At 38.4% G+C, this 70933-nt stretch overlaps 6 protein-coding genes and 1 long non-coding RNA gene across 12 annotated transcripts; 4 read left to right on the top strand and 3 right to left on the bottom strand.

Annotated features, from left to right (window-relative positions):
- The first annotated feature begins 17915 nt into the window (after nt 1–17915).
- LOC133841471 (carbonic anhydrase 1) lies at nt 17916–21819 on the top strand. The gene is made up of 2 exons (XM_062273988.1): nt 17916–18117; nt 20890–21819. Exon 2 carries the CDS (start codon nt 20901–20903, stop codon nt 21756–21758), a length of 858 nt encoding a protein of 285 aa, XP_062129972.1. The 5' UTR covers nt 17916–18117; nt 20890–20900; the 3' UTR covers nt 21759–21819.
- Nucleotides 21820–22408: 589 nt separating this feature from the next.
- Nucleotides 22409–22845, bottom strand: LOC133844838 (uncharacterized). Its single transcript, XR_009894638.1, has 2 exons — nt 22555–22845; nt 22409–22497 (listed from the first exon to the last, which is right to left on the bottom strand). It is a non-coding gene; the product is annotated as an uncharacterized LOC133844838 (long non-coding RNA).
- Nucleotides 22846–24983: 2138 nt separating this feature from the next.
- On the bottom strand, nt 24984–25332 carry LOC133841474 (daisho1). The gene is made up of 2 exons (XM_062273992.1): nt 25212–25332; nt 24984–25097 (listed from the first exon to the last, which is right to left on the bottom strand). Exons 1-2 carry the CDS (start codon nt 25285–25287, stop codon nt 25045–25047), a joined length of 129 nt encoding a protein of 42 aa, XP_062129976.1. The 5' UTR covers nt 25288–25332; the 3' UTR covers nt 24984–25044.
- A 625-nt stretch (nt 25333–25957) lies between these two features.
- LOC133841473 (daisho2) lies at nt 25958–26299 on the top strand. Its single transcript, XM_062273991.1, has 2 exons — nt 25958–26117; nt 26191–26299. The coding sequence occupies exons 1-2, from the start codon at nt 26003–26005 to the stop codon at nt 26262–26264; spliced, it is 189 nt and encodes a 62-aa protein (XP_062129975.1). The 5' UTR covers nt 25958–26002; the 3' UTR covers nt 26265–26299.
- Nucleotides 26300–26385: 86 nt separating this feature from the next.
- Nucleotides 26386–36347, top strand: LOC133841470 (inositol-pentakisphosphate 2-kinase). Of its 3 annotated transcripts, XM_062273987.1 has the most exons (11): nt 26394–26507; nt 26565–27133; nt 27594–27746; nt 28480–28580; nt 30198–30227; nt 30778–31152; nt 31271–31329; nt 32128–32274; nt 33618–34266; nt 35814–36043; nt 36113–36347. In XM_062273987.1, exons 2-11 carry the CDS (start codon nt 26848–26850, stop codon nt 36261–36263), a joined length of 2181 nt encoding a protein of 726 aa, XP_062129971.1. In that variant the 5' UTR covers nt 26394–26507; nt 26565–26847; the 3' UTR covers nt 36264–36347. The 3 variants fall into 3 exon arrangements, 1 of the variants encoding a protein (XP_062129971.1); XR_009894315.1 differs by lacking the exon at nt 33618–34266 and having other exon boundaries at nt 26386–26507; nt 36113–36251; XR_009894316.1 differs by lacking the exons at nt 32128–32274; nt 33618–34266 and having other exon boundaries at nt 26386–26507; nt 36113–36251.
- Nucleotides 36348–36465: 118 nt separating this feature from the next.
- On the top strand, nt 36466–40327 carry LOC133841472 (calcium and integrin-binding family member 2). The gene is made up of 5 exons (XM_062273989.1): nt 36466–37151; nt 37267–37301; nt 37581–37723; nt 37801–37923; nt 39643–40327. The coding sequence occupies exons 1-5, from the start codon at nt 37101–37103 to the stop codon at nt 39858–39860; spliced, it is 570 nt and encodes a 189-aa protein (XP_062129973.1). The 5' UTR covers nt 36466–37100; the 3' UTR covers nt 39861–40327.
- A 1274-nt stretch (nt 40328–41601) lies between these two features.
- On the bottom strand, nt 41602–67136 carry LOC133843059 (homeobox protein orthopedia). 4 transcript variants are annotated; one of them, XM_062276419.1, is made up of 8 exons: nt 66400–67136; nt 65454–65773; nt 57613–57944; nt 56852–57007; nt 44372–44576; nt 44109–44234; nt 43300–43469; nt 41602–43240 (listed from the first exon to the last, which is right to left on the bottom strand). In XM_062276419.1, exons 2-8 carry the CDS (start codon nt 65482–65484, stop codon nt 42845–42847), a joined length of 1416 nt encoding a protein of 471 aa, XP_062132403.1. In that variant the 5' UTR covers nt 65485–65773; nt 66400–67136; the 3' UTR covers nt 41602–42844. The 4 variants fall into 4 exon arrangements, with proteins under 4 accessions (XP_062132403.1, XP_062132404.1, XP_062132406.1 ...); XM_062276420.1 differs by having other exon boundaries at nt 56852–56986; XM_062276422.1 differs by lacking the exon at nt 44109–44234 and having other exon boundaries at nt 66400–67132.
- Between the last annotated feature and the right edge of the window lie 3797 nt (nt 67137–70933).

Genomic DNA, 70933 nt, shown 5'->3' with positions numbered 1-70933 from the left:
TCTTAGAATTGATACCACAGTTCAAGGCAATTTACAGGGTATCTCCTGGTCTCAGCTGCGATATTCTGACTTGTGTTTTTTGCAGTTCGCTGCGGATACTCGTAACTAGCTGGAATACTTTTCCGGAACAATAGTTCTTTCCGGGCTTGCGGTTCGTTTGGTCTCTCGCTCTCGGTCTCCCACTTGCCATCTCGCTCTTACTCTGTTCATAGGCCATCTCGCTCGCACAGCTGCGCGTATTTATTGTTTGTCTTTGGCCGCAAGGCAGTGAAATTTGTAGGAAACAGCGCGGACATGCTGCGAGTCGGCTTCTGGCCTGGCTTAAAACGTGCTTAGATACGAATGCGAATGCGAAAGCAAATGTACGTATATATAAAGCATATATATATATATGTCTGTAGTATCTAGTGGTCTACAGACGGCATCTTGTTGTTCGGCTAACAAATTAACGAGCGCCTCAAGTGTTGTTGTGCGGTTTCCTTCATTTTTTTGTTGCGCTCTCTTTCTCTCTCTTTCTCTCTCTTTGGTTTCTATGCAGGCGAGGGAAAAACTTTGAAGTGTTAATGAATTGCAATGGAATGAGTGCGGGTGAAAGGGGCAAGAGAAGGCAGTGTGGAGTGTTAAGGGGAGGAGAGGGCATGGTCATGTCAGCTCCTGGGCATTACGGTGTAATGACCGTTGGTTTCTGTGGTTAATTTTGCAGCTTGTAATTGAAATTATGATTTAATTGAATTTGCTGCGTTTTGCTGTGCGGCTTCGTCGTCGGCGCTGCTTGAAGTGAGCAATGCGAGAGCAAAGTGTAATGCTAAAGGTAAAAGTGGTGAAAGGTAAAGCGATTCAGTTAGACAGCTCAAGAGGCTGGCTCAAGGGCTGCTGCTCTTGCTGCCCTCTCATCAAGTTGATCATCATCTCTGTTTTCCAGCACTCTGAACTCTCAACTTTGCACGTCATTTAAAACATTTTAATCGCCTAAGTGCATCACTTTAATTAATGTCCAAGTTTAGCTGCCCTGCAATTGCATTTTGCAAGAGAGCTTTGAAAATGCCAGAAAACCCTTTGCCTTTTACATTTAGACATAATTAATACTTAGCATATATATTAAATTCGAAATTGCGTGTCTTGTTGAGCTGTAGACAACTGTGGTTAAATTTTAATCGAATATTACACTGATGAGTGCTGCATTTTCAAGCAAAGCATGAAGGACTTAAGACGCTAACAAAGCTGAGATTATGTTGCAATTATTTATGACAAGAACATTAAAAACATTGAAAATATTAATGCCATTACAAGAGCTGTCAATTGCAATTTAGTATTTCTATTTAAAAATAATACGAGTGTTTGTATTTCGTACACATTTGCATTTATTGTTGAGCTTAGACAGCTACATATAACATAAAACAAAGATGAATGCTGCTTTTGTAAAACATGAATAGGTTATTGCAATTATTAATTGTAGGGAGATTATAGTTAAAGAATAAATACCTTTGAAAGTAATGGGAACATTAATTAATATTGAAAAATAAATAAATACATATTTTGTATTTTGCCATATTATTGCGCAATGCATGTTGCATTTGAAAGTGAAGCGTAAAGAGTCTTAGCAGTTAACAAAGCTATGACAAAGATATATAGATTATTTAAGTCAAAGGAATTGAAATAATATAAAATATAAAATCTTCAGCACAAGCTGTCAAATTTCGTTAAATATTCCGATTTTAACATATGTACAACTGTAAACTCTGAAATAGCAGTGCGACAACAAGTTTTCTTAACGATTTTTTTTTGCATATTCCTTTCTGTTAGTTAATCAGTGTCTTAAGCACTGCTATTTCAAAGTTCACAGCTGTAAGTAAAAAGTAACTTCTTATATTCGTTCCAATATTGTATATCTCGAATACTATCCTTACACATCTCCAATTAAATAGTATTTGTGAGTTTACCCACATGCAGCACATATTAATCAAGTACATGCGAGACTAAATCATAATTTAATCCCTAAATAATAAAGTGTCTTATCTGGTCCTGTGTGAATTTACTCTTGAAGTTCAACATTACATAATTTATTGTCTTGCTCTGATTACAGCCGAGTGTACTTTCGCTCTTCACTTCGACTTCTTCCCGGCTGTCTGTCACAATTTGGTTAACACTGACACCTCTTCCGGCGGGAATACCTGGAGCTTGTCTCGCCTTGTCTTTTAAATTAGTTTGGTATTCAAATGAGGCGCCACATAACATACAACACGTATGTATATAGTAAATGAAAAGGAAACACAAAGGAAAGCAATCGATTGTTTTGTGCGAAAGTCTCTATTGTCAATATTATTGCGGCATGTGCAGAACAAGTATTCTCTACTTGAAATGAATTGAGTTGAGTTGAGGCTTGCAACAAAGTTGCCAGAGAACAATTGAGGTGTGATTATGCAGCAGAATTTAATAATTCATTGCAATTATGTGTTTTAGGCGTGATTACAAATCGCTACAAGACTAATAATCCGTTCAAATGAGCAATTAACAATTAATTAGAGCGCCTCAGAGGAGAAGTGTTTGTGCACCACACACACACACTCGCACACACTATCATACTCGCACACACACACACATGTGCATAATTGATGCCTGTGAAGAGACATAAAGTGAACAGGGTCTTGTCGCTTGGAATAGGAAACCGAGAGAGCAGCCACAAACCAATTACATATTTGATTTCAAGTCCTGAAACCCCTTAGAAACTGCGCTACTGCTAATGGAGTGCCGGAGAGAAAGAGATGGAAGACTCTGAGAGCAGGACAGCGTGCAGAAATCCCTGACGGCATATAAAAAGCATTTAATTTAAATGTTCTTGCTTTGCCTTCAACTTGGTTCGTTGGCATTGCCGGAAAAGCCAATGGGCGCAAATTTTAATTACAAAATTCGCACATATGCCAGTTATGTGACCAGTTAACTGGAACAGCGCAAAGCGGGAAACTGGAATAGGTATGGAAATGGGAAGTGGAAGTAGTAAAGGGAAAGGGCAGAGGAGAGGAGAGAGAGGGAAAATGGCAACGATAAGGAGAAACGGTAATTGGAACTTTCATCGCCAAACTGCGCACATTGCAGAAATCACAATCGCAATCACACGCAAAAGTTGCCTGGCCTACACCTACTAAGTCTGTTCATAGGCAGACACACACAGGACATGCAAGGACATGCAGTGGGACTGCACAGTGTAGCAGAATGCTGTCGACACTTTGACATCTAATAAAATCATACATAAGGCTACTTTTCATTCTTATATGAACAGTAGTGAGAATAGATTTAATTTTTTGATAGTCTTTAATAATATTCATTATTATTTCGTAAAGTTTATAATCAGATTATTATTTTTTAAAGAAATTCCCTTTTAGGCTTGCATTGAAATGTGTACCAAATGTATATTTGTTATAATTTTATATATATATTTTTTAATTTCCGTTCTTATTTATTTCCTATAAAATCTTAAAAATAATATATTTTCTTGATGCTATAATTCGATTAGTGGCTCTTTTAACATTTTCTTCTTATTAATAAAACTTGTTCTTATATAAAATGTTCTTAAGATTGGGAAACGTTTTTTTTTCACTTCAAAATTGTCGTGATCTCGGCTAACTTTCAAGATTAAATTGAGTAGTGCCCAAAACCTAATCTTGAATTTCAAATTTATGTTTGTCAATCTTGATTCTAGAATTTTTACAGTAACAGATTCAGTTTGAATATAATTATCTTTTAATGGGATTTTATATAATATTTAATTTTAATTTTGACTTAATAATATTTACAATTGCCACTATTTATTATTCAATGCCTCTCATATTACAATTCTATTTCATTTTTCTAGTAGATTACTAATAATTAATAATTGTTGGATTAAATAATTTATTTTGAAAATTATAAATAATTGCTAACCAAATCCTTAAAATTTAGTTTGTTTAATATCTAATACAAATTGCCACACTGTATCTAAAACAAAAGTCCAATGTGATTACAACGAAAACATTAGTTGCAACTGTGCATGCATTTCACATAAAGAATTCGTGTGTTTTGCTTCAGTGTTTGCATGGGGCAATAGTCGAAAGCGATTCACAGTGCGACACGCTCGTTTCCGTCGTGTTCCCTTAACTGACAATTAAAATGTTCATTTAGCGAATTTTCTTTGTTTTACCGACAGCTTTCACATGAAAGTATGACTACAATATATAGAGAAGAGGGAGAGGGAGAGAGAGAGAGAGAGGTGCAATCGGAGTTTGTCTGCATGTTTTTTGCCTTTTCAATTTTATTAGCTTCTGAAGGTGTGTGTCAGTGTCAATGTGTGTGGCAAGTGGCAGCCATTTACGCTTGTTTGCCTTTGTGTTTTATTGACATAATTGCTCATTATATGTATGATGAAATAACACACACACACACACACCCAAACACACTCTTGTCTGCGTGTGTGGGAAAAATTGAAATTTAATTAATCGCTGCATACTTTGCGGCGCTTTGAGTGTTGGCACTTTTATTCGAGTATACGAGTGTTTGAGTGCTTATTTGATTACATTTCGCAGGGCAGGTTAACAAAAATCGTATTAACTCAAGTACCTCATGCATTTTTACTTGCCTACATTTGGAATTTTTGCAGCAAAAATGTTTGCAACTTCCACAAAATAACATGTTCCCAGACGTTCATATTGTTCTTTAATCTACCGAACGTATTGTGCATTGATAATGCAAATGCTAGACGAGTATTTCCAGTTGAGTATTTAGCAAACAAGAGTATCAACAACACGTTCTTACACATGCAGATGTGTGCAATACACTTTTTCGAGCTTATGCAAAGTGAATTCTGAATAAGGTTTGCAACAACAATGATTAAAATGCCATTAGTAAGAGAATTAAGTATACGACTCGTTGCTGACTCATAAATATGTGCTAGCTATCAGACAGCTGATAGACACAATTACTATTCCCACAGCAATGTCTGAGCAGGTATTTAACGTAGCATAAAGCAAAGATATCGTCTTTGGTTCCTATCGATGTGCTGCTGCAATAATAACAAATGTGAGATGGAGTTATAGAGGCCAAGTAAATGGACAGCTATGGGGAAAAAAATTAATTTTGCTTTTGCTCAGGCCGCATAAAATTTATGCTCTGCCTGCATAAACAAAAGCAAAGTAAGTTGAAAGGAGAAACAATTCAATTCATTGGCTGTGTACGGCCTGGCCTGGTCGAGTCGAGTCTAGTCTTTACTGGTCAACGTCGCTGACCAGAAGACAAACTTTCTGCCAACTTGGCCTAAAGAGCGAGCTGGTCATAAAGAAAAAAAAAGAGAGACAACGATTGGCATAGTGGGAAGAGCCAAGAGCCAAGGCAACTAGAGCGAACATTCTGAAAGCAATTCTTAGATATTGTCTGAGCACTGCAGCAAAAACGCTTTAGAGACAAACATTATGAGTGCAGTTAAGTGCTCAACTAGTAGATACCCTAGGGTATTCAATGAGGTAACTTAATGTGGTATACAAATTCAGATTGATTGTGATTTGATGATAAGAATTTAAGAAACGTTTTATTGTTTTTCTAACACATCTAACTGACAAGAACTTACCTGTATCTTTAATATCTATCTTTTTGAAATTATTTTTAATTAGACCCCATCAATTTATAGAAATACAATTTGGAAAGCTTTACTTTAAAGTACATTTAATATAACTAACTGACAGATATTTACTTGTATTCAATTAAGAAATATTTAACATATTGAGCTATTAGAATACCATTTCAAGAGCTTTACTTTAATGTTTTTTTTATATAACTATCTAGCAGAATATTAATCGTATACAAAATACTTACATCAATATATATACATAATATTTAATAGAGCAAAAATAAAAATAGCATTTGGACAGCTTGACTTTGAAGTACATCTAACGGCTCTATCTGTATTTATCAGGACAATATTTGAGCGATCAAAATGCTATTTGAAGAATTTTACGCTAATGTTAATCCAACATGTTTATCATCTATCTATCTATTCCAATAGATTTAATTAAGACAATACTATAACTTCGAAGTATATCTAAAATATATGGCAGTTATTTACCTGTATTTAATTATGTAACATTTGAGCGATTAAAATAACATTCAATATTCTTTACTTTAAAGTAGGTTTTCATAACTATCTGACAAATATTTACGTACTATATAATCAAATAAGCGATTAAATAACTATTTGGAGAGCTTCACTTCAAAAGTATATAAACATATTAATCTATCAGTTCCTTACTGGTATTTATTTGGGTAAGAATAATAACACCATTTGGAGAGCTTTACTTCAAAGTATATCTCAATATCTATCTGACAGCTATTTACTTGCCTTCAGTTAGGCAGCATTCATTGTGCAACATACCCCACTTGACTTGGGCATTAAAGAGCTGAAGCTGGTCATGGAGCTAACCACAGTTATTCAATTCAACTAGAAAATACAACTCTGTGTTGCAGTTGCAGTTCTGTTGCTGTTTCTCTTACAGTTTCTGTTTCTGTTGCTATTTCTGTTTCTGTTTTTGTTTGTTTGGTTGCTTGTTTGTTTATGTGGCTGCCACTGCGTTGGCTCTCTGTCGCCGCGTTTGTTCCTGCCTCAGCTGACTTAGCTGCTGCGTTTTTATTAGCTTCAACGCAGGCACAATGCAATGAGCAAAACAAAAAAAAAAGAGAAAGAAGAAAAAAGCTGCTCCTTCTCCTGCTGACTGGACTGGCTGGCTGGCTGACTGTGCGTATAAATAATGAAAACACAGCAGCAACATCCAGTGGCAGCAGCCTTGCGTAAATAGCAAAGCAGAGCTGTGGAGAGCGCAGCGGCGTTCGTCGCGCCAAGAAGCATTAACGGCAACACACTCACATTTACCCTTAAAGCAAAAGAATAAAAAAAAATGAGGGGCAGCAAAAAAAAAAATGGTAAAAAAAATAGAGAAGGAAAAGAAAAGAGGAAAACGTAAACTCAACTCTCGTTGAGTAATTTCGTGCAAAAAACCGCATTTAAAGTTTTTAACAGCGACGGCAATTGGAGCGCAGCAGCAGCGGCAAAACTTTTTACTCTACGCTGTCAGTGTGTTAAGTGCACCCACACACACTCACACACACACACACACACTCGCACACTCAGCATTCAGCAAGAATTGAATGCAGTGCAATGATCATTAATCAGCAGCGCTGCAAATAAATAAATAAACACCAAAAAGCGCAGCGCGCTACTCGCGAAATTGGCAACTTGCAACGCGTGGCACACGAAAACTTTTCTTGGCTTCTGTCATTTCAATTCATTAGTAGCTAAAATTTAATAAATTATGCAAATGCAAATACGAATACGAATACTCGTTGCAAACTTTGCAAACGAAACAACCTTCAATCAAATAGCTACCATTTCAGATTCTACCATTCATTAGCCGACCTTTCTCTCTCTCTCTCTGTCTACCTCTCTTTTTATCTCTCTCACACACTTTTTATCTATTTGATGATAGATTAATGGGAACCATCCATTGCGTTCATTCTGCGCTTGTATTTCAATAGACAAAACTGATGAAACTGCACAACGTATTTAGCTTTCAGATATCCTGTAGTTAAAAGTTGTTCTGCAGTGAAAATGTTTTGTTTTTTTAGTTTCTGAAAGTTTCTTTTTTATCAATGCTAGGATTTTTATTTTACAAACAAATTTTAATTAATATCTGAGTATCTCTAAAAAAAGTGTTAAGTTAATTTTTATAATCATTTTTTACTAAAAGATTATCTTATCTATAGATCTAACTACAGCTTAATTTTTCATTATTTCCAAGAATATTGAAAAACATTTTTGATTAGAAAAAAGTTGCAACAACAAATTTAAATAACACATTGATGTTATTATATTTTTATCAAGTGTTAAATCCCTTCTAAAGCAGAAATCTTAATCAATACTTTCTCTCTCTCTCTGCTACTTTTACAAGTTTAAGAAAAACATAAATGTTTTCAGTGCTTAATTCGTTTTTCTTTCGTTCTTTCATCTGCAGATCTTATCGACAGCTTATTGCAATACCAACTAAAGTTTTATTTCTTCTCAAAGCAATTTTTAAATGCTGGTAGTGCAGAAGTTGAGACGTGTACACATTAGCTCAGGGATAATCTTAATGCCCAGCCCATTATTAACATAATAACAATGCCCATTCAAGGCTATGCGGGCAGGCGTTAATTGTGTCAGCAAGCGAGGGTAGCACCAAGGGTTTGAATCGGCTAAAGAAATACAGAAGATGCACGTGTGTTAAGATCATTTAAAAGAGGATGAATAGTTAGAGGTAAGTAGATTGGAAAAACTTTACTAATCAGGAAAATGTCTAAATTGTAATTGGTTTCAAATTTATTACTTCTAAATTTTCTCATAAATTTATATTACAATTTAAAAATGTTTCAATAAAAAGTCTTGGACATTTAATATGCTTATAAAAGCAAATTTAATAAATAGATAAAAAACAAGTTATTTTTAATAAGCAACATTTTTATATAGAACACAGTTTAAATAGCAAACCCAAAATAGTAATTAGGCATATTTAAAATTAGTAAATTTGTTAGTTTTAGTAATTAGGCATATCTTAAATTATTTAAATCTTCGTCGTCATTCAAGTATTTTAACATTTGCATAAAAAAATTTGTTACATTAAGTACAACAACCTTTAAATATCATTCATTCATAGTAATTACGTATTTTTATAAACATTTAAATTTATTTTTGGTGAAATATTTCATATGCTCAAAAGGTGAAATCCTGAAGGAATTCCTTTCAAGCTGAATTCTAAATTTTGTAGCGACTATTTAAGTTTGCCTAATAAATTTTTATACTCGACTAAGCTTAATTGTGTCGTAAATTTAATTTATGGCATATATTTGAGGCAACCCTGGAAGCGAAGTGCACGAATGTCGCCGTCGCCGTCGCCGTCGCCGTCGTTGTGTCGCAGGGTCGCGGGTCAGTGCTGAGCTTTGTGTCCTTGTCCGCGCGCATATGCGCAATGTCCTTGCCCGCAAAACGAATTATAACTTGCACTCAGCTGAGCTGAGTTAACAGTTACATTGTATACGAGAGCACAGGTGTACTATGTACTATATACTATTTAGTATATGTAGTATATACACACACTCTTATGTATATACTATAAATCGTATATGCGTTCTTGTGGCAATTTATTTCTCGCTTTGATGCTCGACTCGTCGACTCGTTGACTCGACTGGCTCGACGACAAGGTTATTCTCGATGTAATTAGCGAAGTTTACTGTTATTTTTATGTGCCACATCACAAGTGCTGCTGCAATATCGAGAGCGAAAGGAGGGAGGGAAAGTGGATCAACTGTAGACTGAAGTTGAAGCTGAAGCTTAGTGAATTTACTTTCATTAGCGTTTGATTAACGCTAGCAATTGCCGTTGCTTTGAGTTATTTTCCCCTTTCGCTCGCCCCATGAATATGCATGTCAAAATGGTAAGAAAATAAATCAGTTAGTGGGGCGAAATGGGGGAAAATCTGAGTGGAAAATTGTATGTCAATTGAATGCCCAGAAATCACTGTTTAAATTTGCATGGCATTTGCAAGGCAATCGGAGCCAAAGGACAAAAGCGGAAGCAGGTCAACGAGAGATAACAATATCAGAAGCCGGCTCAGCAACACAGAGACACCGAGAGACACAGATACAGAGACACAGAGGTAACTCTGGTAACAGGTAACGAACGGTTAACGGTAATGCCAACGTTAACGGTTAACGCGCAGTGGCCAAAAAGCCAGAGAGAGACAGAAGGGAGTGGAACTGCAGAACATGCATAAAACATAAGGATAACGAATGCCAAAGGACATAAAACGTGCGAGGAAGGAAACGATGTTGCATTGTATAATTAAAACTGCATTCAAATGCAAATGCAAATGTGAATCCGAATGCGACTGCGAATATGAAAGCGTTGCCCAAAATCGTTTAGAAAAACACAGTGAGTAAAAAGAGAAAGAGCTGAGAGATTAGACATAAACATCCTGAACCGACGCGCCATTGATAAACTCCTTTTTTTTCGGGCAGACAAATCCTATTAGTAGCAGGTCGAGAAAGAGTTTTGAGCCCGGGCTAATTTGTGCAGTGCAGTCACAACACAATGGCACATCCTGCTTAAGGCTGTGTCCTGGCACATAACTGAGCGGGAATTATCACAGCATTTCGCCTGAGTCCGGTCGCATCCTTTTCGAACTGGGAAATCGAAGTCGACTCCTTTTTGCAATTTATGCGCACCGAATTCCTTGCATTCTGTGCAGAAAGAAAAGTTGAATGGGGGAGACGTTTGAAATATTGTGAAATGCTGCGACAAGCATATTGAAATTTTATTGAGCGCTATGAAAGGATGTGTATGGATGTGTTCGGGGAGGTTAAAAGGATATGCGATTCAGTAATATGCGAAATATGTGTGCGAATGGAATGGCAAAAGCGTTTTGCATATCTGGGTTCATTGCATTTTCACACCTTTTAGCCCCGGCTTAGTGAAACATCAGAAAGCCGCAACGGCTTAAGCCAAAGGCGAGCGTACGACAATGCGACGCTGCCACACAGCGTGTTGCACGTGCCGCAGTCAATGGGCAACAGGTAGAAGGAAAGAGTGAACTGCCCGCAGGTCGCGTGGCAAGCGACGGCCACGTGTTGTTGTCACTATAGTAGAGGGCAGCTGACTCGACTTGCCACACCATATAGGGGCACGAACAGACTTTTTTCACATGTGGCACACGTGCGTGAAGTTGCAACAAGTTCAAGCTGCAAACGCTGCTTGATGTCTGCGGGTCACAATTCTAATTGATATGCATTGTTGCGGCTCTTGCTGCAACATGTGGGTTTGTTGCCACAAGCTGCAAGCAACTATCGAATTGACGAGTCGCAATCATAATGCGATTAGAGTAACAATTCCAATTTTGATGATGACATCAGACACACAACTTAATGAACTGCAAATAAGTATTTGCATTTCTTGGCTGCCACCGAAGAAGCTACTGCTGTGGCAGCTCTCCTTGTAGCACGTGGCTGGCGTTTCAATATTTGCCGCATGTAAATTTGCACAGTGCTCGCAATGGAGCGCAACAAATCGCAGCTCAACTGCAGCTGCATATCATACTTTGCATATTAATGGCCAAACGCAATTGCAAATCGCAATTGCAACAGCAACTCAACTAGCAACAACCACGGCATGTGGCATGCCACCGACACCACCACCGTCACCGCCACCGTCACCGCTGCCAAGGACAAGCATCAAGCGTCAAGCGCAGCAGTTTTCCCAAAGCATTTTCCACATAGCAAATAGCTGAGAAGCGCATCAGCAAAAGATCTCCGCTCTGCAAATGAAAAGGAAAAAAATTATTTGTTTGCTTTCGTCGCCTGCAAAGGAAAGCTCAGCCAAAGCAAAAGTTTTCCTTTTTACATTTTCTTTTCAATTTTACTCTTCGTTCTCGTTGTTTTTCTTTTCTTTTTTTTGGTTTTTTTTCTTTCATTTCTCAATTGCAAAAATGCAATATCAAAGCAAATGCTGTATAAAATGCAAATGAATCACAGTGAATTGAGAAAATGTTACCAAAACGAAGTTTGAGGGACGAAGAACGAGGCACTTTGAAGCGGTGTCAAAACCATTTCAAGTTATGCAATTGTAAAGCGGCAACATTGACTTCCAATTGCTGATCTTATAAATTTCATTATTGTTCAACTTTATTGCATTTCGTGTTCCTGGGAAACTCGTCGTGTAAAGAGATTATTCTCTATTTTATTTATTTTTATGAGTGACATAATGGAAATCAATTCATAAATAAATTCATTGTTTTTGATTGCATAATACATTATATTAAAATATTGTTTTATTTTTTATTTTTATTAAGTACAGAAAAAAGAAATTCACCAATTGCACTTTCGTATTTATTTATTTTCCTTATTTCAATGAAGAAAACAATCGAATTATACGAGTATAAATAACATATTTTGAAATGGCAAACTTTTTATTCTTATTATTATTATTATTTTTTTTAATTTCTGCAGTGTTGACTTTCTAACAGATAACAAAGTTTTGAAAGAGTTCAATATATTAATTAACAACAATAAAACATAAAAATTTAATGTAATATACCAAAAAATAAGTTTCTTAATAAAGTCTCTATTACATTAAAGTTCGCTTGAATCCTTTTTTTAATTTATTTTCTTGATTAAATTAATATTTTATTAAAAACAGTGACAGATTTACTAAATGCATTTGTTTTTAACTCACAAATCTATTATACTAAACTGTTCAGAAATGTTTGTTTATAATTTATAATTATAAATAAATAATTTATATTAAAATGATTTTATTGCGCCCATCTTATGACAGCTTAATATTAAGAGTTTCAGTAAATTTTGATTTATTTCCAACATCTTTAACTGAAAAATAGCAAAGTTTGATTAGCAAGAATAAATTTAATTTAATATAACAAATAAAATAGTTTTCAACTTGGAGCTACATTAAATTAAAATTCTTACTTTCTTTCTTGTGTATTTTATTTTCCAAATTAAAATGGTATTTTATTAAAAACTGTCTGTATACCAAGTCACAGCTTAATATGCAGAGTTGTCTTATTAACTTGAGTAAATTTTCATTCATTGCTCACATCTTCAACTGAACTAATTTTGAAAGATAACAAAGTTTGCAAAGAGTTCAGCATATTGATTAGCACGTCCTTTTAACTGCACAAAGGACGAAGAGCTGCAAAGGACGAAGGCAGCAGGCGAATCTTCTGTGTGTGTCGATTGACATATAATTTTGAGTTGGCCCCTAGAGGAAAATCCACTTAAAAAAAATGACTGAAACTGTAGCGCAGGCTTCAAAGGTGTATTAAGACCCATTACCATTAGACAAGGACACTTTGCTGCTTTGGCCTGGGCTAAGGCCGCTCGATGCTCATGAGCTGCTGCTGCTGCATGCCATGAAACTTTGCGACCAGCACATTTGCATCTTTTTTTCACGAGTAATAAACGTGGAAGTGACTATAACAACAACAACAATAGCAACAACAACAACAACAACCACAAGGGCAATGCCAATACTTAATGTCAGTCACGTAGCATGGACACTTTGCGTGCATTCACATTGCAGGCGTACTTGCCACTTGCCGCTTACTGCTTGCCGCTTGCCGCTTGCCATTTTGCTGCAAATGTCCCTCCATCAGCTGAGCTCAATTCTAGTCACTATGTCCGCGTCTGGGTCCGTGTCCTAGCATAACGGTCAGTTGGTTAGTATGCAAAATGCTTCATCTTCATTCTGTGCAGAGCTTTGGCTCCATTTCTTTTTTCTACGTTTTTTGTTATTTTACTGCAGCTACTCGCCATTGATTTGCCTTTCACTTTGCGCCAACTGATGGCAGAGCAAACTAAAGTTATTAGAAAGGGAGCAGAGCAAACGAATGATGGAAAAAATATCTGAGTAAAGCAGGCAAGCAGACTCGACTAGCTGATACCTTGTAAACAGTATAAGTATGCCATATTATCAATTGAAGTCTCTATGATCATTGAGAGAATTTATAGAAATGCTTCAAGTAAACTATAAATTAAAGAAAACAAATAATAAATACAATTTGTAAACAGAGCTTACATTATTTATTAGACAATTAAAGAGAAAAAGTTAATAAAAAATAAATGAATAAATTATTACAAAATAATAATTAATAAATTACTATACAATATTTTAAGAATTAGTAGAAAATATATAAAGAGCACCCCTGTAGAATATGTTAAGAGCATTGGTAGAAAATATCTAAAGAATAAATTAGTATCAAATATCTAAAAAAGAATTAAAGACGAATAAATTTAAATAATTAGTAGAAAAATTAAAGTACGAATTTATTAGAAACTGAACATCAACATTATTTGCTTGTTGATATAACATTTTGATTATTCTTCTAACATATTTCATAGTATAGAAATAATTCAGACATGCAAAGGACTGAAGGGCTTAGTCAAAAAAGAATTGTATTCTTAACTTCAATAAAATAATAACAATAATAATGTTCTAAAGGAAAGACAATGTCATTTTAAATATTTAACAAATAATACATAAAATAAATTTGTATACTCTTATAACTCATTCCCAATTTTCATGATATTCTAAGTTTAACATAACTATGCCCAAGTTGATCATGCCCAAGTTATCTCCACAATCACTGCACAGTGCACAAATTGAATATTAAAGTCGAATACCATTTGGAATGGTCGTTTGCTTTGCTTTTTTGTGCAACTTTTTTCTTACCATCATCTTTTTGCTGTAATTTGATAAGCTTGCCAAAAAATATCTCTGGCACAAATGAGTCGATACACTTTTAATAGTTTTTGTGCTCGACTTGCGATGCACTGAAAAACTTGGAGCAACTTCTTCACAAAACTTTTGCGCTCAGATAAACAAGAATAACAACAACAACAGTAATAGCCAAGTATAATAACAAGAGCTGAAGCAGAAGTCAAAGCGAAGTGTTGACAGCTTGATATTACGCACACACACACACACACACATTCGCATGTGTAGAGAAAGTTTTAGACAGCTCAAATGTATTGTATACAAATGCACTTTCAACGACGACTCGGACTAGGACTAAAACTAGGAGCACTCTCTCCTGTCTAGCGCGCACTTTCCCTCTCCTGCTCCATGCCTTGATAGTCCTTGGCCAAAATAGCCAAGTTTTCCTTTTCAATTTGAACTTCTGACAAAAGGTACAAGCTCAAGCAAAAAGCTAGAAAAAACGAAAACGAACCGAAGTCAACGTGCAAAAGTTAAGCACAAAGCAAAGCATTGCCAGAGTTATGCTCAAGCATTATTAGAGATTGTATTAGATTGCATTTTGGGGATGCAAATGCAGTTAGCAATCTCGAACTCTGTCTCTGTCTCGCCCTCTCCCTCGCCCTCGCCCACGAGACGTCCATCTCCTGGTGCTGGGAGCAGGCCAATTGTCAGTCATAAGCTGCAGCTGACAGCATTAACTTTGACTTTCGTCCAACATAGGAAGCAACACTTTTCTTATGTGCTTACCCTACACTTATTCATATATGGGGTAAAGGGTATGTTCATTCAACAACAGATTTGCGGCTTGAAAGAATATGGATATCAGATGGTCTATAATTAAATAGAATTCAGTAGTTAGCGATTATGACTGTGAATTATTTGGATAAAACTGGGTTTATAGTTTAAATCCAATTAAAACTGACAACAATTATGTTATAAAGTCAGTTTAAAATATAACGAAGAACATAATCAACAAATTATATATTCGAAAATGCGAGAACAAAGATATAAATTGTCTTATAATGGAAACACTTTTTTGTTTTAGGTAAACAAATCTTATTAAGTATCAAGGTTCATAAATTTACATAGAAAATAAAGATTAACACTATCAACAAATGATAATATCAATAATATATATAGATATATATAGATATTAATTATCTTGTAACTGAAATACTTCTTAAGCTGAAATTTTTAAAAACGTATCTAATTTTTCTAGTCATTACAAATTATTATTCTTAAGAAGTTTCTACTTCACTCAAAAATATCCGACTAAATTAATCAGAAAAATGACAGCTGAGAGATCATATTATATTCAATAAACCTTTTACTTCGCTTAAAAATTTTTCACTAAATTCAGAAAAAAAAACTTTCGACTACTGCTAATACCTTCAGTTATCAGATATATTTTAAGATATTTCTATAATTTTAAGCAGCATACCATCTCCACTCAATTGTTATTCGTCAAATCATTTTTGACTTCATTCACCAAAAAAAAAAAAAAATAGACAAAAAAATAATGTTATAAGAAAAAGAGATAATTTTATATTATACACCCATCTATTGTTTTTAAATATGTTTTAGGTTTATAGTACAATTTTATAGGGTATACCTTAACTCAATTGTAACAGTCTTATCATCAGTCTAAGCCTCCAGCAAGTGTCTTCGTTTGATTTCTGTCAGTAAGACAGCTGAATGTGGTAATATGTTTTGTGGGTGTATGTGATTGTGTGTGTTAGTGTGTGTGTGTGGCTGGCGTTGACAGTTTGCCATTTGGCAACGTGTAATTCATCAAAAGTTTCAATCAAAAACTTTGCGAAGTAAACACAAAATTTACCTGACTATTTTTGTATATAAAGTAGCTGGATTAATCCTTTTAATTTCGAAAGTTTTTGGTGAGCAAAATAAAAAGGCAACATGCGACGACGACAACGCATACTCTGCAAAAGGTTTTTTAATAACAGCAAACTCGGGGCACCCCTTTAGAATAAAATAAAATAAAATAAGAACTGTGGACAACGCGACCTCAAGCTCAAGTTATACATTTTTAGGAATAAATTTCAACATTTCCGCACGTAGCCTGCATACATTTCTGCACTTGGTCATGTCTTGGACGAACTGAGTTTGGGAAGATGGAAAGTAACTGCAACTAGAGTGACTTCTTGGACAAAACTGAAAAAGTTTAGCATCAACTGTGCCTGAGGGCAGTCAGCCAGGCAGCCAGTCAGCCAGTCAGCCGGTCATCCGGCCCTCAGACAGACTCGGTAAATACAAGTTATAATAATTTCTTTTCAATTTCCTCAAAGCAAATAGCAAATGATGATGATGACGTTGACAAAGATGATGAGGATGCGGAGTGAGTAGGAATTTGAAATGCTAGCAACGTGAGCCAGAGGATTAGATGCAGCAACAGAAGTCGAAGCCGGACTCGGACTAGGACAAATGCGAGTCCTTGGACGTCTCTGAATGTCTCAGAATGGACCAAAATTTAACTCATTTTCTATGGCCGCTTTCGTCGCCAGTTTTCGAAAAATCTCTAGTGGAATTTTGCATAATTCCAAGCAAACAAGCAATTTGTAGACGTTTCAGCCATTTCAGTGACGGCTGTCAAGTGCAGGCCACTCGACAGCTACTTGCAACTTGTAACTTTCAACTCCCGACTCGTATTTGTAACTTGCATCCACAAGCACAATATAACTCTTGATATTATCGTCATGGCATTTACAACTTGGCCACCCCCGTATAATTTGATTAAAATTCGAAATGAAAAACAAGCTTGACAGGCCAACCTCATCCGCTTTGGATGAGTCCTGGTTCTGGTTCTGGCCAAAGGATAACGATGCTTATGGCTTGGCATGCTGCTAAATATGAAGAAATAAATATGTTTTCGTTGCTAAAACGCCAAAAGCGCAAAACGTAATTAATAAAATGGTATTCTTAGCAATTATTTCTGAAATTGAAAATAAATGTTGACAGCGCACAGAAAGAAAGACAGTTGTCATTTGGCAGAACGATGTTATCAAATAATAAATACAACAAGAAGAAAAGCAATTGACGTGCTAAGATATCTTGAGAGCTGCCAGGGTTCAAAAATATCAAAGCTGCGTCAACTCAATTTACAATTATAAAACAGAAGCAAGTTTGATCGACTTTGAGATACCTATTTTCTGTAAAACAAAACAGTAATTACCAAATTTATATACCGAATATATACTGAAATATACCGACAGTTGTATTTGGTAAAAGTTAAAACAAAACAATGCGGCGTTACATTAATATACTGAATATAAACTCAAATACAGCAAAAACTATATTTGGTATTTCGCTATACTTTTGTATGCAAAATGTACCAAGAAATACGAAATATACCAGATTGTCAATCAAGGAAATTAAGACCGGACAGACTGATAGAGATGGCTATATCGTCTCGGCTATTAACAAAAATCAAGAATTTATATACTTTGTGAGTGGGAGATGCCTTTTTCAACATTTCACATTACCAACTAGCTTAAACTTATAATTTATGATAAACAAAGTATAGAAGAGTACTTCTGCTGCTTTCATCAACTTTCTATTAAGTTATGAGTACAAATTCATCTGTGATTGGGCAGCTTTGTAAATGTTTTCAAAATTCCATGCGTATCAGAATTAACAAAGTTTCGTCAGAGTGTAGAAATTATTTAGGAATCAACTCAAAGTGGATCGTGTATCGTGTATTGACCAGTCTTGTTATTAATCTTGTTAAAAATCTTTTACAAATTTTGTTTACAAATAATTGTTGCCGCTGCAGAATAAGGTCAAAGGTAAGTGCGCCAAATTATTTCAGTTCATGTACGCAAAAGTTTTGCGTACCGAGAAGTTGTAAAATGCAGCTGTTAAGTTGGCCAAGTTGGTTGTTGGCTTGTTGGTTGTCGGTTACGATAAAAGCCAGACATTTTGCAGAGCATTTTGGCAGAAATAATTTGCTTGTTGCAAATGCAAAATAATATACAAGAGCTTGGCCAACAAATATAATAAATTCAATATTAAGTTGTGCCCGTGTCAACATTTCATGCAACCAAAGAGAGAAAGAAAGGAAGGGAACAAGGGGAAGAGGGAGATACACACTCTGTAATATTTGTGCTTTGCAAGTGAAAAGTTATCGCTAGGCAAACAGGCCAGGCAAAAAGGGGATTTTCGTTGGAAGCAAAAGCAGGAAACTTGATGCTAACCCTAGAGGCACGCAGCCAAAAATAAGCGACTGCAACATCCCATTGCCCTCCCCCCGCTCTCCCCGCTCTCCTCTTTGCTACAGTCCAAAGTCTGCGTGTGCTGCTGTTTATGACTTGCTTTGCCAGCCATAAATAAACTTACACTGGCAGGTAATCATTTTCCGTCCAACGCCCCCGCGTTGCTTCTCCACGCTCCTCCTCCTCCTCATCTGGCTCTTTGTGTGATTTTTTACTTCATTTTATGTGTGCGAGTGTGTGTGTGTATTACACGATGTGGTTTCAATTTAATTACTGTGCTGCACAGTAATATTGATGTTGGGCCCGCCAGCCAAAACCACCTGTTCGAACTTCGTAGCCAGCTCCTGTCAATTGCATGAGACGGTTGCGGCTTCTACAACACTTTCTACTTTCTACTTTCCGCTTTCCACTTTTTGCGTACTTTATGCAGCTCGTGTGGAATTCTCATTAACCGCAACAAACAGTTAGCAAAGGCGCCTTTCGGCTCTAGGCTAAGTCCAGCCAAAGGATTCGATTATTTGATGTGAAACAAAAGTTTCACAAACCATTAAATAAGCATGTGTGAATATTGCAGCTCAAATTAATTTAGTAATTTGCAATGCATTGCAGTTGAGCTTGGAATTCGATAATTTGGAAATTAATGATGCAAGTTATTATATTTCGTAACATGAATTGCAGTTTCTGACAGAGAGTTGTTTAGCCTTCACCTGCTTTAATATTTAATGTATGTTTATTGATTAAGGTGATAATCTTATTAGTGCATTGCACAGCTTTTTTGACCCAATTCAAAGCATAAGTTTAGGCTTAATTTTGTACAAATACGATACATACATTTATTATAATTTCCATCAGCAACAATATTCCTAGTACTTTTCAGATTTGAACTTAATCGGCTTGCGCTTAAGTATTAGTATACCCTGTGTATGCTGTCTTGGTTTCCTTGGTTAACAATCTGGTATATAAAGTACTCTATGGTTTGAATATAAGAGTGTATCAATATGCCAAATATACAATAGCTTTCGGAATATTAATTTTGTAATAATGGCACTTAAATTTAATGACATATCAAATTGGACCTAATTTGAAGGTGAACGTCTTAATAGTTGCTAGTAATCAATATATTCAGCGTCCTTAGATTTAAAATTGTATATTCAAAGAAGTTTGCAGCAAACAAAAACTCCAATTCAAACTGTTTTTGACTTCTTAATTTAATTGTACATTTCTTATCTTTAAAAGATAGTTTATGCAAATTGTATATATCCAAATATGATATCTTTGCAGTTTATAAAATAAAGACAAAAGAATAATGTAAGTATGCTTATTCCCCTTTGAAATCTTTTCAGCTTATCTCACAGCATATGCAGGATAATTCACTGTCGAGCACACTTTCTCTTCTCTCACCTGTTTTTCCACATAATTCAGCTTCTTTCGCTGGACTTTCATATGGAATTTATAAAGCACTTGGCAATCTGATTATTTTATAGACTCGCTTGTAAAGTCCCCAATGCAATTTCAGTTTTTGGTTTCACAACTTTTAATGGGCTTCGTGTAATACATTTTAGACTCAAACACACACACACACACACACACTCACACGAGTCACGTATAATTACATGGGAAAATATTTACATTTTAGCTTTGGCCCCACGGCTTTGGCCAAAAACGAATAGGCCATATAATAAGCAGGTACTACATAGGCGGGATTCGAGAGTTGAGTCGAAGGTTCATGGGGGAGTTTCATGCAATATGACTATTTTATGAAGCACGCGTCGCAAAGTTTGTCAGCAAGGATGCAGCAGGACACTCTGTATTTGCTTTTGCTGTTGCTTGTGGTGTCATTTGCCTGTTGTGTGTTAGGTATTTATTTAAGTTTTCAGCCAGTTTTATGCTTTGTTGTCCTTTCATAAAATGCCCAGAACGCACATCGAATGCGGTGCTAGAGTATTTGGTTTTAGTTACGGCCAGCACAAGTCTCGAAATTCATGGTCCTAACTAAATGGCTCACTTCGGAGCCACAAACATGGCACGTCAATAACGGTGCTCAATCGCCTGCCTGCTTGCCTGGCTGCCTTGTTGTACCATTTTGTTGTTGTTGTGTTTGCCTTCATTGACCAGCACATTGCATTGGCCCGATGTAATCCTTTCACTCGATTGCAGTTGACAGCTTTGACCCACAAAAGCCGAGTTCTCGCAGCCAAACAGCTTACACTGAATGCTTGTTTGAATAGCAGTTAGCTAATTCCGTCAAAGGTTGCGCTTTTGATGGGTTTCAATCAGCGTTCAATCTACTTTGAATTAGCCGAATTGTGAAGAATTAATAAACATATGCTCCTTCTCTTCCCTTAGTTGTGAACATCATGTTTTGCCATTTGTTGTCTCTCATTTGGAATGCGCTCATGTCACCGATGATCCTGCTTATGGATTATGCCTACGAATCGAATTGCATAATGCTTCTGCTTAGCCTTTTCATGTCCCTGGCACTCATGCTGAACCTCAAATCCGCCAGCATATTGTTAATGGACTTCTATCCGCGCAGTGTGAATGAATTTCTCCCATCGCCCATCAACATCGATCGCCGTCTGGTCTTGTCGGTGGGTCGCAGGACACCGCTGATGTGGCACAATTACGATGCAATGCCACCGGCCATTATGCTGCTAAACAATGGCAGCACCGTGCTGATGCGCATCTCGTGCGCTCCACAGTGCAAACCACATCTTCGCGGTTCTCTGTTGCATGACAATTATTATTTTGTGGAGGCCTCATTCAAATGGGGCGGCTCGGAGCATACGATTAACTCGCGTCGCTTTGCACTCGAGTTGCAAGTGCTGCATGCCAAAAATGCTGCCACGCCGCCATTTGAATATGTGACGATCTCGTATTTGTTTGTCATCACCCAGTGCAAGAATGAATCTATGCAGCAGATTACCGAGAATCTGGAAGCGCTTATCAACGCGGGTTCGGTTATCGAGGTGCCGCCATTTGATCTCTGTTCGCTGTTTTGGCCATTCGAGAATGGCTACTACAGCTACAGTGGCACCTATCACAATGGCACCACCACCCTGCCCACCCAGTGGCTAATCTGTGCGTCCAACTTTAATATAAGCGCCCAGCAAGTGGCGCAATTTGGCAAGCTCTGTAATCGCGATGGTTGTCGCATTGCTGGAAACTCACGAGCTCTGGCGCCTCTGGATAATCGACAAGTTCTATTAAATTAATTAATTATTAAATTTATTGTTTTGTTTTTTTTGTATTTAATAAAGCTGTGCATGTCAACTATATTTTTAAACAATTTTGACAATAGGTGAAATATCAAACCTAAAGCGGATAAATTTCTTCTCCGTGTCGCAAAACAAATAATTTAGAAGCTGCTGTTAAATAAATCACAAATTTAGTTTTGTTTTTAATAATGAATTTGATTTGAACTAGTAATTTACATTACTTTTTAGGTATGGAATCCATAAAGCTAAACAAGACACATCTCACAAAATAATGTTGCATACTTTTTTGGCCTACCCAAAAAAATAAAATTTGAAGCAACTTTGCAGCTGAACATTCAGCAAGTTCCATTAAATTAAATGTACGTCTTTTTTTGTTATTTATAATAAAGATTTATATGTAAGCTAGCAGTGTACGACTTCGGCAAAAATGAACAAAAATGAAGAGCAAAACTGAAGCGCATAACATTTCTCAAATAAAAAAAATGGTGCATGCTTTTAGGCTGGAAATTTGGTAGAAACAAAAATATTTTCAGTAAAACCACATTTGATTATATATTTCATCATTATTATTATTGAATTGTGAGTTTAATCCTGCATTGCATATTACTATGTACAAATTTTAGTCAAACATTTCCAATTTTTGTAAAAAACTTTTCAGCTTCAGCTCGCCTCTTGCATTATTAACCCGTATAGATGGTCTGGCTGTTGGGAGTTTGAATCAGCACCGTGCCCTTGGCTGTTGGAAGGTAAAGATTGTTGTAAAGGGATTCGAGAATGTCCTGCAGCTACTTACGTTCTGGAGCCGCACTAGCCATAGCCACAATCAGAGCCACGACAAATCCACAGATGCGTAAGAATTGCATTATTGTTGTCTAGACTGTATCGTTGTCTCTACGAATATATAACTGACTGGCAATAGTCGTTGCTTTTATAGCAGAATCTCAAGTCGCTGCTCAAGCTCTGTCTCTCTTTCTCTGACTGGGCTTTGCCCGGCGTAAAAAACCCAATCAATTGAAATCTTGAAGATCTGCCTTGCAATTGGTCTGCAGTCAATTTCAATTCTATTTGCGTGATTTGCCAACTATCAAACACAGGTCAGGTCAGATGAGATGAGATGAGAGAGTACTCACAAGCATTTGACTGAGCCTGTTTGGCTGTCTGGGAATGCACTGAAGCACATAGTCAAAGTCTGTTAACATTCGATTTGAGGCAGACAAACAAAAGTAAGCATACAAAAAAAAAAGGTAGGGGAAATGGAATACGAGAATACCTTTGCTTGCTTGATGAGTGCATTGGGGAATGCGGTTGAAGCCAGCAGCCAGAACTTTGGCATGTTGTGCTCAACTGGTTGAAATACTTTGACCGAGATAGACACGTAAAAATTAATTTCCAATAAACGCCCTCGAGGTTATCCGGCAAACCGAATGAATCCTGATTACAAGCAAAACCCTGCCATCATAACTCGAATGCGCCAACAACATTTGCTTTGATATCTCAACATGAAAGTAAGTCCCGGAGTCGAAGAGTCGGTGAGTCGGAGAGTCTGTGATTCGGTGACTGCCGACAAGTGGCCGTTGGCTCAAAATACTCCGGCGTAAACGTTGCAAATTCCTCGTACCAATGCTTTTGCGGCAGCCGCAGTCCAAACAATGCCAACAGTCAAGCTTCCCAGTTATTGAACCCGCACAATGCAGAGCGGGGCGGCAGGCGTAGAGAGATTGCACAACAACTGTTACCACATAAACAACGTGGGGAGAGAGACTAGAGGTGGGGTGGTGAAACATTGAAATTGTTGCTAGCCGGAATTTGCTGCAGTCGAAAATCAAAAGGATTAGCTGGGGATTGGGCACGAGTGCTGAGACCGGCGTTGTGGCTGTGGCTGCGAATCCTCCTAAGAAATTGGCAGCCACTGGGCATTGTCCTCGCCATCGCCATCGCCATCGTCGCCGTCGTCGTCGTCGTCGCCGCAAAGTCGCCGCCAGTCATGCGAGCTGTTAACCAGGCAACTTCTATTACAATTTATTTCAGGCGTAAAACCAGCCAAGGAAATATTTGCGGTAAAAGTTTAAAATAATTGTTGATGTAACGAACCATACAACGTGGTTGAGCTTGCTGCCCCAAACTACCCTACGACAAGGGGAAGGGGGTGGTGAGGGCGAGGGCGAGGGAAGTGTGCAACAATAGCTGCGGAACAAAAGCAAAGCTTTCCCCCTATCCAGCGGCAACATCAGCAGGACAACCAAATAGTTTTGCGCTTTGGCAAATTGTTTAAAGTTTTGCCCTGTTTCGACGGGATCGTGCAAATATGAAGGCGCTCCCCGAGGCTTGAGGTCTGGTTATAAAGCCAGGCATAAGCGAAGAGAGTCCATCACGGCAACATTCATTATGGCCCAGTTATGTTACTTGGCCACAAACAACTCTCAACTATTCCCATAATTTTGCCAGACTTTAGTATGCATGTTACTACAAGTTGTGTGCCGCACATCTCGGGGCATTCCCAGATAATTCTATTATCAATACGCAAATGCAATTGCAATAATACTAAAGAGCTAAACGGCAATAATAATTAAATCGAACAACAACGTGAGCATTCAGCTGATAGCGTTGCTTTGTGGAAAACCTGTTCTCAGCATCACTTCTAGTGATATAGTTGCAATTGCGTATTGCCAATACAACGCTGTTGACGGCAGATGTGTAGGGGTTACACTACAAAATATCCTACATATTTAACATAATGTTAATGGAAAGTGAGCAACAACTTCTCTTTAGTTCTATTTATTAAAATAAAGTTTTCTGTAAATGTGTTTCTACCCAAATAATTATTAAAATATATTCAAGTATGTATTTATAATAACCTCATAAATATACCTCGTATCATATTTAAAAATGATTCATTATCAGTTCTTTATGCGTAACTATGTTAGGTTACCTACATATGTTATTAGCCATAACCACCACAATTCATTTTGTATTAAGCTGATGTGAGCATTTCTATTATAATTGTAATTATATATTTATATTATTTACAAATGAGTGCATCAAATCTAGCTGTCTAGCTGATAAGCTGATGACTTTTCAAAGTCTTTTCCTTTTACTGTTTGACACACTAAATTTCTAATATAAAAGAATTAATTAAAGCATTCTTCTCATTTATAAAATCTCAGTGAATTCAATATTCTCTCCTCTCTCAGCCAGTATTAAAAATCTTTAATTCAAGAAGTATTATTTAGTTTGTTTTTATATTCATTTTATTCAAAGAGGTTACATCATTGATCTTAATAAATTAACCGGTGCGAATGTATTGCACGTTGTCAGTCTGAACCAGAACAGTGCCAGCTGTAGAGTATACAAATAAAACATAAATGGGAAATTATTATAAATTTAATTATCAACAAATTGTTACAAAATTATTATAAATTTAATTGTCAACAAGAGATTTCCTCTACTTACGTTGTGGAGCGGGCTCTGCGCTGGCGAAGGCAGCAAACATGGCCAGAAGAACGGCAGCAGCTTTGAAGAATTGCATATTGATTGATGTGGTTTGTATGATTGATACTAATGCTTAACTGAGTTCTGTGCGATCTTTTATAGCAGTTGGATTGCAGCAGCCAAAGGTGGGATTTTCCTATTGAGCTATTCGCAGGTTAAAGATCGATTAACTTGTGGCATGCACTCAGTGTCTCTTTAATCAGCACATTTGTTTGTATTGCATTTAGTCGGAATTACAAACCGGCTGGATTTTCTACGCATGCATGTAAATAGACTTTATCTTATTTGCATATTTGCTTTATATGTTATGTTAATTGATTCCCAGTAAACGCATTAAATACTTTGTAATGAGAAGAGAGTATACTGATGGGCTGTTATTAGAAGTGATTCTAAATTATGTATTTGAAAATTGACTCAATGAATTTCTAAATTTATTCATTATATAATTTTACTTTATTGTTAAAATTTAATAAGAATTTAAATGAAAAATACCAATAGTAAACAATTAATGATATATATAAAAGATGAAAGAGTTCAATATATGTCATTGGCATATACAAAATTTTGCAATTTATATAAGTATTTCAAAACAGCATACATATATTAGACAATTGACGTGTGAAGACAAGTGTAAGCTACAGTTATCAATGCTATCAAGGTCATGTAACTGGGTATTTTCTAAGACTCGATCAAGATTAGCTTGACTTGTGGAAATTCCAATTCAACGACTCGAGCTGCTATAAAAACGCTGCATGTGCAGCTTGCCAATTCATATCAAATACGTTCAGCTCGAATCAAACATGAACTGCCTGAAGATCTGTGGCTTTGTCTTTGCGCTGATTGCAGCTCTGTCTAGTGCTGACGCTGGTAATTACAATTGAAAAGAGTCAGCAAATGGAATAAGTATATAATTGAATTAATCTCTTTATTCTTCAAACAGCTACACAAGTGCTACATGCTGGTGGCCATACGTTGATACAGACCGATAATTCACAATACATTCGCAAGAACTAAACCAACACCCAAATAAAGCAATTATAAACATGTAACTTGACTTTCTTATTATTTGAATATGGCGGGTTATGTTCACAGGCAATTTATCGCTTGATCGGTTATCGACCAACCGCCACAACAGCTGGTAGCTGCAGCAGCTGACCGTTTTAGTCACTCTAGTCACCCTGTGGCCGGCAACAAGCTGTGATCATTTCATAAACAAAATAATTAAATTTGCAGCCTTAACAGTTGTTGTTCCGTTGTGTAAATATTAAGCTGAGCAATATAAATAGTTATTATTTCATCAAAACTATTTTGCAGCCAGCGCAATTTGTTTGGCTTATGCGCAAAAGGGATTATCTTATCGCTTGTCTCAAAACACCCAAAGGACAACAATAACAGCAGCCGCAGGAACAGCAGCAACAGCAGCAACACGAACTCGCCACAAAACCGCAATCGGCAAAATCATCAACAGTGGCGCGCCATTGGGCAAGCAGACAGTGCCAAGCTTTTGCGGATGCAGTCTCGCTCTCGTCCATGTCCAATGTTCGTGTCAGTTGGAATTTGACAACGCCAACGAACCGCAAACACCCGCGCAAAAGTCATGACAGCAATCGAGGCAACAACAACAAGAACAACAACAGCAGCAGCTGCAGCTAAGACTCTCAACTCGCTGCTGCAGCTGCCGGCGCAGATGGAGCTGAGCCAAATAGAGTTGATCTATCGGGCGGAGGGTAATGCAAATTTGGTGCTGGCGTTGCCGCAATTTAAAAAAGTTTTACGTTTGCCAAAAATGATATCCAACCGTCAGCAGAGCCACAACGTCGACTCCCAGGACAGTTGCCAGTCGAGGCCGGAAAAACAGCCCAACGTTTCCGACCCAACTAAAGGTTAGCACCATACACATATACATATACTATATATACAATATAAGAGCTGCTATGTTATTGTTGTTAGTTTCTCTTCTTTTTTTTTTGGACAGGAAATGGTTGCGTGCAACTTCAAACACCACAGCAACTACAGTTCCCAATCCCTATCCCAGCCACATCTTCATTGCCTGGCAAAAAGTAGAAGCGAAAGCAAGAGCTGAGCTCCTCTGGCGTTGGCCAATTTGTGTATTGTGCCATGCTTATTGCCCGCTTGGCTGGCTTTTACTCTTACTTTGTGCTAGCTCCTCTTCCATCTACGTACATATGTATGTGTGAGATGAGTATGTGAATGTGTTTGTGGCTGTGGCTGTGGCAAGAGTCTGTAACTGTTTTTGTGGCTGGGTGTGCATCTTTTTGGCCATTGCATCAAATGTGTTTATTTCATTTATCTTATTTCTTTTGCGTTTTCCCTCTTTTCTAGCTGGCGTCTTGACAATGCCGGATTTTATGGCTTATATCGAGATAATGCGCCGTCTATTAGGAAATGAGTTTGTCTGCGAACCGGATATTGTTGCCATACCCAAGCAAAGCGATAGATTCTGGATAAACGAGCACATACGCGCCCACAGGCCGGGTGAGTTCATCTTCGTCTTCATCTTCATCGGGATTGTCGGGAGTGACTTTATGCCATGACTTTGCCATTGTTGCAAGCATTTTTGTGGTCTACACTTTGTATTTCTTTTTTTTTTGCTGATCAGCTGCTGCAACATTGCCTTGGCCTTTACCACGCCAACGTTTTGGCCATTGGCCACATTCCAAAAGCCTTTTAACCGCCACAGCAATCAATCATAAAAGAGCATTTTAGCCGCTCTTTTATTCTCTATCTCTTTCTATTTATATCGTAGTTTCACTTTGCTCCAGTTTCCAGTTTCTAAATTGTACATCAAAATGTGCTGCATGTGCATATGGGACTGATTAGTGGCAGTGTTGCAAGCGTGGCACCAGAGCCACAACCAGGACCAGAGCCAGAACCAGAGCCGTAGCCAATAGTCGCAGCAATATATCAAAATTCGGTTTATGTTGCCTGCAAAGTTGTGGCAAGTTGTGGCGCGGGCTGCGACATCGGACGTCTGCCTCGATAGAGCGAGCGTTTGACTAGCAACAGGCTGCAGGCTGCTGTTCGACGCTCGCTGTTGGCTGCTGGCTCGTGGCTGCTGGCTGCTGGCTGCACCTTGTCCTGGGCCCTGCCACAATTTATCATTGCCAGCCGCTAACCCAGAGGCATCTATATATCAATAAACGAACGAGGCTGCTCCTCGACTGCTCTGCTGCACTTTACATTCATGTTTGGTTCTTTCCACTTGCAGTTGCGCGCCTGGATAAGGAATTTGTGGGGCCATTCGGTCTGATGTTGCCAGATGTGACCCAATTGCCTGCCACATTCGATGTTTTACTTGCCAATTTGCAGGTGAGTTGCCTGCCTGCCTCCTCCTTTCTTCCTTCCGCCCACCCACCGTATTTGGGACGCGACTCAAATATATTGTATATTTTGTACAAGAACAATATTGGCATTTTTTCGGCCATATGCAATGGCCCTTCGATTCAGCGGTTTATATCCGCCCCCGTCCAACAAAACAACAACAAAAACAGCAACAACTACAAAATATGTTTGTTTCTATGTGAATGTGGATGTAGCCAAAGCTCTAAACCAGAAGCCAAGCCCTGGCCATGGGACGACACGGAGCACGGACATGGACATGGACATGGACGTGAACGTGGAAGCTAAGGCAACATAAATCAACGGTTCTTTGTTTTGAATTAAAGTGGGCAACAGTGTAAACACATTGTTGTTGCTATTGCTATTGCGATTTGTTATTGTTGTTGCTATTGCTGCTGCCATTGTTCCTTTTGTTGTGGTTGTTATTGCCATTGTTGTTGCTGTGGCTAGCAGCCACTGGAAGTGGAAGCTACAAACCTTGCCTGAACCCGATGGCCGTTTCGGTTTGTGCGGTTATAAAAGACGCCGAAATTGCTTTGAAAGTGCCGCCAAAGCCACTAGTTCAACATATCCTGTAATATCCACTGAACGACATAAAAACGGGTAGTTTAACGCATATGGTCTTAAAATTGACAAGATGGAAGAAGTATTTAGTATGTGATTATGAACAGTGACGTGCATTTGTTGATACTTCTTAGTGCTTTTCACGTGTATGAGTTTTGTGTACAAATTTGTTTGTTCTGACTATAGCGAGTATTAAGAATTTATTATAAGAATGAGAAAAGCTTATGTTCTTAAAAAACATCTACACAAAACAATCAAAAAATTCAATTTACTAATCAATATGTCTATTTATGTATGTATATTATTTCTAATTTGCTTTTTTCTCAGAATAATTCCATATTTTTCTCAATAAATTCTAGTTATTACCTAAAGAGTGTGCTTCGGTTTTATATTTTACTATTGTTTGATTAGTTCCTCATATTTCAAATTTCATGTTTGATTTCTATAAAATTTGAATGCTAACATATGCACAATGTAGTTAATAATTACCTTTATGACTTCTATATTAATTACCCCACAAAATGTTACATAAATTTACAATCACAGCGTGCCATGAATTTAATTAGTTTGTTTATTTAAAATGCAGTAAATTAGTCGATGTTTTGTTTGTGAAGAACTGAGTAGCGCCATCTAGCGTGCACTGTCTGTTCCTCTAGCACACAACTAGCACACGGTAGATGGCGCTGTCTTGACTCTGGCACACACAGGATATCTTTGTAGTCGGGAAAGAGAGGCGCTTCGCATTGATGCTGTGCGGACTCTTCGAATTCAGCCTCGTCGCGATGGTTATATATTCAATTTATGGCTTTGGTGCCAAAGCATTGACCGAAATAAAATTGCAAGTGGAGGGAAAAAAGAATAGTTACGGCGCCATAACTAACGCCATATTGTGTGCTGGACAGGATATGACTATGAGTCGGCCAACTAGAAGCGCGACAGGAGTGGGGCGGAGGGTTATGAGAGGGGAAACAGGCAAAGTGCCGCTTTTAATTGTGCCTTTAAATGTTAATTTTCAATTTCAAGTTGGGAGAAAAAGGCGAATGCGATGAAAACGTGTGAGTAAGCAATTGTGTGAAGTGTGTGTGTGTGTGTGAAGTATGAGTATGAGTATGAGTATGTGTGTGTGTGAATGTCCAGTTCCATAACTCATCATACAATCAGCGCGGCAAACAACAACTTTTGTTTTATGTCACAGCAACAGCAACAACTACAACGAGAACAAGCTGGACAATGGCAGGCAGTTACAGTTCATGTTCGTGCTCTGGCTGCGATAACCTGGTCCAGGTCCTGGACCTCGTGCTGCTCCTTGTCCAGGACCCCAAATGCTTGTCGCTTTTTTATGTGTATTTTGTGTGTGTGTGTGTGTGTGTATGTTTTTCGTATATTTTTTGCTGTGCCGCAACAACTTCACTTTGCTTGTTGTTGGCACTTTCAAGTCAAAATGGCGTCAACGCTGACGCTGCCCCCTCACGTGCCCCACATGCCACACCTTCCACATGCGCTTAACGTGCAGCAAGCAACAATGAAATAGAGAGAGAGAGAGAGTAAAGAGAAAAGAAAAACAAACGAAACGAGAGAATAAGCCAAACGAAATAATTTGTAGGCAAAGGACATGAACACGGACATGAATGCCGACATCTGCAACGAGTCCAACGAGATCAGCACCCGCGCAGCCAGCTCGAGTTCCAGCAAACGGAATGCGGATGATGGAGGGGCAGGTGGAGGGACGAAGGGGATCAGCCGTCTGGGCGATACATATGCCATCGAAATAAAACCGAAACAGGGCTGGCTGCAGTTGGCAAGTGATGTCAGCGATTTATTTGATTTAATGCCAGCGGGCGCAAAGACAATGGACACGACCTCCGACGTTGCGACGAGCTGCAATCGGACCAACTTGCTGGCAACGGGTGGAGAACGGTTAACAGAGTTAACCCCAGACAAGTGCAGGTGTCGCTATTGCAGCATGCAGCACCTAAAGGTGAGTGGCGAGTGTCCGTCTTCGTCTCATCCTCTTATTGCCACATTGTTGTTATTTGATTTACAAACATTTTGACTCACACTATGGCTTCCTCTTCCTCTTCCTCTTCCTCTTGCAGCTGCAGACTGGCAAAATCAAACGATTGGGAGAATATTGTCCAATGGAGCTATTTTCTGGGTGAGTTTTAAGTTTTCAATCTGTTTGCTGCTGTTCAGGTGCTGCTTCTGCTGCTGCTGCTGCTACTGTTTGGACACGCCTTTAAGTCATAAATTTCAATCTGCTCCATTTGCGTGTCCTGTCGTGCTTCATAATTCCAACACTTTCTGTTCGGCCTGCCACTGGTCCAACTCCAACGCGAACTCCAACTCCGAACAGCTGTGGCTTGTGTCTACCTGCTAGCACTTGGATGGCATTTCTGCCGTGTGCCATATTTCCGGGCCAAGCCTTTTAAAACACGACTGCGGCCAGAGAACAGGACAGGCGAGGACATCATTCTGCTTCAGCTTTTGGTTCTCGTTGGGTTCCCGCGGCTCATTCGTTTATTTGTGGCCCGCTGTTTCAAGTCATGCGTGCATCCGTGCACGAAATTCAATTTGCTTGTGCTTTCATTCCGGTTTACCGCCTGCTTCGGCTGCTTCCACTTTCATTTCTTTTCCGACACCCTGCAACGTTCTTGTCTAGGCGCGCACTAGCGCCATCTAGCGTACGCTGCAGTGTTCTCTCCACAGGGTATTTCTTCGCCATGCCGTCTCATTCACGGCTTTTTCAATGTTCTGGCCAAAAATTGTGGACCGCTTTTTTGTAGCGACAGCCTCCATTTGTAGCATACAGATATATCGCGCATATACATTTATGTTTTAATAGTGTTATTTTTTTACACACACATACATACATATACTCGTATTTATTGATATTCTTTTTTCACTGCTTTTCTTTGTTCCTCTCGTGTATGTGTGTGTGTGTTTTTTTTTTTAGTACACCCGGTCGCATGGTCAATGCCTTGAATGCACTTTTCGCCTGCCCGCAAAATAATTTACGTGTATTTCAGCGCGGCAATTTAATTTATGGCGATCACGCGAATTCGATTTCCTGTGATGAGTTGCACACTCGCGTTTTTCCTGGGTAAGTGCAAATTAATCCCCCCCTTCTGTTGTTGCTTTGTCCCCGCTGCGCTCTCTTTCGAAATGAATTTAAACGCATAGCTGATCAGTTGAAAGGAAATTCTTTAGCAAATGTGTTATGCGATTAACCACATGATGAGACTAATAGTACATTTCCTTTAACTTTTCTGGATTTTAAATTTATGAGAGAGAACTTTACATTCATAAATATGGAACTGCTTTGAGTTTGAAAATTGTATATCTATATAAACGGTTTTTTTTATTAATAATTTCATTTTTAAGTCATGTTAAACTAAGAAATTCTCCTTTTTAAATTATTAAAGTGGGGTCTAGATTTAAAGTTGTTAATCTTCTGTATACATACTTTAATCTTCATACATACTTTGTTGACTAAATTTTTTGCATTTCAAACTAAATTTAATACTCTCAATAAATAACTTTATTTTCGCACATTGCAAAGTCTCAAATATAAAATTATTGCACCTGAAAGTGAATGCAAAAGTCTTGCAAATGCTTTTTATTATTTGCCAAAAGAAATAAAATTTTAAATTGAATAAATCCTTAGACTTAGACTTTGTCATTTAAATATGAGAAATTGTTTGGGTAGCAAAAATTAATTCAGTTAGTTTGTAAATATTATATGAATACGTTCAGCTTATCTCTCGTATTCAATAATAAACGACTCTTGGGTTCAGGTGTGCTCAGAAAACTTATTGAAAGCTAACAAAATAAGTATATGCGACATAAATTTGGAACGCAACCATAACAATTGCAGGAGAATCCATAAAGGAATAGTCAGAGAAATAGAATAAGAAGAGATTCGATGGGTGAGAGAAAGAGCAAAAGCAAGCGAAAAAGAGAGAGAGAGAGAGAGATAGAGAGAGAAATCGGGAAACCAATTGTTCAACACGCAAATATTCAATAAATAATGCAAGCAACAGCCAAACACAAATTCTCGAATGCCAAACCGCTAACATTGCCATTTTCTTTTTCTTTTTGCGTTTTCTTTTATGTTTTGTTCACTCATTTCAACACCTTTGCACAACACAACGTTGACAACAACAACAACAACATTGGCGTAACTGGCACACAAAATTGGAATGTGCATTGAAAATGCTAACAAAACGAAATTTTGGACAAAAACTTTCTCTGCATCCTCACACACCGCCAATTGCCATTGCCATCGCCTCGACATCGACATCGCCATCGACATCGACATCGCAATGGCAATCCCAATGCCATACCCATTGACCATTTCCCCATTTTACCATTTGCCATTTCCCATTTGGGCTCCCCCAATGCCAACGCCAACGCCATGGCCATAAAATCACTGAAATTCTCCAGTGAAATTATGGCGCTTATAAAACATTTGCTGGTCGCCTGCCTGCTCAGGGAATACGGCAACAACACGAATGAGATGGATCAACAACAACAACAACAACAGCAACCAGAAGAAGGAGGCGCTGCAGTTGGGTGTGGCATGAAGACAAAAGCAACAGAAACTACTACAGAAAGTGGCGCGGCTAATGTTGATGCTGCTGTTGCCACTGCGTGGCACGAACACGAGACGGAGACGCGGGGACAACAACAGCTGGCAGGAATAGTTGAGTTTGTCAAAGCTGTTGCTACTGGTCAGCCACAGCAAGAGCCACAGCAGCAGCAGCAGCAACGGCGATGCTCGACAAGAGCAGCTGCTGAAAAAGCGACCCAAAGGTACACAAAGCGTAGCCGAACAGCAACAACATCGACAGCAGCAACGTGCTGTGAAAGCACAACCAGGTTGTCAACGAATGTGGCAATGGCAGCAACTCGAACGGAAACGGAAACACTGCCAACTGCGACATCGCCACCAACGACGACAACTATGATGATGATGGCGACTCCGACTCCGAATCCGAATAAAACTCGAGCACAGATCAACAAAGCGGAAATATTTCACTTACCAAAAAATTGTGTGCTGCAAAAAATTTTGCATTTACAATTGCTGGTAAAGGTAAGTAAAGAACTTGCTCTTCCTCTTGCTCTTGCTCTTGCTTTTGCTGGCTTGGCTGGCTATCAACCATTCTCCCAGTCTTCGAGTCTCCCAAAGTCTCCTTTTTGGCTCTGTGTCGTCATCTCCCTTTTGTTGTTTATTTTTATCGAGGCCAAGCAAAGGCGAGGGGAAACTCTCCCAAAACTCTCACTGTTATCCTTTTTCCCTTTTTTTCTTTTCGCTCTTTTGGTTTGTTTCTTTTTTTTTGCATTTGATGGCCATCAGTTGATTCTGTTTTCCATTTTCCATTTTAATACACTTTGCTCTGCGAGTACTACAATATTGTTGTGACAACTGTCGCGCTTTGAAACAGCTGTCGAAATATCGTTGATATAGTTGCTATTTGTAGTTACTGCAGAATAGAGTTAGAAGTTGCTATTTTACTAAATTGATTAATGCCAAAAGTTGAAAATTTAATTGTTACAGTTTCATTTGTAGAGAATATGCACTGCGAAAGTTGTGTTTAGAAAATAACATCTTCCTACTTTTATTTATGCCACAGCTTCAATTCAATGCAAATAGCACAAATAAAATAAATCTCTTAAGATTCTCTAGAAAGAAATGAATTTCAGAATATTCATATATTATACATGTGCTAAATGTTTTTCTTTAACAATTACTCATCGAAATTTTAACTTCAATATCTTGTAGACTTAGACATAATCTTCAGATTTATATTTTTACAGATCGTTTGATCAAGCTTAGTTAATAATGAAAATAGTTCATGTACGACAAGAATATCATAATCAAATAATGCTATAAATAAATATTAAAACTCGGCATTAGTTTATATAATTCATATGACGGAAATATTATATTTATTATTATTATTATTTTATGGCCATGACAACCCTTTTATCGGGTCTCTGAAGCGCAATGTGCCTCCACGCGTCTCTGTCCTGAGCGCGCCTTCGCCAGTTGGTAACACCAAGTGTGGACAGGGTTTCCATCACCTGGTCTTGCCAACGCGTTCGGGGTCGTCCTCTCCTTCGTGTCCCAACAATTTTATTTTTCTCTATGAGAGTTTAATTTAAACAAAATTGATGTAGGTACGTTAGCAAATGATTTACAAAAGCTTGTTCAAGACATAAGCTAGAGTATTTAACTTTCGTCTTGCTCTAGTTGTATATTCTTTCTTGAGATTTCTTTATTTTTTGATGCCACACAAAGGCAACTACATTGAGCTACCTGGTTGATGTTTCAACAATGCTTCAAGTGAGTGCCTCGTTCTAAAAGCTAAAAAGGAATGAAATTGAAAGGGCAGCTAAACGGCAAACGAAGAGTGTCCCCGCCAGCTAGCCAGATAGCTGACTTTGCTATTGGTCAAAAGTGCTGGTGGGATGCGGTGTTGTGGTGCAGTGGGGATTTGCACTGGACGCGCTCACTTGGATGGCAGCCAAGTGGCCGGGCACTTTTCTGTGTGTGCCATAAGATTGGACTGCTGTCTGTCTGACTGTCTGTTTGTCTGTCGCTAAAGTTTAGCAAACCGTTTTTCTTGGCAATTTCAGAGGCATTTTCATTACATGTGGCAAACGGGGCAGGCTCAACATGCCACGCCCAGCTATGCGGCATTGCGAGCGCTGCTTAGTCGCTGTCAGCAGGAGCCGGCTTTGGCTTTGGCTTTAGATAATGTGGATCAGCTGGCGGCAGAGGAGGCTTACATGTTGGGCGCCACAGCGCTTGACTGCTCCATAATGTTGACATTTCAGGAAATTCGCTGCCATCCCAAGCACAACAGGTAAGCACACACACAAACACACACATGTTCGCTAGCTAATCAGTGTTTTATTTTTTTGTTTGTTTGCAGCTTATTGCAGCCTTGGCTCGTCACGCTGCAGGGACGTCAATTTCTCACCAAGCTGAGTGTACTGGATCTCGATCCCAAACCGGATAGTCACTTTCACAAGTTCGTAAAGCAGATGCGGGAAATTGAAAAGTGCTGCCGAGCATTAAATTAATTAATAAACTCGATGGGAAAAAACTGCAAAACTAGAGCAGCAGCAGCAGCAACAATAAATACAACAACAACAACAAACTGTGTTACACTTTTTTTTTTTTTTGTTCAAGTTGTTGTGTGTAGTCTGGGTTTTTACTCTTTGGCTTGTTTGTGTGCAAAGTGCGTGTTGGTTGCTGTGTTGCTATGTTGGTTTTTTAGCTGATTCGCCGCACCTCTAAAAGCGTTTTTGCCGCTCGCCTTTTTGGTGTCGAACAGCGGCAAACAGACCGCGCACACACACACACACAGACACACGCCCAACAGGCGTGGGTGAATCAAACGAAAGCAAGGCAAAAATGAACAGCACGAGAAAAAAAAGAGGAAAGCGAATGAGAACGAGAACTAGAGGCAAACTGACACACCGTGAACACTCCTTAATTAATTTCCATGCGAATGTGGCCAGGACAAGCTGGAGCCACACGCTGCCGTTGCCGCTGCCGCTGCCGCAAAGGCGCCGCAGGATATGTCAGTCGCACTAAGCTCAAAACTGAACCTGGGCAGGTCTGTGCTGGCCTGGCACAGTTCTGGGCCACGGCCATGCTGTGAGCTCTCTCAACTGTGAGCGCTGGGCTGCCTAGCCAAAGTCAGACGACGCTGTGTGTTTTGTTTTGCCAGTCGCTCAGCGCTTTGCCAGTCGGAAGGCAGCAGTTGTTGGACGAGTTTGCTTTTGGCGTGGAGCGTGGAGCGTGTTGCGTTGTGTACGCCTGGAGCCTGCTAGCTGGGAAACGGAATCGAAGCTGAAACTGAATGTCGAGTTGAAGCTAAACCTACTGCATAAACAAACACAATTGGATAAGCAATGGGCAACAAAGTTGTGACATTCACCGAACAGCAATTGGATGACTATCAGGTGCGTTCTCTTTCGCTCGCTCTTAAGTTGGCTAAACTTTTCACTTTTTAAACAAATCAATTTCATGTGCTCGCTGCTCTTTAAATACAATACAACAAAAAAACAACACAAAAAGGATTGCACGTTCTTTACACGCAAAGAGATACTGCGGTAAGCATATGCCACGCCACGGGGCGTATACGTCATATTTTTGCTGCTACGTTATTTAATATAATAAGCAAAAGCAAAACTATTTTCTTTTCATATGAGGGAAAACGTTGTGTTGTGTTGAGCTGAGTTGAGTTGAATTGGCGCCTTTGTTTGCCGCATCCTTTTGTTTAGGCACTCAGCAAAGCACACACACACCCATATATATATATATATATATATTATGCAGACAAAGCCTTTCATCAAGTGCTGTGTGTTCTCTCTCTCTCTGCTTGTTCGCAGCGTGCATAAACGCTTTCGTGAGCTGCGTCCGGATTTGGTGCCACGCCAAATGACCGAGGGTCAAACCTCGAGTGTCAAGGTTCCACGCGAATGCATTGAGAAGATGCCCGAGTTGCGTGAGAATCCATTTCGACGACGTATCTGTAAGTACAACAACAACTGAGATTCATAAGCAAAACGTTTCTTATATTATTTGGCAACGCCTCCTGCTGCTGACCAGGCGAGGCATTCTCACGCGATGGGCAGGGCAATTTATCCTTTGAGGACTTCTTGGATGCCCTCTCCGTGTTTAGCGAGCAAGCGCCCCGAGATATTAAAGTCTTTTACGCATTCAAAATTTATGGTAAGTTCTGGCAATGATTTTACCTAATACCCTGCAGCTCAAAATAAATGAGCGAGGCAGAAGTAGATTACAATAGAAATAGAAATACATGTCTATTTGTATATCAGAATTCCTAATTTTAGTTTCTTTGTTTTCATTTCATTTATTAAATAGTTCTAATTTAACTTGCACTTTAGTTAACTCAGAAGTTAAGCTGAGGGAACTCCACACTGGCGCCATCTAGCGGTCGTAGGGTATCTTAGAATCGCGTCGTTTCAACTGCAGCACTTTTACTTGTTGTTTGCTTCGCTTGCTTGTTGTTGCGTTGCACGTTTTTGGCCAGAATTTTCCCGGTTTTGTTTATGCATTTGCATTGTTGTTGCTGCCCCGTTTTGTCGTTGTTGTGCCTTTTGTGTCTTTGGCATTTACATGGAACGCAATGCCATTTGCCATTTGCCGCGAATTGTGAGTCGTGGCTCAGTAATTTGTGGCCCAGGTCCAAGCCCAAGCCCAAGGCAGGCAGTCAGCACAGGACAACTGGTTGTTGTTGTTGGTATTGTTGTTGGTGGCACAGTTTTGGTGCCACACAGTTTGCTGCCACAGTTCAAGGACAGTCATAAATTCTAATAAGCATTTTAATTGAAATTTAAATTAGAATCTGCAAAAATGTCGCGCTCTCTTGTCTCTCTCTCTCTATCTCTCCTTCTTCGCCTGGGTCTGTGCACACAAATTGATTTGAGTACATTTGGGATTTACGACTCTGCGAGCAAATAAATAAATATACTTCGTGTGCTTGCATAGCAATTAAATGAATATTCATAGTGCGACTCTATTCAGTTGTGCTTGATACAGTTAGCAAATCAAATTGAGTCCCTAACCAAGTTCAAATTGCATTAAGGAAGAACGACACATTCAATTGAATTGTTTAAGCTATTGCTTTGGCTTTTGTTTAATAAAACAATTGAGCGCTTAGTGCAAAGTTTATTGTCGCTCACCTCAACGATTTGATGTGATGAAATCTGTCGGTTGAAAGTGCATTTAATAGCCGATTATCGTTTCTTTTGTTGAAACTATTTAGTTATTACGACAATTGATTGATGACAATGATTTATTAATGCCGCATTTACTTAGAATTCAACAGACTTAAGGTTTGTTATGGTATTTAAGTAATAAGTCTAGGAATTTATTGTCCATTCTACGATTAACTGTTGTATTAACTATTCACTCAGATATCAGTATTTAAATTGCTGCAATTGTTTGTTTCAACATTAAATTTTCTGTTTGTAATATTACTTTTGAAGCTTGGCATTTCTGCAGTTAAGTCCTGCTACGTTTTACGTTTTTCAATTCTACGATAATATTTTGAGATGTGAACATAACGCTGGCACTTTGTCTCAATGTGCTTTATTAGATTGTCACAAATTGAAGCATGCAACGCAGACAACGAGCACATGCGATTATGCACACAAGACACACACACACACACACACAAACACACATAGTAAACACACACAGAACTAGAGTTATATATAAGAATATAGCCCGTAACTTAGTTTTGCACACATCAGTTGACTCTTATGCATGAACATGTCAACTTTGATAATGCGACACACACACACACACTTCTTCGCACAACTGCATTTGCATAGGTGTGTGTGTCTGTGTGTGTCTCTCTCTCTCTCTCTTTCTCTGTACATGTGTTGTGACTAGTACTTATGCATGTCTGTCATGACTTTGCAGATTTCGATCAAGACGGCTTCATTGGGCACGCTGACCTCATGTCCTGCCTGACGACAATGACCAAAAACGAGCTGAGCCCGGAGGAGCACCAGCAGATTGCTGACAAGGTAATCGAGGAAGCCGACGTCGATGGCGATGGCAAGCTATCAATTCTGGAGTTCGAGCATGTTATTCTCCGTGCCCCCGACTTTCTCTCCACATTCCACATACGAATCTAAACGAGGGAGAAAGAGCAGCAAAAAAGTTCTTCTTCATCTTCGTTTGCTGCATATTTAAGTACTTTGTGTGTAGTTTTATTATTGAATTGCTGTTACTGCTGCCACAGCTACACAGCCATACAGCTACTTGTGCAACCTGCAACTGTGTGGCTGCTGCCACATCACATAAAAATGCCATCAGTGTGATTAAGTCTGACCAATTGTCCTGACAATGTGCATGTCAAATGTCACCATAGCAAACGAGCAGCAGCAAAACGTTATAAAATTTATAAGCTTCATGTACTCATGTATTCATCTGAGTAGCTATGTGTGTGTGTGTGTGTATGTCACAACCTATGCCCAACAAAAATGTTAAATATGATCGACAATAGGCTGAAAGTTTGTGCAAATACCCTGCAATCAGTGGTCAGCTTAAAGCTGGCTCCAAAATAATACCCCTTAATCAACAGCAGTTATATTGTTGAGTTTATGTATTGTGTAGTAATGTTTACTATAAAACTGCTTAATAAATATATTTTCTATATAGCAAGTATATAAAATACCCTGTTTATTTTACTATTCATTACTTAACATTTAGGTGGCAATCAGCTATTCTTTAATCTGTCACTATTTCTAAATGAAGTCTTTCGCTTTAAGCCTGCATATAAAACTAGCTGTCTTACTTTAATCACATGGACATACCTTAACTATCTTCACTGACATACACGTGGTATGCATATATGGCAGCTGCAGTCACAGCAGCCGTAAACATTCAGCGGACACTGTTTGTTGCAGTCTCTGCTGCTGACCCCAATCATGGCAAGCAGTCAATGCCATTGCAATGGATATTTGGCCAGTTGCCCCCAAACACACATAGCAGCGTACATGTGTGAGCATGTTTGTGCATGTTCGTGCATGTTTTTTGTTTGTGTGTGTGTGTGTCTGTGTGCGTGCGCTGTCAAACTTTTATCAATTTGCCAATTTTCAGCTTAAAGTTGTTTGTGGCAAATTCGTTTTGGCGTTTTTATTAGCAAGCCAAAAAGCTGATCACATGCAATTATTGTAATTGCTTTTCCAGCTACTTTCCAACTACATACATTGAGTAAGTTCGCCGCCCTGCCACGCCCTCCACCTGCCCTGACTTTTGCACCCTGTTATCCTGTGAGCTGATTTAGTTAATTGACTCGGCATTAAATGCAATTGCAGCGCAATAGTTAATAATAATTAGCCGGGTAGTAGAATAAAGTGCTCGACTGGAAAATATCTAAAAAGAAAGTTTGTACAAATAATATTAAACCTTCTTGTATCTAAATTCCATCTTTAAGATATTTTATATTTAACATGCTGACTATATTGAGATATAACTGGAAAGTATCTAACTAAAAATTAGTGCTTGGAATATGAATATTACTGCACCTAATTATCTTTAAATTATCTTCAATATATTAGGTTGTTTGGTAATGACATACCGGTTTCTTTATTGATGTTTGTCATTACCAAACAACTTAATATTTTATATCTTACAATCTCAAAATATCCAACTATAACTAGCAGCTCTCTATCCTCAAAATTTACAGGATATACCACTTCAAATTAGATATAATGCAAAGCCCGTTTTTACACTGAAATCAGTTTTATTTTTCGTATTTTTGTCATTTATCTGTTATTTAAATCACGTTCAATTCATATTTAATTTAGTTTACTAATTAATAATACGCATACATAATTACATACATATTAATTTAGTATTACACTTTTCTGGTTTTGTGTTTTTTTTTTTGTGATTTTTGTTTTTAGCATTTGCATTGGGTTTTGTTTAAATGTAGGCTTAAACATTAGAAGAAAGTCTATTACAAGTATTCCATTTAGTTATGTATCTTTAGTATGTATGTTTATTAAAATTAAACCATTCGTTTGACACCATCTAATTAATTATTGAATTAATCAATTATGCGGTGCATTGACATCTGTTCATCTCATTCTGTGGCTTTTTCTAATTGGGCTTTTCTTTTTTTTCTATATTGCATAGTTAGTTTTTTCTTTGTTTATTGCAGTGAAACAATTGATGTATCTGTGTGTGTAAGTATAGCAAAAGAACTAAACAATAATGAGCTATACACAAAAACAACAACACTTAAGTAATACAACTACAAATGCTTAAAATGTACTTGCTATATAACCTATATATGTATAGGCATATATATATATAGATTCATATATATAGTATTTAATATTATTATAATGCTCTTAAAGTCAAGTCGAAGCATGCGAAAACTTTTGCAAAATTATTGTGACATCCCAGACAAATGTCTAGATTTCTTTTTCATTTCTCATTTTATACAATTTTTGTTAGACTTTTTTGTTTTGCCTAAAAATCTTTTACAATTCGTATACAGTTATGTTGCTATGTGATATTATTAATAATAATATATTATTTTCAATGTTAATTCTAAATAAATTGCATATTTTAAGCAAGTTTCCATATTGGTTTTTTCTTTTATTTCCGTTTCCGTTTCCTTTTGAGCTTAAGCTAATATATTTAATATTTTCAATAGTCGTACACATATAGGGTTTGTATATGGAGTTAGTTCTTCATCTACTACGTCTGCTTCTTCTTCTTCTTCTTCATCTTCCACTAAATAGCTCATTGAATTGAGTTGCTTTTCAAGTTCTCATCTCGTATACATGGTTTACATTCATTATAGTCTTTTAAGTTCAAAATCTGCGCCGTTGCGTTCGCTGCATGGACAATTGGACAATTTTTTTTCCGAAATAAGAACAAATAAAGAAAACAAAAAACAAACACGAGTCAACTCATTATCAAAATTGTACAATTCGTTTAAACATAACTTTTGGTTTAATCTTAATCCTTAAACCTAACCCTAAACTGCTGGCCGGGGGTTGACTCTCAAACTGTACGCTGCTGACTGGCTTCCTTAAAACTCGTGAGTGCCGCAATTGGAAAAACCGTAATCCGAAAAGCTTTCAAAGCTTTTCAACAAATTTCAGTAGACCGAATTGTGGTGCTCGTAGTTGTTGTGTGCGGCGGCAGCGTGATGTAAATACGATGGAATCGCTGTCGCATTTAGTTCCGAAGCTCGCCGCCGCAGCGCTGCAATGCTGTGTCCTCGCCAAACATCCTCATCTGTGGCGCCATCTGGCGACTGCATGGCCTGATGGCAATGCGGCAGCAAATTGCCGCTGTCCTGTTGCTGCTGTTGATGTTGCTGCTGTTGCTGTTGCTGCTGTTGTTGCTGTTGCTGCTGCTGCTGCTGTTGTGTTGGTGTTGCTGACTGTTGCTGCTGCTGTTGCTGTTGGTGAGATACTTGCTGCTGCTGTTGGTGAGATTGCTGCTGCTGCTGCTGCGGTTGATGAGCCTGCTGCTGTTGTTGGTGAAGTGGCTGTTAACACAATGTTAAATTTAACTACGGTTTGCGTCTCGGCTAGTTAAGCAACTTACCATGGGCTCGCCATTGAGCTCGTTCTGTGTGGCATTTGGCTGTGCGGAGAGTGGTGGCGGCGTCACCGAGGAGCAACTGTTCATGTTGGGCGGTGTGGTGGCGCTCGGGGAGCCGCCCGGTCCGCAGCTCACCCCCCCGCCGACACTGTGCTGATACATCATCGAGTCGCCTGCAACACATACATACATACATACAATACATATTAAAGTCTCGCACTTTGCACAGTGAAATCAAACAAAAACAAAAAATACAAAACTTTAACTTCAAGTCAAACTGAAACTGTAACAATGATAACTTTGAAAATACAAAAATCAAAAACCTGTCTCCAAAATGTCAATTAGCACAACTATACGAAATCAAATAAAACGACGTCGATGGCGTCGGCGATGAATACCTTTGGGTATTCCTGAAAATTAAAATTAAACGAATGTCTGTTAATTGAAGGAGCAAACACACAGCCGAAGCCAAAAACGCTATAAATCTTTCTACATTTATTTATCTTCTGGCTACTGAACCAAAATCTTAAAGAAAAAGCAAAAAAAAAAAGTGTTATGAGTTCACAGAAATGAAAACGTTGTCGACTCGCGTCGTGTTTGGGCAATTGTCAAAAGAACTGGATTGTATCGAGAAAGACACACAAAATAAATAACATACAAAAACAAAAAATTGTCAACGCATCTTTTTTTTTTTGTATCAACAAATGGAAAGTTTTCGAAGCATGTGATCTCATTTGCTGGTGTGGGAAAGGGTTGATGAAGGGGACACACTGGGGGGGTCTGATGATAAGAAAGCCTGACGCAACACCTACCCAAAGCATTGAGGCCGTAATGCTGATAGCTGCCAGCCCCGAGGGCGGAGCCCATGTTAATGCCCGAATTGAGGCCGCTATTCAGCGAGGACGAAAGCGGTGACGATTGATTTAGCTGGCCAAAGCCTTTTTTTTTCGTTCGTCAGTCGTCAGCGAATGCAGCAATTAGTAGCAATAGATACAAAGTTACAGATAGATAGATAGATAGAGATACGCTGTTAGTTTTTCAGTTCAATGTGACTCTTTGGTCTTCTCACACTCACCTGCTGTCATCGGATTGACGCCCACGCTCCAGCGATCCCCGCCAAACATCCCTGTGCCGCAGAGTCCATCGCCCATGGCGATGTTCGTGATGTTTGCCCCAAACGGTGGCAGGCCATGTGAGGGCAGCAGAGCGCCAGGTGTGCGGAACACATTTGTGGTCTTCTTGCGCTTCTTCCACTTGGCACGACGGTTCTGGAACCAAACCTGCAAATTTCATTAAAATCAATACTTATTTTGTTGTTGGTTTTGTTTTACAAAAAGTATTATTTAAATTTGATTAATATTATTTTTATTAAATAGGTTTGTTTAAGCTAACACATATGAAACATATTGTAGAGAACATTTTCATATTGGTCATATTCCTTTATTCCTTTATTTTTATTCAAATCTATCTTGTAATATTATGTGCATGTTGTGAAGGATATTGACAATATTGACTAATTTGCATATATAACACAATTATTCAATCTTTCTAGAGAATGTGTTTCCAATTTTATTTAACTTCAACATTAAAAGTAACTCCAACTTTCCTTTTCTTGAATTTGAGTTTCAACTAATTTACTATCGTCGTAAATTCTTTTTAAGAATATATGTTATTCAGCTGCCAATAAAAAGAGATAAACTTTGTAAAATGAGTATGTGAAAATGTAACATTTGTTTCTCATTTGATTGTGATTTTCAATTCCGCATTTTTTATATTTATTTAATGTTCACTCATATCTTTTAGCATTTCTTCAGTAGCTTCGAATAATTGTGTTTATAGCAAGATTGAACTTCACTTAGTCAGCAATCAACTGCGAAGTGCGGCAACTGGAATGTCATTGCTCCGCTGGCAATTAAAGCTGATGCAAGTCAAAGCCTTAAGACCGCGAACAAATTGGCTTCGTCTTGCTCTTTCCCTCTTTGCCTTTCTCTCTCTCTCTCGCGCACATGTGTTGTCTGCTTGTTAAGCGAGTTCTCTTACATGGTCTTAATCGAGATCAATTACCGTCGTGACAGTCAAAACATGTCTCGACACACACAAACACTCGCACACACACATACACACACGTAAGCACGCATAAATTCCATATGTAAATTCTTTATCTATACGAGAGCATTCGCAAAGGCAGCAGAGAAGGCTAAAAGCAAATTGGCCGGGTCAGCTGCCACTTGGTCAGCCATACGCTCTTGTCTTATATTGGCAGCCCAGTGCCTTGGCCAAAAGAGCCGACAAGGTGGCAGGGAGAGGGAAGAAGATGGAGAGGGCAGCGAGCCCATGTCGGATGTGTTTTGTTTCAAATTGGCATTTCCATATGCATAAGAACCAAGCGGGACAACGACGACGACGTGTAGACATGTTGAGGTTTTGACATTTACAAGCAGCAGCAACACACACACATATACAATCACACACACACACACACAGTTGTAGGCTCACACATGCAAATACAGACGCATAGCTTTCGATTTGCAATTCATAGAAAAAGTGTTGCCTACTTCTAGGAGTTGAGCTGAACTGCAAAATGTTTTTAATGCTTTCTCGCAAGAAATAGCAAAAAGAGTATTGGAAAGAGAGACAAAGCGCTACTCAGTTGGCAAATTAAGTTCGCTAGCAATTGAATGACTTGTGACATGAAAACGATTTTTCCGCCGTGCATAACAAAAGCGGGCGAAACACAAAACTGAATCCACATCAACTTTGCCGGGTTGACAACTTAACCGTTGCCACGTTCTTCTTCTTGTTGTTGCTGTTGCTGTTGCTGTGCTGTTGTGTCGCGTATTTATATATAAACTGGCGTGAATCCGTGGCAATCTTGAGCTGTCACCGCAGCCGCAGTCAACTAATGGCCAAGAAAAACGAGACACAGCCAAAAGCTCAAACTGAAACTGAAGCCAAAAAGCGAAAGAAAAATGGCAACTTTTGTGCTGCAAAGTAACTTTGCTTGTAATGCTGATGATGGTCCCCAGTGTATTTGTCATATGTCGGCCAGCAAGGCAGGCAGACAACTGCCACACACACAAACACACAGTGAAATACACTCGCAGTTGCAGTCAGACACAGAAAGAAAGAGAGAGAGAGAGAGCGACAGTTGCTGTCCAGGCTGGGATCGACGAGCGTTAACTAAATATGCGCGCAATGTTACACCAGGGACGCTAATGTGCCACACTCGGTGGCAAGGGAGAGACAGCGGCAAATGGAGATGGCAGAGAGGGTTGCCAGCTGCCGCTGACTGCGACGCCAACTGCGACTGCGACAGCGGCAGCGGTAGAGACGTTTACAGCAGAGCGACCTTGACTTGTTTATGCTTTTTACGTGTTTGTGCGTCGCTCTATTCATTAACTTTTAATTTAATAATTTAAGACAATGTCTGACTGTCTGACTCGCACTCACTATCCCTATCTCTCTCTGACTCTCTCTCTCTCTCTTTGGTTCTCTCGCTTTCTCTTTGTTTACGGCAATTAAATTATCGTTGTGTTTTTCTTTTATTTTGCTTGGCATTTTCGCATATTTTTAGCTTCGCTTTGCCTTCTGTGTTCGTTGTTCTCTCTATTTTCTCTTTTATTTATTTATATAGCTCTTCCTGCTTCTTCTTCTTCTTCTTCTTGGGTGAAAGCTAAAAGTCATTGCCTACTTGGAGGCGCGCTGGCAGACCATTAAATTGGCATAACGTGCATGACGTGCGAGGCACGTAAATAGGCGTTAAAATGTCGGTTAAACAAAACATTTATTTTTTATGCGCCTCTCCCAGCACACACACACACATACACACACATGTCTGTTGAGGGTGTGTGTGTTTGTGTGCCAGACAGTAGTCCAATAAATGTATGCTCATGTTTTTTGTTGCCTCTCCTCTCCTCTCTCTCTCCCTCTCTTTCGTTCTGCTCCTTATGCCGCGTTAAATTGTGTTTTGACGGTAATTTTTTAAGCTGCGCCCTTATGCATAAATTATCAGCTCGTCGCTTGAGTGGCTGCTGACTGCCCCAACAGACTGTGACTCTGTGATTCTGCTGAGGGGCGTGAAACAGGGTTCAAGCTCTTTCCAAATTTGATTTATTGTGTATTGTGGAAAAAACGAAAACAAGACATAAAACCAGCTAAATGTGATGAGCAGCCAATGCAATCACATTGCTGAATGCTATAAATAAATAATTTTAAATTTAAACTCAAGTCAACCTTGGCAAATAATATAGGTATGAATTTGATATGAGCAGATTTTGAGTTTATTTTGAACCTTAAGTGCAGCTAAATAGAAGAACAAAGCGATTCCATTGTAATCTTCATTTATATTTCAAAAGCACAATGTATTGAAATTCGTAAGGAAGAAAGCTAAAATCGAATCAATTGCAAAATCTATATTAACTAAAGTTAACTAAATAAATATACCGGAAAATACTTAATTATACCAAATGCTATATTTGGTTTATTCATATACTGATACGTTAATGAAAAAGGCAACCAAAAATTGGGTAATATTAAAAATCCAACTATAAACGATTCGGCTGACACACTAATACTAAAAAATTATTCACTTGCATAAAAACATTGAAGACTTTCCCTTGATATTACACAATTGTTAGTAAGAAATGTTCATTGCTTTAGAAATGTTGAAAAAGTTCGCTACTAATGAATAATTGGTAGTGAAAAAAGCAAACAAATTTATCAGTGAACAAAGCAATCAACTCTTTAAAAAGTTGAAAGAATGATACAAAATAATTTCGATTATTTAACCTTTTAAATATATTTTAATATGTGTAAATTATATTGGGAAAATAAATAATTGAAGTTATGCGAATATATTCACATATTTATATGAAAACAAATAAAAATGCGACTTTGTACTTTTTAGTTTTAAAAATATGTGATAAATGAATAAGAAAGTGTATCCTGATTTCTTTTGATGATAAAACTAAATAAAAATTCCATTTTCAACTTTATCTAAATCAAAATCAAAATACCTCAGAGAGATTTAACTTTAACGACTAAATCAACTTTAACACTGATCAGAAAATATCTCTCACCAGCTTATGCAATGCTGTTGTGTTGGTCAAAGCAAATGGAGCAGAACGTAACGGAAAACGAGTTTTTCCAAAAATTCCAGCCATATGCTGCTAACAAAAGCATTTTCATGTTTGGACTTTTAATTTTCACTTGCAACTGACACCAAGCCAACAAAAGCAAAAAGCAAATAAAAACAAAAAATAAACATACAGAAGAGAGGAGAGAAAATAAAGGAAAGACACCACCAGCAAAATGGGCAGACAGACAATAACAAAAGGTGTGAGAAGTATAACAAAAACAACAACAACAGGGACAAGAACCAAAAAGGCAGAGGAAACTGTTGCAAATAATAAATGAGTCAAGTTCATGAAAAAGCAATTTCTTGCGGCAGGCCACAAATATTAGCAGCAACAACAACAACAACAACAAAAAGAACAAGAACTGAGGGAGGGCAACAGCACCCACATTTCCACAAGGGTGGAAGGGAGGCTGAAAGCAGAAGTCAGAAATTAAGTAGCTGCCAAATGACATGCAACACGACGTGGAGGGATGAAGTCCAAATGGGATAACAAGTGATTTGCTTTGATTTTATGACTGCCACCGAGCGAGGGCGAAGCAAGGATAACTGCTCTGATGCTGCCTGCTGCCTGCTAACTGGTAACTGGTAACTGGTGTCAAAGACCCAACGGCATTTTTATTATGAAACTGAAACGGAAACTGAAGCAAGTGTTAACTCTGATTGCAGGCCATTCATAATCGTCTGTCATATGGCAAATCCCAGTCGAAATCCCCTCTTTCAGTATTTTGGCGGATCGTTATGCAACATTAATTGCACATTATGGCTAATAAACAGCTGTCGTATTGCGTCTAGTTATTGCGTTTGCCACATAGCACTAAAGTTGCAAATCAAATCATGAAATTATCCACAAAAATATTTGCATATGACAATCATACAAACACACACACGCACACACACACAGCAAGCAGCCTCAAGTGCAATATCCTTCAATGCAATATCCTCTGATGCTACATTGAAATACACTTTGCGCACTTGAAAAAGCCAATTTTGCAAAAATATCAATCACAGTTTTGGTCGGCAAAAGCTAAAAGCACGCGATGTCAACTACTATCAGCAGCAAAGAGACTGAAAATTGCAATCAAAATTCGATTAGCTGCAATGCAAATATTATTTATTAAGCCAGGAAAAACGTGAACGATTTCCATTTTGCTGCATCTCTCTCCCCTCTCCCCACTCCTCTCTCCACCACTCCACTCCCACTCCAATGCTGTTTCTATTAATAAACATTTGGACTGTCAAAGGCAAACTCTCTGGCTCTCGGTTGCCATAATATTTGCCTCTGCTTTTATTGGCAATTTTTGCTGGTTATGATGGCTGTTGTTGTTGTTGTTGTTGCTGTCGTTGTTGTTACCGTTGCAACATAATCAAAAATCAATTGGCCAGGTTATTGCATTTCTTTGAAGCGAAGCGCTCGCTGGCCTGGCAACCAAATGAAAAGGCCACTCCAGAAAACAACAGCCAAGAGTCGACACACAGTCAACAATCGAAATTGGCAACTGTCAACTGAGTTCTGAGGCATTATGATTGTACCTCTCACTGGCATTCGTTTGATGTGCTGCAGCGCTTCTTCTGTTTCATCATCAACATCTTCAACTTGAACTCAACTTAACTTAAGCATCTTCTCTTTTTATTATTAACATTGGACACAGAGAAAGCGAGCAGAAGCTGAGTGGTTTATGAAAATCGTTTTTCGGCCAATATCTTTTCATTCGCTTGGCCACATAAAAACTGCGTATAAATTCATAAAGCAACCAGAGACTTTCTCACACCCACCCACACACACACACACTTACAGAGTTGGAGACAGTTGTTGTTGTTGTTTTTGTTGTTGTTGGAGCACAACACAAATGGAGTCGATTTATTTTATGTTATCCTTTAAATCCTGCTTTACGAGCGCGCCCAGCGACACTTGCTGCTGCGACCCCCTCTCAAAGCGATAGCCCAACCCAAATCTAGCTGTTCCCCCCGCCACTCCCCTGTCTTCCCCTCGATTTCCACCCACCACCCACAAGGCAGCAAAGCAAGCAGCATCCACAATCCAACGCGTTGTTACTATGCCCGTCTCACTCACACTCGTGCTCACGCCCACTCCCTCAGAGATGAGACTCTTTTGGCATCGACTCGCCCTCCATTGGGGGTTGGCCCAACTATTGGTCCATTTGCCGGACTATTGCCGACTGCCGACTGCCGACTAACGTCTGCTGCTTAGGCTTAGTTGCTCTGATTTATGAATTAGTTGACGCATCGGTCGTTGACTGGCATTACTTTTAGTGCCCACTGTAAATGTGTGTGTGTGTGTGGGAATGCAAGCTGCGAAGTTTTGTATCGCATTGAGGCAAGCTAAAGTGCAGCACAAATGGAGTTCAGAGTGTGTGGGGGATGCTTGCCACACGCAATGCAACCCCCGAAAATATTTGGTGCACGTTGCTGGAGCATGCGCAAAGCTCGCGTTTTCCCAACCAACATTTGCTATTTGTTTTCCTTTTTTGTTTGCCATCAAAAGAGTAGAAAAAATGTGGAGGCAAAAGAAAAGAGAAGAACACAAAACGCTTTTGTCGAACCTTTTTCATTTATCAATAGCCACTGCCAGAATCGTTTTGCAGCTTATCCCAAATGGCCAACACACACACACACACACATACACACACCAATACAGTTGCAACATGCAGAGCCAGACGGTGGACACTTTGGCACGCCATTTTCACACAAACATTTCAATGAAAAGTATCAACGGAATTGCTTTTGAAATTGCTTCATATGCCATAAACGGGATGCGTGCCAGATTTTCTTTATGCCCTCTTTATGTCTCCCCCGTCCACAAACAGACTGTCGCAGTCTCTGTATCTGACTCTCTGTCCCTCTCTCGCAATATGTTCTCTCTCACTCTCTGCTCCAACTTTAACTGGAATCCTTAAAGTTTTGCAGCTTTGCAAAAAAGCCAACAACTAATTTAAGCTACGCGCATCGAATTTTTCGCTGAGCTCCTTTTCTTTCTCTCTCTCTCTTTCTCTATCTCTCCACTTTTCCGTTGTGTTGTTGCATATTTTCGTTTTGGTATTTCAATTAAACTTTAATTAAAATGCGATGCCATGGTTATCAAACGCGGACTAGAAACAGCTACACCTGAGAGTTGCTTCAAAATTTTGCCCCCCCATTTTATCATCTCTATCTCCTCTCATATTTAGCAATTTTATTAAATTTTTGCAGCATTTTTGCTTGGCATTTTTATTTGTCTGCTAAAAAATGCATGCACAACGCAACTACTACTCGTATTTCCGCTTGCCCCATAAATCCTTCAGCTGCCCCACGCTTTCACATCGCACCTCAGCCATCAATCGTGGCGCCCAGTGGGCTATTATTAGAGCTGGCATTAGCTGGCGGCTCAGCAAATAAATTAGTTGCGTCTGAAGTCGAGGCTATAATTTATCACTGAGCCCCCATTCGAACTCGACTCCCTTTGTGGAGCTCTTCTCCTCTTGACCAATCAATAAACGTGGCACTTGGAGCGATAATGTTCCATTGCAGAAATTTTATATAGTATTTAATATTTGAGTGCCTTAACATTTAAGGAACATTTAATTGTCTCTACAATGATTTAATTGTCAATTCGTGACTAATCTGAGTTCAACTTGAATTACTCGTGCGTAAGTTGAACTTATTTGAGAATTGAAATGAATAAGCTGCAACTACATATCCGCTTGAAATGTTTATTGAAAGTGTTAATTTTTTGATGATTCAAAATTCCTATAAACATCTCGTATATAAACTTTGCATTTGACGTAAATGTTTAAGAGCCAAGCATCAGGTGAAATGTAAATCTTAAAGTCATAAATAGCTGTAGAATTTTTATCAATTTTTATGTGGAAGAAAAATTAAATCATACGATAATTTCTTTACATACATGATCAGGTTTAAATAAGCCTTTAAAAAAGCCAGAATAAGAAAATAAAAAAATGAAATTTATGACTAAAAGACAAATTAAAACAAATAATAATTATTTTATTATACATAAAGTATATTGAATGTAAACTTATAAATGCTCTCATAAAAGATGTATAAATTATATAAATGTAAATTACTGAAAGATTAGAAACCAAATTAAATCAAATAATAATTCAATTATTATTCATAAAGTATTTAACTATCAGCCAATTATAAACATTTTTAGCCAATAATTGAATAGATTTCTATGGAAATATTTACAATTATATAAAATAACTTCAGAAATGAGCAATTGATATAAAATAACATAGGAAAAGCACAAAAAAACAAGTAAAAAAGCTAGTAAAACAGAACTAAGAACTAAGACCCTTCTGCAACTAAGATCCTTCTACCATCTTGTCAAAGGTATAAAAAAGCTAAATTAGATAAAATGATGACAAATTTAAACAAATTTTTGTTTGGTTCATTGAGTCTTCCTAAAGTATTGAGGTATGTGTTGCAAAATAAACTATTTTTCACCCTCAACTATATTTTGCTGAGTAATTCACCTGCTACATATTTCGCTTGAAAAATAATTATGGTTTTAATAATGCCAACTATTTGTAGCTTCAGTAAACTCACTTGATTACTCGCTCGCTTGGTTTACCTTTGTCTAAGCAGCACCCCTTACCCCAAGACTCTTGCCACTTCCCAATGTTGCAGTTGCTACCCCGTGGTTGCCTGGCAAATTAATCATGTGAGAAATTCATTTAGTTGTAAGTGCGGCAGCGTCTGTGGCACGTGCTGACCGACGACTCGTCGCTTGCCGCATTGCAACAATTTAATAAACAAACCAATAAATGCAAAACATACCCAAGCAGAGAACTGAAAGCCATGACAATGCTTTGACAACGCTCACAATGTTCACAATCATGATAAGTCAATTTAGAGCTTTGTTCCCCTCGCCCCATTTTGTGGCAATTGCCAAATGCAGCACAGCACAGACTGCGAGTGGCAAGTGTGGCAAGCATATTGCCGGATCCATGGGTGGTACTAAGGCGCTTTACCTTTTAATGCCCCCACGCAAATTGTCAATTTCTCGCTGTGCTGGCGGTGGCAAATACAAATTAACAATTGCACCGCCCGCTGGCAGTTGACCTCGCCTTCCCCTCTCGCGTATTTATTGTGTTGGCTTTGCCAATGCGATTAGATTTGTTAATGCTCTGCTTAAACTTCTACTCTACTCTATGCTTGCTCGGTTATCTGCAACTTTATTAAATTATTTTTGCATTATTGTTGCTGTAGCTTTTGATTGTTGCATAATTAAACAGCCTTGAGCCTAAGCATTGGCTAAACGCACGCCAAAACCTGTCTCATATCCCAGGTCTCATAAACATGCCTCTATTTTCTCAATGGCCGCATGCCACGTAGTTGTACGTGAGCTTCATAACATATGCAGACACACACTTACACCCTCGCATACTCACTTTTTTTGTGAGCATATGTGAGTGAGAGTTTCGACTTGATTTTCGTGTTAATGCGCCAACGTTTTCTTCTTTTTTTTTTGGGGGGCATTTATGGGTGCTGTCTTTATGCCGTCATTAGCTGCAAATCCTTGTAGATTGATTTAGGGCCAGACGTGTGTGTGTGCTCAGAGAGCGAAAGAGATGTGTTGGCATTTAAAGTTGGAAATTGCATATATAAAATATATAAACATAACATATATGTAGCAAAATATGTATGTCAGTTGCAAAACGAATGCGAGCGAAAGTGTGGGCTCTAAAACAGCATGCAAACTTAATTTATATGCTAATTTTATTAACAGCAACAGCAACAGCAACAACAACAATAAGTCCTTGCTAATCCAAAGGGCTGACATTCCATAAGCCACAAAAACCCGACGACAACGAAAAATCAAACATTATAGTGTGTTAATAGCAACAGCCCGAACAGAGGGTAATTCTAACCAAAAAACCAAGCCTCACGCATTATCCTGCCTACCCTTCGGACCTCTGCTGACTGCTGCGTCCCCTGCGTGGGGGCAGGAATCAGGCAGCAGGCAGCAGGCAGCGGGCATCAACGCGCTGACTCGCCGACAGCCGGATGAGCAGGATACATTAACAGCCAGACACTGATACGCAATTATTAAAACAATTTATCAAAGTAGCACATCCGTTAGGACAGCGCCTGAAAGTAGGCAGCACTTTTTTCGCAGCTCTCTTTCTATCCTGCTGCGGGGTGGGGGGGACAAATAATTGTTTAGTTGCGGAGGCAAGTTTCGCTTGCTGCAAAAGTGAACCCATTGAATTGGCCAATAAGACGCCAAATGCCAAATGCTGGGACCAACTTTCGGCATTCATTGAAACCGCAAAACAATTCTCGCATTGCATAGTTTCTCCCCGCACTCAGACATAAGAAAGAGAAGCAGAGAGAGGGGAAAGAGGGAAGGCCATGTTGATGTGGCACTGCAGGAAGCGGAAGCTTAAACACAAATTTAATGAAGCAGTAAATTCGATTGTCGCATAAACAAAACCCGCCCGCATGCAAAAGGACGAACAGCACGCCACAGGCATCGCCAGCCAAGGCAAGGCAAGCTAGCAAGCCAGCAGGATAATGGCAAGAGGCAGCAGCAGCAGCAGCAGCAGAAGCAGCATCAACAGAGCCAAAGGGAGCTGCGCCAGCCGCAAAAGGATAATGCTCACTCTCACTGTAGATGCGCTCATATGTGTATGTGTGTGTGTGTGTGTGTTTGTCTGTGTGTGTGTGTGGCAAACTTTTTGCACTGGCTGCGGCAGTCATAAGTCCCCGACAAAGCGAGCAAGCATGAGCAGGGGCAGGAGCAAGAGGGAGACGACTGCGACGCGTCTAAATGTGACTTTATGTGCTTTAATAAAGTATAATTTTGGGCGCTTAAATGGCGTTGTGCGCCTCGAGGCGCGACCATGCGCTCGTAAAGTGCTCAAATTGTGAGTTAAAGCCATTTCCAGCCATAAAGTTTTTCAAAAATTGAAAATACCCCAAAACAGCAACCAAAGTCACAAAATTCCACAAAAAGAGATTAACTGAACTTGCGTTCATTCTCATTTATATCATAGAAATCAAGTGTAGAAAAGTACATGAAAATGTTGAAACTTAGCTGTCGAATCAAATTAATTAAATAATTTTTTAAATGCGAATATATTGAAACACATCTGGGGAATTAAGCTAAATTTAATAATTTTTTAAATAAATCAGACAGCCTTGCAAAAATTGAAAATTCTAAAAAAAAGGGTATAACTAAATAAAAAGTACTGAATGTATTGAAAAGTCTATAATTGCTAGAGCAAAAATTTCATGCAAAGTGAAAAACAACTAAATATTCATTGTAGAGAAAAAACAAACTAAATATTCAATATAAATAATGGGACTGAAGTATTTCACATATGTTAAGAGATAACTGAAAACTTTAACATTTAAATGAGAGTTCATCTTAGTAACCGCAGTTTTAAATATCTATTAAAAAAACGAAACAAAAATCTTCAATGTGAGTTTAAAAATTAAACGAAATATTATGTTATTCAAATAATGTCGGAAAACTTCAACAAAATTCTTATTATTCAAATACAAAAACAAAACTTTCATGTCTGTGGTCAAAAATTAAATGTTGTCTGAACTTGGCTTAATTTCAATTGTCAATTGTCAATTAAAATGAGTGTTTGAATTCATTTGCAGTATTGTTTATAATATTTACTTGCTAATTGTTTGTTAATTGAGCCAATTACAAATCAAATACAAAACTTTATCGATTCGTAAACAATGTGAGAAGTTTAGGAAAGAGATCTTTGAATTAGCTAATGCAAATATATATTTTGGAGATATTAAACGATTTTCATTGAAAAGAAATCTTTAAATTTTATTCTTGAAATATGCAAATCTTTCAATAATAATTGTTATTATTTATGAATTATTCATTGAAGATACATTTTAAATACGTTTTTCTGATTACATATAATAGAGATCTTAAGAAATGTCAAAAAAATCTTTGAATGAAATTCGATGCATTTATTCAAGTTAATTTTTATATATGAATATATTTTTATATTATTATTCAAAATATTTTTATGTGAAATTTTTTTAATTTTTTATTAAACATTTTCCTAATCAATAAGTTTATTCCTTAAACTTGTTTGAAATAAATGTCAGAAATGTAAAGTTGCATTCGACAAGAGAATGTTGCAACATTTGGCATTTTGGCTGTTGGTCTGTTAGTCTGTTGCAACTAACATCGCTGCGGTTAGTGCAACACACGTGAAATGTCATGTTGAACTAAACGACAAAGTGTCAAGCCGAATGACAGTTTGCCAACTGTCAACAGTTGATTGGGCCAACTGCAGTTCCTTGCTGTGGCTTAAATGCTAATCAGCGATGCACCGCGACCGCAACAAAGCCGCAAAGCAAAGTTAAGCGCCGCATGTGGCAAGATAGAAGGAGAAGAGAAGTAGTTGTAGAATGACTCACCTGGACACGAGACTCGGTGAGGCCGATGCGCATGGCAATCTCCTCGCGCATAAAGATGTCCGGATAGTGAGTCTTGGAGAAGCAACGCTCCAGCTCATTGAGCTGCGCCGGCGTGAAGCGAGTGCGATGACGTTTCTGCTTGTTTTTGTCCAGGTGCTGCAAGAGAGCGAAGCAGAGTGGAGAGAGAGGGATGGCATGAGTGAGAGGAATCTCAATGCATGTGATAGAGAGGAACAACAATAACAACAAGAGCATTAATTACTATTAGTAGAGCAACAACAATTACGATAACAGTTACGATAGCCATAACGATAACGATAACAATAACGATAACTAATCTACAATCAAACTAAAATCAACTAAAAGGGATTTGGTTTCTTTTTGCTACTATTTTGATTTGATTTATCTATTTTGTTTTGTTGTTTTTACATAAAATATGGAAATATGGAAATAAAATCACACTTACTTTTTTTTATTCATTGCACATAATATTATTTATACACAATTCAACACACACAATTTACACATTCACAATAGATTTTTGATTTCGATTTTGGATTTCGTTTTTTTGCGTTTTCATTGTATATTTTTTTTGTAATTTTTGTTTCGAATTGGTTTTTTTGTATTTGAATGCATAGCAGAGTTTTGAGATTTTTTTTTTGAGTTTGAGGAAAAAAAACATCGAAAAGAACATGGATTATTAAAAGTTCAGCTTTTACTTGCTGCTAAGTATCTCTGGCCAGAGAGATGTCTCTGCTCACCTGATCCTGTTGCTGCATGTTGCTGCCGCCGCTGTTGCCTCCGCTGTTGTTGTTGTTGTTGCCGCTGCTGTTGCTATTGCTGTGATTGTTGTTGTTGTTGTTATTGCTGTGATTGCTGGCACCGTTTAGCACATTGCTATTGTCGCACAATCCCCCGCTAACATGCAATCGAGCCACTCCACCCACGCTGGCACCACCGCCAGGTCCACCAGGTCCGGCACCACCGCCCCCAAGGTCCGCGATGCTCGGGCCGACGGGCAATTGGCCAAAGCTGTTGACGCCCGCGTGCAGTGCTGTGATTGCCGCCTTCGGTAGATCACAATCCTTGGGGCCTAAGAGAGTAATGAGAGACCGAGAGGGAGAGAAAGAAACGAAAGGAAGATAATTACAAATTTGTTGTGTAAAAATATGTTGATTATTGCTCTTATATGCAATCTTATTTTATCTTATATTATATCCAATTGAAATTCATCGTTTGTATGCCATTCAAGGTGTTTAGTTGACGATTAATCAACCGTCAAACGCAGCCAAAGATTGAAAAGCAAGTTTGAGCATTTCTGTTCAACAAAAAATCATTTTTTATATAATTAATAATTTTAACTTAATTTATTTGCATTTCTCAATATTTAGATGGAAAAAGATAATACAAAATATATGATTCCCAATTCAGACAATTTGTTTGTAAATGAATGATATACATTTATTCACAATTAAGACAAAAAACTATTAATCGTAAATTATAATGATATGCTTTTCAAATCTAGAATATTAATCTCTAAACTTAAGAAAAATAGATTTATAAATTAGTTAAGCCAAGAATATTATGATCTACATTGTATATGAGATACCCAATTGTAACAGTTCATTTAGAGATAGTTCGTAGAATAATCAACACTTAAGGAGATCGATTGCCTAAGAAGCTCATTTGATTAATATTTAATTAAATATTCATCTTTCAAATATGTTTCGAAATGTAAAATAACTTTTAAATAAATTTTCCCTGAAATTTGAATTTGCTTACACTTCAATGTTTAAATGACAAAAAAAAAAAGATTTTCTTTTTAATGTATATAAGATAATCGATTAAAACTCTTCGTTCAATAAAATAAATTTGATTTGGAGATTAAGTCATTTTATCTAATATATTATTTCTTAATACTAAACTCTTAAGCTGCGTTGAATTTGCCCTTAACGGATGAGTTCGATTTTCCGGTGTATTTTCATTAATAATTTACAACGGCTTAACTAATCTGATTAATATTTATTTATATACATATTTATATATTACGCTGATAAATGTTTTTCTAAATATTGAGTAATTTTCAAAAATAGTTCTCTCATTGAATTCGCTTACATTGCTCAATACACATTAATTGGCAATAAAAATGTATTAATAATTCACTAACTAAAACTCAAATATGTCACAAATATTATTTAAGAAGCTTTGCTGAAATGCACAAGCTGGCTTTAAGCTACGAATTGTTTTTGCTAATAGTGTTAACCATTGAAGTAAATTTTGTTGTAAATGAATGTAATCAAAAGTCGAGTAAATTTCTGTGACAATTAACAGACGCATAATTATTTGCAGAGATAGCAACAAAAAAAATAAGCCGAAGAATGTTTTGAATTAAATGTAATTTACAGGCACAGCCCACAGCATAGAAATTTTATAAATTGTTGTTGTAGGTTTAATTAATTGTTTGTGTAAATTAAATAGCAGCACACACAAGGGACACTCACACACTCACACACACACAGCACACACAAAATGCCGTCGCAATTTGTAAATATTTATTGATCGAATTCGAATTGAATGAGGCAAAAAGTTATTAGAAGATGCGATTGAACGAATCAAACACGAATAATGAATCCTGTTTTCCGTTTTGCCGTCGCGCGATGTCCGCGTCGAAGTTTCGACGTCGTGAATTGCTCAAACCGAACTGCGGCGATCGGATAAATTGAAATTTTCAACAAGCTGTCATTCAAAAAAGAGAAAAAAAAGATGCCAAAAACAGAGGCAAAAGCAGCGACGCGGCAGAGTCCGAGGCAGAAGCAGCAGCATCTCAACTGAGGTGCGATACTCACAGATACAGATACAGATACATAGTTACCTGTATAGATACAGATACAAATGTTAACTCTGAGCGTAACCCCCTTTTTCATTTCATTTCACTTCATTTCTACCTTTAGCTCACCTGACTACGTAACGTGTGTGTTGTTGTGTTGTTGTTTTTTTCGGCCTGCAATTACAACAACAACGCGAACAACACGAAGAAGTTCGACATACATAACAACAACAACAAATCATAGTCAAATACAAATAGATATATGTACGTCCAGTGGGGTGGATGAAGGCAAGTCGAGTCTCGTCTAGTCGAGTCAAAGTCGCTGGGATCGCGCTTCAGTCAGTGAGTCGGAGACCTCATCGAGACTTCCAACGCATGTCTGGAATTTTTAACATGTATGTGCGAGGCGCTGCCTGTGAGAGATGTGAGAGACAACAACAGCAACAACAACAACAACAAAGAGACTACTACTACAGTGTTCAACTCTTTTCTGATATTTTCAACTCTGTCTACAAGTCAAACATTTACTCATCGCCAGTTGATGCGAACTCTCGAACCTTTCTGGGCTCGACTCTTGACCAAAAAAATGAAAAAAACGAAAAAAAAAACTGAGGCTGTAACCGAAGCTAAATCTGAGCTGATGTTGTCATGATTTTCATTTAATTATGCGCACTTCTCAGGCCCGCCTAAGAGTGAAGGTGTGGGCGTAAGGCAAGTGTGCAATTTCCGTTGAAAGCGAAACAAAAAATACAAATTGCAGAAAAACTCAACTCAAACTCGAACTCAGCCTTTCAATTTAGCTAGCCGACTTTGATGTGCAACACAAACAGAGACAGCGAGCGAGAGAGAAAGAGAGAGAGAGAGACAAAGGCAGCGACATAGAGAGTGAGAGCAGAGCATCAATGATTTTTATTGTTCTCAAATGGACTTGTTAAAATTTCGGCAACTTCAGAGCCAAAGCTGAAGCGCAGACTGTGTGATGCAGCAACAGGTGCCAGGCCTCGAAACTGGAACTGTGTATTGTGAAATGGGAATTGGAAGTCAGCTCATAAAACTCATAAATGAAATAACTACAACATCAAATAAAAAAGTGGCTGTACACAGAAAAAAAATCAAAAAACCAAGAAAAAAATCTTGAATCAGATTTAATTTAGAAATTTTGATTTAACATTTTTTGTAACCTTAGATTCCTTTTTCAAAACAAGTTTCTTAAGTCAACATTTGCAATCTATTTTTTAATCTAAATGTTTTCTCTCTGTGTACTTGCTATGAAAAATGAGCATTTAAAGCTGTCAGTTTAGCGCCTAAAACATAATGAATTTAGTATTTGGAAGCTTTGGCATTAAAATGTAATTTGCTCTTTCTTATGTTGAGACAATTTCTGAATTAGTCAGTAAACAGTTTATAGTGCTGTTAAGAAGTGCAATATTATCGCTTTAAGTCCATCATTCTTTTATATTAACTACGGCATTTTGTACCTGAATTGATAGCTTTGTATCTCAGCTTTCCTTACAGAGTATCTTTCAGTTGAATGGACTGTTTTGTAAGCACTTGTTGTTGATAGACGGCGACATTCCCTTATTCCAGTTCAACTGTTGCTCATATTGCTGTTATTGTTGTTGTTGCTGTTGCTGCTTGTGTTGTTGCAGTCGCTTTTAAAGCGCTCGCCAGTAAAGTGCTAATTTTTACACATACACCCAGCGCGGCTACTGTTCATTAGCGATTTTGACGCGCCTGATAGCGCTTACATGACACACACAAAGCGAGAGAATGAGAAAGAGCGAGAGAGAGAGAGAGAGAGAGAGAGATAGGCACAGCTTTTCCTCCCTTTCCCCGTTGCAACATTGACATTTGTCAAACATTTAAAACCAAAACTAAACTAAACGACAGCAAACAGCATCTTGAAAGCTGAAATCTGAAGCTAAAGCTGAAGCTGCTTCCGTCGTCAACTTGTTGACTATTTAAAATTTACAGTTATCGCACAACTGTTCAACTTCTCAACTGGTCTGCAACTGTAACAGGGCCAACACAACATCATGGAGTCATCAGCCCATCAGCTTCAGCTCTCATCTAAGGCGGATCTTCAGCTACTTCGCTTTGGTCGTGATTAGTAAATTTAAGGCGCGGTGTTAGGTGCGAGTTACTCGTACTCTTCGCTCATCTGCAGCAGCTTGGCAAAACGCTTCAGTGATCCGCTTAGGTGAAACACACAGCTTTTTAGCCAAGAAGAAGTGCGACTTTTAGCATTTCAGTTGTTGCTACGAGCATCTATCTGAGAGTTGTCTTACTCTCTTGCCAAATAGCGCCACTTCTCGAAATCGCACTCGATGGCATTAGCTTCAGCTTCAGCTTCAGCTCCAGCTCCAGCTTTGATTTTACAGTTGTGGCACATAAATACGAAAAGCAAAGCCAAGTCAAGATGCTGCAATTGCAACTGCAACTTCAGCCACAGCAACCGATTTCCAACAGTAAATCTGTGTGATCTGCAAACACTTGCAGCACAAATATCTCAAGTAGCTAACAAAAGACAGCAGTTGTTGCTTTGCATAATTTTACAGCATTATGTTCTGCTGATGGGAATATGTTCAATGATTAGATGACGAACTTTTCTGAATGAGTGAAATCCTTATAATATTTTGACAACTCATTTTCATTTTATGTGTATAAGGATTGTACAAAACTAGAATCCTAGAGAAACATTTACCCCAAGTGAAGCAAACCAAAACAAACCTCATACAGATTGCATTTATCGAAAACACTTGATTAATGATTTTGAGTTCATAATATATCGAAAAGGTTGCTGCAATCTTTCGCTCATATGGTATTAACTATAATATATTATATATAGAGAAGCAAATCAAAGCAAAAGTAGGAACAAATATAAAGTCATAGCTAAGAAGCTAATAAATTAAATTTATTTTGTACACTTGACTATTAACAAAGCAAGAATAATCATTAATTTTTTTAAGGTTAATAAAACTCCAAGCAATTACATTGATGGAATAATAAATGTATATGAAAAGTAGCTTAAACTGTCGCAATGTATTTCTTTTTAAGTCGTTTTGTATAGGCTCACTTTGTCAATATTATTACTATAAAAATTGTTGTTACATTATTTCTTCGCTAAGGTACTGTGTTGCAATACATAATGTCACATTATACTCTACTTCATTTAATTCTTTTAATATTATTTTTATTTATTCATTCTTCTATTCTCTTCTTATAAATGTCACTTCACATTTTAAAATAAAGTTTTCAATAAACTTGATAAAGGTGGCCTGCATAATCGCCAGGATTAGATACCGCTATTTTTAAAATACAGATCTTCATCCTAAGCCAATAATTCTTTAACTCAATATTGTAGAATGTGATCTAGTTTTACGCAACGAATTTATAGTTGTAAAGAGTACGTATGGCCAACGAACTGCATTCAAGCATATTAAATTAGTATGACAGTTGATACATACACCACTTTTAATCTTTTATCGAGCTACAAATTATGTTAGGTTGATGTATGTTAAAAGAATTATGCATTTCTAGAATAGAATTCTGTTCATTCTCTACACATTTACCAACCTAATTTCAGTTGGTAATTTATCGGATTTTTGTAATGTTGTATAATTGAAATATGAAATCAATCATCGGAGCCAGAAACTAATTTGAAATGGCGTCGTTGTGACATTAGTTGAATGTTGCGTAATGCTCGCAACGATTTGCAGTTACAATAAAACATGGCGGCACCCAGAGCTGATGTATATCTCTCACTCTGTGTGTGTGTGTAAGGCCTGTATGTATGTGTGTGTGTGTGTGCTGACCAAGCGGGCAGCCATTTTGGCTTCACGTGGAGGCTTCGCTTCGGACGTTGCACGAAAACCGCACAAAGCGATTAATTAATTAAAATTGGCAAACATGAATTTATCGCGCAAGCAATTTGCACAATTTGCGCAAATCAGTTTGGTTGGTGGCTGCCGAGCGAGAGATGCTGGCACTGCATCGCGCATTGCAACGCACTAAATGCAAATATCTGCCACAAAATATATGGCAACACATGCGGCACGGACTAGTGAATGCAGCAGCATCAGCAGCAGCAGTGGAAATGCAACTGCAACTGCAGCCTAGACGCGTCAGTTGCATGCACTGTATATAATTATTGAAATTTGGAAATTGTGCGGTTAGGCGGCAGCTCTCTGTGTGCTGCCAAGAGAAGAAGGGGGAGGAGAGACGAGGTCCATGCAACCGCAGCAACAGTTGCAGCATTCGCAGCAACCGCAAAACATTTCGATGCAAATGTTGGCCCAAAAGCGGAGCACATATTTCACTAGCGCAGCGGACCGCAAAAATGCCAATGCGCACAGTGTGTTTGGGAGCTGACTGTTTGCCAGTCAAATTACAAATGCAATCATGAAATTAATTTAATTAATCCAGGCATCCACGAAAAATGCCCGAGACGCGTCGCGTCTACAATTTGCCAGTCGAAATTAAGTCAAACGATTTAAGTTTTCCGTGAATGAATGCGAATTAGAGACAGTCTCCATTCCTTTCTCTCCCTACACTCCTCTCTCACTTCGTATTTCGCATTTCTTTTGCATGCAAATGGCGTTTAATTGGGGTCCACAGTCCATGCTGTGTGTTTGGCCTACGCTGCGCATACGTAATATGCAAATGCTGTCTGTTGCTTCGCCTAGCATTTTGTGTTTGTTATTCCACGACACAAAAATAGAGGGGAGCGAAGGTTTTATGAAATTTATTAGCAGCCAGGATTTGCCTTGGTGGCTGCAGCAGAAAAGGATTTTTCCACGCGTTCGCAAACTGATTGAAATTTATAGTTTTGAGCGGGCCAAAAAAACAAAAGAGGAAATTAAATATAATAAAATCGTAACTGAGACTTTCAGCGCAGTTGCAACTGTTTGCATAGCGCATACGCAGCGTATCCCAAGCACAGCAAGTGCATGAAAAATGGCAATAAATTAATAAAAGTAATTAATTACGAGTAAAGTGTGGGTGTAAAATTGATCGAGCTGAATGCCAGTGAAATGCATATTCAATAAAAGCTCGCGGGCAATATTTCATTCGAGTGTAAAACTGTTGTTGCAACACAGAGTTGCAATGAAGGTGGCAGGCAACTGCGACTGCAACTGCAACTGCTTATGCATTGATTGCCGAAATTGAAAGTGCTTGAAAAATGATCAACAATGTGGTGGAAAAAAACGTATTCGCATTTATGAGTTATTATTATCGTAAAGTGGTGCATATTTATAAACTGATAATTATGTGAAATGTACAAATGTAATTTACAATTTCAGTGCGGCATATTTAAAAGAGCAATTATGGCAATTAACACACACACACTCACACCCACGCCACTGTGCACATACTGATAGACTGAGGCCCTACACAACACACACAGTTCGCACCCACAACAAAAATGCGAGTCGAGCTAGTTAAATACAACTTAATTATTGCTAAATGCACGCGACAGCGGCGCTAGCTGTTTAGACGCCTCAATTATAGGCCATTTAGCATCGGGCATCGATGGTCTGTATATCCAATAAGTCGGAAGTAACTCCCCTTCCCCCCTCCTCCCTCTCTACATATTTCTACAGCTGAGGTATGCTCAAGAAATTAGTTTAATTATGGCCCAGCTGGACAGCTGAGATTAATGCACATATTATTATATATTAGCGCAATTCACTCGACGATCTTAATTACAATATTATACGCTTGCCCCTTCCACTCCCCCGTTCCCCTTCTCCACCCGCTTCTACTTCTACTTACCCAGCACATTGGCCCCAAGATTGTTCAGCATGCTTGCCGAGAAGTTGCGTATCGATAACGTCGACAGCTTGTCGCCTTTGTAATCTGTCGTTAGACGAAAATTCTGCCGTTTGTAATCCGTAATCCGTAATCTTAATTCGAATTCAATTTCATTGAATTCCTTGTGTATGTCATATATATTTATTATTTCATTTAGGCAGCATCCACAATGAATCTGCTCGTATACTCGTCTATCACAGTATGTTAAATCTAGCGCAATGCGAACTGCAAATTACATTTCAATATTGTTTTTTCGCTTAATTTATTCCAAAAGCGGGGGTCTGCAAATAGAAATAAGATTGAATCAGATATTACACAAAGAGATTGCTATTTATTCAGTTATTAGTGAATCGGTAATAATTAAAAATGTTAAACATAAACAAATGACTTTGACTTTTACTTTTAGTATGTGAAACAATGTATATGATAAAAACACACTTCACATCTTCAAAGCATTTTATATTAATTTCTTAAAGAATCTTACAGAAAATGTATTAGGATTACGAATACTTTTTAAAATGAATATCAAAAGAGTTTTCGTTTATTAAAAAACAAAATATGATAAAACAAAAGGTTAAAAAGATATAAAGAACAATTTTATTTGAAAAAAATATATATTTATCGCTATAAGAATTATATAAAAAATATGTTTAGTACATAAGGAATTAATTTAGAAATTAATATTAAAACTTCATATATTCAAAACATAAAGTACATATTTTATAACTAATTTGAATTGTATAAAAAATATATTCTAAGCACTAAGAATTCCCTTTTTGATTTGAATGCTTTATTAACTCAACATTTCACTCAAAAATTATCGCAAGTGAAGTGCCTGGTGTATTGATTGTATCCTTAAGATTTTGATTGCGCATTTCCAGTTTGCTTTTCTTTTGTGCTCACTCACCTTTCGACCCCTGATGTCTGAAGCTAACCCCTTCCGCTTGTTGTGTGTGCTTTGTAGGCAAAACTTAACCGCTTGGGTCAGAGTTCAATGCAGACGCTGGACGCAGGACAAACTCAAATTGCCATAGTAAAATTAATTAAATGCCTTGACCATAAAAAAGCCAAAGAAATTAAATCGAAGTCACTTGGCCGGAAGTTGAAAAGTTTTCTCTTGGCGCTTACGAGACACGCACATGCACATTAACACTCACACACACACGCACACACCCACACTCACTCACACACACACACACGTAGAAGTTGAAGGTGAGCACGCAATGTTACGGAAGTTGTATCGTTTATTGATGAAATGTTTGACCAACTGACAGCTGGACACTGTCCGACGGACCGCAATTTGCTAGACTGCGGTTTATTGTTATTGTTGTTGTTATTGTTTTGATATTAAATTGATTTAGTGCTTCTTCTGTAATCGATGCTTAGTTTAGTATGCTCTCTTTTCCACAGACACTCTCACACTTTTTGCACTTTGTTTGAATATTTGATAAGTCAAATTAGTTTTGGCCTGCGGGAACACTTGGCTCAGAGTTAACTCTTTCCGGTTTCGATGTCGGTTTGCATTTGAATATGATTGTGAAATTTTGGCGACGGCTTTTCGCCGAAACAAACAAACGGTTGTGTGCGGAACGAAACGGAACGCGTAACGTTTGCCAGACGACTCGCTCGCATTTGAGACAAATGCGAAAAAATCAAAACGAATTGACTCGATGATGATAACGTGAACGTCGACGCTGCGCACTGACGGCAACGGCAATGGCAACGACAACAACGACAACGATTTCAATCGCCACCCACCCCCTGGGCTGGCAACTCGACTGGCTTGCCAAACAACAATCGACAAGCGAAACACGAAAAGCAAAAAGCAACAAAGCGGGTAAGGCGCGTGTTATCTGCTTTGCTATCTGCCCAACTGCTTAACTTCTGCATTGATTTGCAAAGCCCGCACACTGTGCGAAAGCGAGATAGCACCAGTTGCCAGCTGCCATCTTAGCATTAGCAGCATGCGCGCACAGCTAGTTGTCTCGCTCTGACGCCCGCACACTGCCCCGTAACGAGTGAGACGCAAAGCTGTTTGATATGCGTGTAGCAGAGGGAACGCCCATAAACATGTTGTTGCTGTGTGTGGGGGGCGGCTACCAAATGGGGAGAATAATTGTACTGCACAGCGATAAAAGGCAAATGTTTGGCGCTTAGGTTAGTGTGTTTGCCTATCGATAAACGATGACAGATAAGTTTTGAAATCGGCGCAGGTTTCATTGCCTCCCCACTCTGCTCTATCTATCCAGAAGTGAACGACGGTTGCCAGTGCAACCACAGCATACAAAATACACTCACAGTTATTGCTAAAAGTCAACTTCGGGGGCGGCAACTGTGGAATTTGTATAAAGCATAACTCTCGCAGGATGACAAAGATTGAGCCGCGTGGCATTTTGGGACCTGCCAGCAGCACCTTCAGACGATGAGCTCGGGCTCGAGCTCATTGCTTCTGTTGGCTGTTGGTTGCTGTCTGCTGTCTGCTGGCTGCCTGCCACGTGCCCTCTCTTATCCTTTGCCCACTCGCCTGGCCCACTCACCTGTTGTCCTACTCGCTTATTAGTTTTTGCCTCTTTGCTACGTTGGCAGTTGTCAGGGTGCTTTCGGCGGAATTTTATATTTGTGCAGCATGCAAAATGCCGAATTAGCCAACAAAGAATGTTGTCAAAATGAAACTTGCCATGGCAACCATGGCACTCCACTCAAATGTGCCTACCACGCCCCCTTCCCAGCTCATCAGTTGCCCACATTCGAACTTGGACTCGGGGACTCGTACTTGGACTCGCATTCGTGCTCGGACTCTTTCAATTCATTTCGTCCAAATGCGCAAGCAAACAAATCCAAAGCGTTAATTAAAAACTCAAATCAAAGTCAACCACAAGAAGCACAAATACAACAAAAATCGGAGAAGAGAAAAAAAAATACGAGACACATACGAAAAATATCAGCGTCATTTACAAAGAAACAAATTGATGTCGAAGTCATAGCCAGACTTTCGTAACTGATACAGTAAAATACATTCAGAACTGTAAAAAATCACAGCCCTTTCTCAGATCTGGCAGGTAGCCAAGTCACTGTAGATGAGCAAACAAAATCCCATTACCAAATCTTCAATTCCGAATATCCAACTTAAGTACAGCAACGTCAAACTATCTTAGATATGAGTTTTAAAAATAAATCTGATTCACCATTAGAAGCGATTGCGACTGTGTGATTTATCATTTTTCAAAATATTTATTACAAATTGAATCAGAATGCTAAGCTTTTTTATGGGATTTTAATGTTTTAAGAGATCTATAAGCTGTATATTGAATCTTCTTCGATGAGACTTTAAATTAAATTAAAGTTATCAAATTAACAATAAATTTTATATATAAGCTACACTCAAATTATTTACATTATATATAAAGAATTTGATATTTCGAATGATAATTATTGAAACTACTTCTTGCTCAAATAACACTTAAAAATGTATATAGAATTATTATTACAATTATTTTTACATCAGATTTTGTATGAGTAATTTGCTGCCCAATATATTTTACATTTCAACTATATTATTTGTGAGGTACGTAAAATTAATAAGATTCTTTAGTACTTATTTGAATACCAAACAAAGAACTAAACATTGAATTTAAAATTTAGAAGAGAGTATAAACTAAAAGAGTCCCAAGGACAAAGTTGCTCCGGCAACATTATTGTACTTAAGAATTAAATTATTTTAGCTTAGAATACACAAATAAACTATAGCATTTAATTATTAGAGCATATATGTATGTCTATACCATCATCAACAAATACAAGCAAAAAGTCTGAAACCTTCAGTGACGTAACTCATTACAAAATATATCGTTTCAAATTTCATTATTATTATTATAATTTCTCGATGGAATCAATAAGATTATAAGTGCATATACCCGATGTGGACACTTAATTCAAAAGCAGCGTATGCAAAGTAAACAAGCGAAATAAAATCGTGAAAACATCTCAATCCGGTGTTGAGCTCGTTTATTAGAGCTTCATGTCGTCAATAGTTTTTTTCTTTCTTATATTTTTTTTCGCTTGAATTTTGTTATCAGAAATGTTGAATGCGTGTTAATTAATCAAAGTCGTTTGGTCAGTTGCGCATTTGCTACGCCATCCGAGAATACACTGGCCGAAAAAGTTAGATGTATTGAGCAAATATTTGCTGGGAACTAGTTGAAATTCTAAATATTTGCATTGGCCTCGTCATCCGAATAAGCAAAGATCTCAAAACTGGAGGTCAACTGGAAGCAGATTCTTTTTTTTTTGAAATGCTGGGCAGGGACATGGCATAAATCACTTTGCCAAATGCCGTTAGGATATTGGCTGTTGACAGTGAGCTAAGAAGCAAGTGTCTGCCACATGGAGGCGACACTCGGAATACTAAGTCAGAGAATAGAAGAGAAAGGAGAGAAGAATGCTGCACTTGGCATGTGCGCAACATTTTTGACTTTGTGTCAAAGAATCGCTTAAGCCGCCACGCAGTTGCAAATCCAAGAGGCAGCCACTCGTACGTGCAGCATGCAACAACAGCAACACGTATTCGTCCTTCGTTCACTCACCCACGCGTCCAGTTAGCGGCTCCATTCAGCGCGCTCACATCAATTGGCTTTTAAGCCAGAGCATAAATCAAGCGCGAGATTTACGCTACGCAAGATGCCAATGCCAATGCCAATCGGAGTGGCAATGCAAGGATTCTCGAATTCCCCGTTTTATTTTGTATTCTTATTTTGACAGGGAAGCAGGCAGGGATGGGAGGGGGGCGTTTATTGAAAGGATAATCGATGGCAACGACAAAATGCATTAAAGGATTTGCGTGGCCAACAACTTTAAAACTCCACTCAATGCCTTGGCCATGCCCCAAAGATGTCGACGAACTCGGAACTTTGAAATGCGGCTCTGCGGTCAATTTAATTGAATGATGAATTGCGTTGGACACAATCTGAGTGGGGTGTTGCACTGCTCAAGGAGAACGCAGAGGGGAGAAGGGAAGAGGAGCTGCGGTGCCAAAATACAACATCCAACATTCAACGTTGAACGTCGACCTCAGCAACCGCAGAATTTCTTCAGTTGTCACGAAAAGGATGTCAAAGGATGCGACAAATGCCAGGGGGAAGGGATGGGGTGGAGGGGGAGGGGGAGCAAGAGGGAAAGACTGGGCAGGTCGAGGCTCCTTGGGACAGTGCACACGACAAAGACGAATACGCATAATCAGTCAAAATTTATGACAAGCTCACCAGAAACACAGCTTAAACATTTAATTGGCAAACACCCTCAGTCCCCCCACTCCGCCTCCTCCCATTGTTATTGTTGCTGTGTATCCCCTGGTTGGGCTGCTTAATTAGCCATGGCATATGCTCCATTTGGCCCCCATAACGAAGAACGTCCATTTTTTGTCCCTTGCCTAGACCCAAAAAGCG

Source organism: Drosophila sulfurigaster, chromosome 3 (assembly GCF_023558435.1).
Source record: "Drosophila sulfurigaster albostrigata strain 15112-1811.04 chromosome 3, ASM2355843v2, whole genome shotgun sequence".
Lineage (NCBI taxonomy): Eukaryota > Metazoa > Arthropoda > Insecta > Diptera > Drosophilidae > Drosophila > Drosophila sulfurigaster.
The sequence above is the reverse complement of the archived record's forward strand: the minus strand, read 5'-3'. Positions and strand labels throughout refer to the sequence as shown.

Bases quoted from the DNA above. Each gene is read 5' to 3' on its own strand.
- LOC133841473 (XM_062273991.1), top strand. From the start codon at position 26,003: ATGTGCAGCTTGCCAATTCATATCAAATACGTTCAGCTCGAATCAAAC. The intron at 26,118-26,190 runs GTAATTACAATT...TTCTTCAAACAG, and splicing joins TCTGTCTAGTGCTGACGCTG to CTACACAAGTGCTACATGCT.
- LOC133841474 (XM_062273992.1), bottom strand. From the start codon at position 25,287: ATGCAATTCTTCAAAGCTGCTGCCGTTCTTCTGGCCATGTTTGCTGCC. The intron at 25,098-25,211 runs GTAAGTAGAGGA...TATACTCTACAG, and splicing joins CGCAGAGCCCGCTCCACAAC to CTGGCACTGTTCTGGTTCAG.
- LOC133841471 (XM_062273988.1), top strand. From the start codon at position 20,901: ATGTTTTGCCATTTGTTGTCTCTCATTTGGAATGCGCTCATGTCACCG.
- LOC133843059 (XM_062276419.1), bottom strand. From the start codon at position 65,484: ATGCTGAACAATCTTGGGGCCAATGTGCTGG. The intron at 57,945-65,453 runs GTAAGTAGAAGT...TTACTCTCTTAG, and splicing joins TCTTGGGGCCAATGTGCTGG to GCCCCAAGGATTGTGATCTA. The intron at 43,470-44,108 runs GTAGGTGTTGCG...TATGTGTTGCAG, and splicing joins TTACGGCCTCAATGCTTTGG to GCGACTCGATGATGTATCAG.
- LOC133841472 (XM_062273989.1), top strand. From the start codon at position 37,101: ATGGGCAACAAAGTTGTGACATTCACCGAACAGCAATTGGATGACTAT. The intron at 37,152-37,266 runs GTGCGTTCTCTT...CAACACAAAAAG, and splicing joins AGCAATTGGATGACTATCAG to GATTGCACGTTCTTTACACG. The intron at 37,724-37,800 runs GTAAGTACAACA...GCTGCTGACCAG, and splicing joins TCCATTTCGACGACGTATCT to GCGAGGCATTCTCACGCGAT.
- LOC133841470 (XM_062273987.1), top strand. From the start codon at position 26,848: ATGACAGCAATCGAGGCAACAACAACAAGAACAACAACAGCAGCAGCT. The intron at 31,330-32,127 runs GTGAGTTTTAAG...TTTTTTTTTTAG, and splicing joins CCAATGGAGCTATTTTCTGG to TACACCCGGTCGCATGGTCA. The intron at 32,275-33,617 runs GTAAGTGCAAAT...GAAATTCTCCAG, and splicing joins CACACTCGCGTTTTTCCTGG to TGAAATTATGGCGCTTATAA.